Here is a 60,948-nt window from a genome sequence, read left to right on the forward strand (position 1 = left end):
CAGGTTTGAGTCCGGCCATGTGGGTTCAAGTTCCAATCTGAGGTGCATGGTTTCAGTATAGTTTTTTTTTTATAACTATATGACTTTTGCAATGAAATATTCAAGTAACGCATGCAGTTATTTTTATTTTATTTTATTTTATTTTTTTGCGGTACGCGGGCCTCTCACCGTTGTGGCCTCTCCCGTTGTGGAGCACTCTCAACCACTGCACCACCAGGGAAGCCCCAGTATAGTTTTTCATAATACTAAATTTATTGTCTTCGTTTTCATGTTGTAATTATCTTCCTCCCTTTTTGGTGGTAAAAAAATTTTTTTTTTGTTTTGAAAGGATGGGGATGGTAGATTGTAGTAGTTTTGTTGTTGTTGTTGTTTCTTTGTTTGTTTGCGGTACGCGGGCCTCTCACTGCTGTGGCCTCTCCCGTTGCGGAGCACAGGCTCCGGACACGCAGGCTCAGCGGTCATGGCTCACAGGCCCAGCCGCTCCGCGGCATGTGGAATCTTCCCGGACTGGGGCACGAACCCGTGTCCCTTGCATCGGCAGGCGGACTCTCAACCACTGCGCCACCAGGGAAGCCCTATGCCTAACTTTCAATTAAGTCTTTACAGCTACCATAAAAGAATCAGATAACAGATTATAAATCATTGCTCACAGTTGACTATTTAAAGGTCCACTATTAGAAGATAACGCTAAACATTTTTCCTTTATTTCTGCAAACCATGTAACATAACTCAAATAGTTATAGTACACAATATATATTTACCTATCATTTGTGTAACTACTATAGTGTGTGTATATATGTGTATACACAAACGCGCACACACACAGCTGTGTATGTGGGGGGGTTGTAAGGTAATGACTGTTTCTTCTCTAATTTCCAGAATGCTTGGCAACTAAAGATCAAAACTTAGGAGCACAACACTGCACTTAGCTTTACAGCATGAACAGTGCTTAAGGAGCATACAAGCTTAAGAGGAGGCTGGAGCTATTAAGTTAGATTGCCTGAGTTCGAATCCAGGCTTTGCCACGTAAAACCTGTGATTTTGGGTAAGTTACTTAGCCTTTCTAATTTTCATTTGTAACCTGGAGATAATAAAGAGTACCAACTTCAGGGCATTACTTTGAGATAATTCTTGCAGAAAACAGCACACGGCTCCTGATTAACAATTAATACGTGCTTCCATGTTATCAGTTGCAACACTAAAAGAAATAACAGTGCTATCAACTGTTTTGTTTTGAAGTGACTGCCACAAACATTAAGAAGGTAAATCAAACAGATATGCGATAACACGTTTTGTAAGGAAGCACTTCTGTTGAGATCTGTTATTTTGATTAAGCTTCTTCTCACCAAACGGCAACGGAAATTTTCTAGAATTATCTTCGGGACCAAGAAAGTCAAATCCGGGACCTCAGTGTAACACCACACAAGCAGAAATGGATATCACCAGCGTCAAAGAAACACCTGCCAATCCTGGTCCACAGATGTCATTTCACATGAATGGACAGAACCGTTCCAATCTTAGAACTTTCTAGCCTGCAACAAACGTCCTTTAAAGCAAGGAACAATCACAACACACAAACAAAATGCCTAAGTCCTGCCATTAATTCACCCCTGCAGAAAAAGAGAACTATTAGATAAAAGGATTTGGAGCGACAAAATCGGTCTTTAAGGGGCGCGGGAGTAAAGGGTATAAGAGATGCTCCTGTTAAGGAAGCCGCAGGGCCTTACTCCAGGTTGGGAAGGGGGGGCGCCCTGCGACGAGCGAGTCTCGACCGGGAAGTCGCGTCCCCAAACCGTGCGCCAGGGAAGAGCCGCCCACGGTCAAACAGGGGGTGGCGAGACCCCACCGTTCCCCACGGTCTCAGCCGGGACTCGACGAACCCCTTCCCTTCACCCCGCCCTCCCATCCGCCAAGCTGGGACCCTGAGGGCCGCACGCGCGGAGGCCGGCGGCGGGTCCGCGCTCGGCTCCCCGGGCCGGGGTGAGGAGGCCGGCGCCCGGTCCCATCCCGGAACTCCCGCCCGGGCCCCGCCGCGGCAGGCCGCCCGCAGCTGCGAGCCGTGCGGAGCCTTACCCGACGTCTAGCCAGGCGACAGGTGGTGCTGCCTGCGGAGAGGCCGCGGTCCCGCAGCCCACCCAGACGATGCTCAGCTCCGGCCGAGTTCGGCCCTCCCCTTCTCGAGGCTTTCCGGAGCCGGCTCCAGGTCAGGATCGGAATGGCTGGGTCGGATGGATAATAGCCGAGGCAGCCAGTAAATCCGCGTACTGAGAAGAGGGAACAGGGAGTACAGCCGGCGCGGCCCCATGGGGGGAGACTGACGGGCGCGCAGACCAATACGGAGGCAGGAAGCCAGCCTTGAGGGGCGGGGCTCCGCTTTGAGGTTTCGCGACTGGCGCACCCGTGTTCCAGCCTCGCAGTACCTTCCTCTGTTTGGTGGCTAGGGGGTTATCATTTAGGGCCAGGTGCATGCCCTTAAGGGCCCGACCCCAAGGAGTGAGAGAGCGGTCGTGTAGGGTGGGGGGAGTCCGGATATAAAGACGAATACCGCCGCCCCACGAAAAGACCTGGGGCTGGCTACCGCAGACTTCGCCTTCCCGCGGCTGGCGGTATGGTTGGGGGTGATGGCTGCGTTTTCGCGCGAGAAGAGGCTCTGCGCAGGCGCGGGCGAGGCCGGGAATGGGGTGGGGTGGGGCGTGTCCACGGGTACCAGTCTCCGATCCCGAGAAGAGAGGAAGGCTGGGACTTTGGGTCGGTTCTGGACAGCCAGTGGAGGCAGGGAGAGGATTGCAGAGATTTAAGAGCGGGATACACGCCAGGAGAATGGAGAAGCAGAAGAGGGAGGACCCAGGAAATGCGAAGCCTCCGCACTTGAGGAACGCTTTATGTTTCTGAGCAGTTTTTGTCTAAGAGTTGCTCTTCTGCCGAATTCTTTGCTACTCTTCACGGTTGCTGACACACTTTGGCCTGCAGGGAATTTACTAATGATCCCTACAATCACAGTCACCATAAATAGATATTCAATGTTCCCTTTCAGAAAAGCACTGGAACCCTAAATTGTCATCTTGAAAGCTGCAGGACCATACCTTAATACATCTATACTCACCCACGGTTATGATATTGGAGGATATTTCTTCATTCTTATTTCAGAAAATGTTATCACCCAAAATTCTTTACTGTAGTCGGGTTCGTGTGCTTTTAAAGTATAATAATAATAGTTTTTAACTAAAGATGTAAACGGTAAAAAAGAGGCAAGGCAGGGCTTCCCTGGTGGCGCAGTGGTTGGGAGTCCACCTGCCGATGTAGGAGACACGGGTTCGTGCCCCGGTCCGGGAAGATTCCACATGCCGCGGAGCGGCTGGGCTCGTGAGCCAGGGCCGCTGAGCCTACGCGTCCGGAGCCTGTGCTCCGCCGCAAGAGAGGCCGCGATAGTGAGAGGCCCGCGCACCGCGATGAAGAGTGGCCCCCACTTGCCGCAGCTAGAGAAAGCCCTCGCACAGTAAACGAAGACCCAACACAGCCAAAAAATAAATTAATTAATTTTAAAAAAAGTTTTAAATAAAATCAAAATGGGATAACTGTGGTTCAGACATTCAAAATGGAGCCTAGTGGCCCTTGTGGATATGGTTTCAGACACATGCCTGCATTACTGAGAACTTGAATTTTCTTTTATATTTTTTTGCGGTTCGCGGGCCTCTCACTGTTGTGGCCTCTCCCGTTGCGGAGCACAGGCTCCGGACGCGCAGGCTCAGCGGCCATGGCTCACGGGCCCAGCCGCTCCGCGGCATGTGGGATCTTCGCGGACCGGGGCACGAACCCGCGTTCCCTGCATTGGCAGGTGGACCCTCAACCACTGTACCACCAGGGAAGCCCTTGAATTTTCTCAACTATAATCAGACTCAAGGACACCACCAGCCCTTCTCAAAACGATGTCTGCTAGCAGCTGCCAGCTGCAACATTATGGTCTCAACGTCTCTCCTGTAACTCTGCCACCATTTCAAACCCCAACCAATCCTTGCTTAATAAGCCCCCTAACTTCTTGCCAGCTCCGATCCTAATTATTGACAAACAACTTATCAACTTTGTGGGTTTTGCCTTTATAAGCGTCCCCCGTTTTGTAGCCTGGCAGAACACAATTCATGTCCTTCTCGAATCTGTGGCTCCGGGCTATAGTCCTCAGCTTGGCGCAAATAAAACTCTTTTCTATTCCTATTATGGATTGTTTATTGATTATTTTCATTGCCGTTACCATTATATCACCTGAAATAGACTAGATTTGAATTTTGTAATAGAGCTCTAGAGCAGGCATGAGATCTCCTCTTGCATGTCTATTCCGTCCCGTGTCCATGTGATTGGACAGAGGTCATGGGTGCAGGGCTAACTTTGTGTGATGGTGGGAGAGATAGGCAGGTTGCTAGGGTGAGAAGCTTCTGAGGATAACCATTGCACTCCTGCACTCAGCCTCTCTCCCAACTGCTGACCGGTTTCCTCTATACCAGGAAATAAGTTTTCATTCAACAACCCTCAGAAATGATGAGAAAGAAAGACAATGAACTCAAAGAGTTCTTGGGTGCCATACCTGTGTTTCTCATTGTCCCCAAATGTCGGAAATTCACTTTGGAGCCCATCACTGTCTCCAATCTGTTAAAAAACAAAATTTAACTGAGTAAATTTGAAGATTTAATTGGCTTTATTCATGAATCAGGCAGCATCTCATCTGGCAAACAGAGACATACTCCCAGAAGCGATTACCTCTTAAACTTGGGTTACCTAGAAAGCTCTGTGGAAGAGCACAAGAGCAAATCTTGACTTAAGTAGAAAAGTTCCTTAAATAATGTATTACCTACAAGTTCACTAACTCTTATCCATAATTCCGGAATCCAGAAGGTTTTTTTTCCCCATGATTTTGTAATTTTGGTGGAGCCAGAATTTATTTGGTGACAAATAAGAATTTGTCACAAGCCTGTCTATAGTCTTCATTTCTCCAACATAATGTAAATATTCACATGTTTCTCTTCAGTAACAAGAATGTTTTGTGGCACTACCCCAGATCTCACTGAGGATATTATAAAACATACAGTATATGCTCCTTATAATGTTTTCCCAAATCCCAAAGTTTCTAAATTCTGAAGCCCAACTGGCTCCAAGAACTTTTTCCCATTTTTATGAGCCAATCCTTCTTATGGCAAAATAAATTAGGGAAAAACTACGTATAGTTCTTAATTTCAATTTTGCTGGGATTAAGCAGAAAACTTTTTATGTAAACACTGTTTATTACAATACTTAAAAAGCTAAATTTATTGTGAGTGAGAAATGATCATGACATTTTACTTGGTGCTGTGAGCACAGAAATGACTGATTGGATGAGTTATGAGAACTTAGCTTTTTTTTTTTTTTTTTTTTGCGGTACGCGGGCCTCTCACTGTTGTGGCCTCTCCCGTTGCGGAGCACAGGCTCCGGACGCGCAGGCTCAGTGGCCATGGCTCACGGGCCCAGCCGCTCCGCGGCATGTGGGATCTTCCCAGACCGGGGCGCGAACCCGTGTCCCCTGCATCGGCAGGCGGACTCTCAACCACTGCGCCACCAGGGAAGCCCGAGAACTTAGCTTTTAAGGAGAAATTTTTTTTTTTTTTTTTGGTACGCGGGCCTCTTACTGTTGTGGCCTTTCCCGTTGCGGAGCACAGGCTCCGGACGCGCAGGCTCAGCGGCCATGGCTCACGGGCCCAGCCGCTCCGCGGCACATGGGATCTTCCCGGACCGGGGCATGAACCCCTATCCCCTGCATCGGCAGGCGGACTCTCAACCACTGCGCCACCAGGGAAGCCCAGGAGAAATTTTTGATGATAGAAGTCAGTAAAGGTTAGCTTTAAGGGGGTTGGCTGAAAAGAGACACATTCTATATCTCAATCTGGACACTAGCTATACAAGTGTATTCATGTGTAAAAATTCATCAAGTTTGAGTGACGTAATTTACACACACTACTGCATGAATTTTATATCCACCCCAGTAAATATATAAAATAAACCATTTGTATTGTGCACTGCTGTTTCTTTTGGAGCAAATGTTCTCCATGGAAACTGTTATGGATCTAATACCTTTCTTCTAGGCTTTCCTCTTTGGTGTCCTCCACTGGACCCTCTAAGAAAAAGGTGGGGACCATTCTTGGCTGCTCAGAATGTAGCTCACCAGGCCTTCTGGAGTTGTCAAAATAGCCATGCAGAAAATACAAAAAAATGCTGAGCCTGGAAAGAAGGCACAAGCGTTTCCTGGAAGGATGATTACAAGGCCGGTGATCTGGTAAAACAAGGTGCCAAGGCCCAAATCAACAGGAAACTAGGAGGAAGACATACGTATTGGGGTAGGTCACTGAACAAACAGAAGCATGTGTGTGTGGAGCAGGCTGTGTGAGTCCTGTGCTGTTGGGAGTTGAGGCCACCCACCATCTCTGGGTTTGCCTTTGGTTGGGGTGGTTCACCTGTGAAGTGGGAGGAGCTATAAAGGGGCAGGCTGATGCTGCACTCTTGGCTACATGACTTCCCTGTAAAACTTCATTAGGCAAAGTTTAAAGAGGTGTGTAGCCAGTTGTCTCGAGATGGGTACACATTTGCCCACTTTCTCAAAATCAAAGAAGGATGCTTGGAAAAACTTTTGTATCAATTGCCATGAAAATAGAGCAGCTTGATTTCTTTCTTTTTTTTTGTTGTTGTTTGTTTGTTTATTTTTTTGCTTGCGGGATCTTAGTTCCCCAAACCAGGGATTGAACCCGGGCCCTGGCAGTGAAAGCACCAAGTCCTAACCACTGGACCGCCAGGTAATTCCCTAGAGCAGCTTGATTTAATCCAAACACCACAATGTGTTTTCTTAAGGGAAAACCATATTATTGATGTTTCAGAGAATTATGGAAGATCATTCTCTTTGTAATGAGAATATACGTGAGCAGGATCATTGGTTTTAGGTTGGCACATCATCTATCGCTAAAGCAGACTGTGCTAATCACATTTTTTTTTAAGTTAATTTATTTTTGGCTGCATCGAATCTTCGTTGCTGTGCGCGGGCTTTAGTTGCAGCGAGCGGGGGCTACTCTTCGTTGCGGTGCGTGAGCTTCTCATTGCAGTGGCTTCTCTTGTTGCGGAGCACGGCTCTAGGTAAACAGGCTTCAGTAATTGTGGCATGCGGGCTCAGTAGTTGTGGCTCACTGTCTCTAGAGCGCAGGCTCAGTAGTTGTGGCTCACGGGCTTAGTTGCTCCGCGTCATGTGGGATCTTCCCAGACCAGGGCTCGAACACCTGTCCCCTGCATTGGCAGGCTGATTCTTAGCCACTGCACCACCAGGGAAGTCATAATCACATGTTTAGATTTACACAACTCCATCTGCCTTAGAATAGGAAATATGAATAATGAATGCTGACTGTGCTGCTGGGAATTATCCCTCAGTAAATTAGGGTTATTAAAAATGTAAACTCTTTAAAAATACAAGAGAAAGTAAACAGTATATCTAAAGGCATTTGTGCTAGACACTCTGCAAAAACAAACTTGTCAGCCTAGTCTGGGGGTGAGACATAAAAACATTTGGTGAAGGTAAGTACTATCATTAAGAAACAACAATGTTTTCATTATTCCCAAAATACAATAATGTGCTAATGATGATAATTACCTCCATAAAAGTGCTAACAATTCTTTATATAATTAAAATAAATAGAACTTTGCAGGCTGTCTGAAAGAGTAAACTAATAGCATAATAAACAGTGTCTTCATTAACAAAATATTTTAAGGAAAGTTCTGGAAATTTTTGTGAAGAACAAAGAGGTTAATATCATAGGCTTGTTAATAATCGAAGAACCTTTACTCCTCAAGGAAAAATAGCATTTTGATGTTTATGGATAATATTGTATCACACTTGATTTTTCTCTAAGACTTTCAAGTATACTGGAGAGAGTAAGGCAAAAATTTACTATGTCATGTCATTGTGGAAATAACCTCTCTCTTTTAGTGATCCAAAGTGATTTGGTCTTGCTAAGGCTGCCCCTAAGATCTTCCTGAGTCAGAGGCTTCTTGGTGTTGCTTATTCTAAATCCTAGTCCGGGCTCCATCATTATCTATAAGCTCTTAAGGGAGGACTCCAGGATCAGCAACATTGGTATCACCTGTGAACTTGTTAGAAAAATGAAATCAGGAACCCACTCCAGACCTACAGCATCAGAATCCAACAGGTTTAGGTGGTTCCACACAAATTAGCACTTGAGAAGCACGGAGGACTCCTGAAGTCCTAGATTCTGTGAATTCATGTTGCTGTGAATGGATTTTTATTTCTAGATACAGAATAAGAAGAAGCCCATGATACTTTCTATACCTTCAAAAGGTTCTTATGCCAGGGCAAACAGTTATTCTTTCCTTCTCACACTGAGAGTATGTAATGCTTAAATCTTGAGCAGTACAATTTTATTAATTCACCAGATGTGTAATTACGAACTAGGCACCAGGCGGAATGTTTGCACCGAATAGGATGCACGTAAAGTCTCTGAATAATGTCTAGGAACAAAATCTCAGGAATGTTTGCCTTGACCATCCAAGTAGTGTTCCTGGTATCTTGAGCATAATTTTATATACAGGTCCTTAATAGACCCAGCAGGCTTCATGGCTCTCTGACTACGTGGGATGAAAAGCTACCTGAGATTCTATCTCTTGGGGGCAATACAGGGACATTTTTCTATAAAGTGTTCAAGATTTCTCTGGCCAAGAGAGTAGCTACAGAAGAACCTGAATTGATAACTTGAGTTTGATTATCCAATATATTTTCCTACTGAGCAACAAATGGTGGGTTCTTGGTGCATGGAATATCAGAACCCTAGAACAGCTCTGACACTAAGTTGAATATTTCGTATTTTTTACATCAACAAGATGTGGTCTAACCACAAAGGAAACCTGGTGTGCCTTTCCTCCCAGTGCTCTTTGACCTTAGATTGACTAGCACTCTGAAATGCTTCCCAAAATGAATCACCTCCTACACCAATCTGCATTCCTGGGCTGGGAATTCTAGATGTTATTTCCATGGCCATTGGTTATCTTAGGAATGTCTGGGGGACCCCGGGACCTCCCTGGAGGTTTGATTCAATTCTGATGGTTCATGTTGGGGTCTGCACCAGCTCCAGCAATTAATAGGGAGCATTCTGTTTTAACAGGCATCCAAAGGGAAGTAGAATATCTTTCCTTTCTTACACTTGAACCAAAATTAAGTTGCATAGAACAACATGGAATAAATGATTAGTCCTAAACAATGCAACCTTGAAAAAATTATATCTGGATTCTAACTTACTAAGGGCACCAAATGGTGCAAACAGAATCTGTTGTTCATATCTTTGTGGCTGCAATTAGAAATGATGAACCATAAGCTCTATTCATAAAATACCAGATCGGGGTATTTAATCTTTTGTGTGCAATGGACACCATTGACAGTCTGTTGAAGCCTACAGACTCCTCAGGATGTTTTCTTAAATGCATAAAATAAAATACATAGAATAACTGAAGAATCCAATTATAATGAAATAAAGTTATCAAAATATTTTAAACCTCAAATTTCGGGTATAATAATACATATGCTACTTTATATTGCATTAAATGAAAATCTAAAGATGGGTCTAATAACTAGTAAAGATGAGTATAAATGATATTACACAGTACCTGCAACAACTGGAAGGTGATACGAAAATTCATGGTTTCTATAATCATAGCAGTTTGTTACCTACGTCCGTAATTGAAGAAAATGCTAAATTCCAGGTAGAGGTTAGTGAGAATAAATACATTTTTCTTAGTCCAAGTTCAGATACTACCTATGGTTAAGAACACCCCTGTACTAGGCTGTTTTGGTTCAAGTTCAGCTAAGAACCTCATTCTACCTGTTGGCAATTTACGAGTTCAACTTTCAATACTGGAAAATAGCTTCCTGTAGCAATTTCTTTTGTCAGAGCTCCAATTTCAAGGTTATGTGGAAACATTCTCTGTCAAAAGGTCTTTTGTGACTTTCAGTAAATTTTACTCCATTTTAATTTGTTGAGCGTTGCTTGGGACAATATTACCTGGGCTTTCCTGTAGTCTGGTGACTCAGAATTATGACACGAATGCAGATTTACCTGGCTAGCATTGCAGAGGCTGCTTTCAAGTTGAAAGCTGGCCAAAGTTCCCAGTCTCCAAGGTCTGTAATTTAGGACACTTCTGTTAGTCATCATCTGTTCTTTGTTAAGAGGAATTTGTTCATGTCTCTCCCTGTGCCAGAGGCACGTATTGTTAGACGTATTAAGAAAGTAATTTATTCCTGACATTCTTACTCTTGGAGTAATTGCTCTGGAATATATTTTCGAAAGCTTCCATGAAGATTTTTTTAAAAAGCATTTTCAATTCTCTTTTCTTGGTAGAAAAATATATTTTAGCGCCTTTTGTGAAGAAAAATGATTTTTACATTTTTAGATTTCATTCACCTTTTCTTAATAGACATGAAAAGCAGCAGTAGTCCTTATGTAAGTTTGGGGAAGGGATAGAATGTTATTTCATGCCAACTGTGAAAATAACATTCAATAAGCATTATTTGCCAACAGTGAGAAAATGGAAATTGAACTCTCTGTCATGAATTCAGCCCATTCTGTACTTATTAGGGGAGAAAGGAGAAGTTAGAAGAAAATGTGACAAGGAACATTCTGGAACTCATTTTTTTGTTTTTTTAACATCTTTATTGGAGTATAATTGCTTTACAATGGTGTGTTAGTTTCTGCTTTATAACAAAGTGAATCAGTTATACATATACATATGTCCCCATATCTCTTCCCTCTTGCATCTCCCTCCCTCCCACCCTCCCTATCCCACCCCTCTAGGTGGTCACAAACCACCGAGCTGATCTCCCTGTGCTATGCGGCTGCTTCCCACTAGCTATCTATTTTATGTTTGGTAGTGTATATATGTCCATGCCACTTTCTCGCTTTGTCACAGCTTACCCTTCCCCCTCCCCATATCCTCAAGTCCATTCTCTAGTAGGTCTGTGTCTTTATTCTTGTCTTACCCCTAGGTTCTTCATGACATTTTTTTTTCTTAAATTCCATATATATGTGTTAGCATACGGTATTTGTCTTTCTCTTTCTGACTTACTTCACTCTGTATGACAGACTCTAGGTCCATCCACCTCACTACAAATAAATCAATTTCGTTTCTTTTTATGGCTGAGTAATATTCCATTGTATATATGTGCCACATCTTCTTTATCCATTCATCCGATGATGGACACTTAGGTTGTTTCCATCTCCTGGCTATTGTAAATAGAGCTGCAATGAACATTTTGGTACATGACTCTTTTTGAACTATGGTTTTCTCAGGGTATATGCCCAGTAGTGGGATTGCTGGGTCATATGGTAGTTCTATTTGTAGTTTTTTTAAGGAACCTCCATACTGTTCTCCATAGTGGCTGTACCAATTCACATTCCCACCAGCAGTGCAAGAATGTTCCCTTTTCTCCACACCCTCTCCAGCATTTATTGTTTGTAGATTTTCTGATGATGGCCATTCTGACTGGTGTGAGATGATATCTCATTGTAGTTTTGATTTGCATTTCCCTAATGATTAATGATGTTGAGCATTCTTTCATGTGTTTGTTGGTAGTCTGTATATCTTGGAGCTCATTTTACTCTATCCAAATAGGGGAGCTGGACTTGCCTCCATGCTGCCAAGCCCTTTCAACAAACAGCCTACGTCTCTGCTCTCTCTTGTGAAAACGTTCCCTTCTTCATTTCATACAATCTGGCTTCCATCTCCACAAATCTTTTTTAAAACTGTGCAAAACTTCCTTTTTTTAAGTAGAATTCAACCATATAGTTTTAGTCCTCAACTTCCTTATTCTTTTTGTTTGTTTGTTTGTTTTGCGGTACGCGGGCCTCTCACTGTTGTGGCCTCTCCCGCTGCGGAGCACAGGCTCCGGACGCGCAGGCTCAGCGGCCATGGCTCACGGGCGCAGCCGCTCTGCAGCATGTGGGATCTTCCCGGACTGGGGCACGAACCCGTGTCCCCTGCATCGGCAGGCGGACCCTCAACCACTGCGCCACCAGGCAAGCCCACTTCCTTATTCTTTCAGCAAAATTTGTCCCAATGGACTTGTCCTTCCTTCTTGAAACTCTCTTTGTTGTCCCTGGCACAATACTCCTCTGGATCTCTGGCCTCACCTTTGCCATCTCCTCTTCCTCCTGCTCTATAATGAAGGGTGACCCCCAAGGTTCAATCCTAAATGTAACCCATTGAGATGACTCACAAATCTGGGTCTTATGCTGAGTTTTCACCTTTGATCCTGTTCTTTTTCCCCCAAAAGGCTCCATTCATTCAGTAAACATTTTTTGAGTGCCTACTTGGTTTCAAACAAACATTTGGTTGTCCCCGCCCTCAAGGAGGGTTCAGGTGACGGAGGTGTCAGGGCAGGTGAAGGACTGCAGAGTGAAGAGAGGTGGGAAGCAGACACATCTGCAGGTAATTATGTCAGTACAGTAATAGAAAGAGCATTACAATGTATAATGGGGATACAGAGAAGACACACGTAACCCATCTGGGATAGGGGTGAGGAAACTCATTAATTTAATTTAATTGTATCATATTTTTTTCTTCCAGTTTTATTGAGATATAATTGACATACAGTACTGTACAAGTTTAAGGTATTCATCATAATGTCTGGACTTACATATATCATGAAATGATTACCACAATAAGTTTAATGAACATCCATCATCTCATATAGAGACAAAAGTAAAGGAAAGCTCATTAATTTTAATTCAAACATTAATTAACATTCATTCAACAAACTGTAGCAAGGACAAATCTGTAAGTTATCAAGCCAGGCACTAAGGCTGCAAGATAAGCCTAGTTCTTGCCTTCATGGAGCTTACAGTCTACTAAGTGGGAGAAACAGGCATTAAACGAGTCATACAATTTTATAATTGAGATAAGTTCTCCAAAGAGATAAGCACAAGGTCCCAGAGAGTGTTTAATAGGGGGAGGTAATCTGGCTTAGGAATCAGTGAAGGCTTTCCTAGGGAAATGACATTAAAGCTGAGGCCTGAAGCTGAGCAGAAAATGGGCAAAGTGAAGAAAGAGTATTCAGGGTGTATGATGAATCCAAAGAAGGAGACTTTGACAGAGGACTGTTTGATTGATACCAAGATGATGAGGTGAGAGGGACAGGCACAAGATGATTTGCAGGACCTTGAAGTTAAATAATTTAGCCTTTAAATTATTTAACAAAAACAAATTATTATTTAAAAAACAAAGACCAGGGCTTCGCTGGTGGCGCAGTGGTTAAGAATCCACCTGCCGATGCAGGGAACACGGGTTTGAGCCCTGGTCCAGGAAGATCCCACATGCTGCGGAGCAACTAAACCCGTGCACCACAACTACTGAGCCTGCACGCTGGAGCCCGTGAGCCACAACTACTGAGCCCGCGCGCCTAGAGCCCGTGCTCCGCAACAAGAGAAGCCACCGCAACGAGAAGCCCGCGCACCACAATGAAGGGTAGCCCCCGCTAGCACAACTAGAGAAAAGCCCATGCACAACAACGAAGACCCAATGCAGCCAAAAATAAATTAAAAAAAAAAAAAAGCGTCGTTGGTTAAAAAAAAAGGTAAGGAAATGGAAAGTGATCATTCTTTGGTCAGATCTCAGGAACAGGAGAATGTTAGAAATGCAAACCAACTACTTGATAGCGGGCAGCTCAACTGTTCTGTGAGCATTTCCCAGTCTTGGGGTGAAGGTCCGGCCAGAGTAGGTGGAGTAGTGAGCTTTGATAGGCTTTGCCTCTGGAAACAGAGTCTGGAAGCCGCCTAAGGCTGTGACCTTTTCAACACTGTAAACGGTGCACTGTGTATTTATAGAGAACTACTGTTTCCTGTGCCATGGGAGTGGCTATAAAACCCCTCCTAGGAAAAGTGATTACGTTTGGTTTTTGTTTTTTTTTTTTGTGGTGTGACTAGTCCTCATTATCTTTTTTTTAATTTTTTATTGTAATATAGTTGATTTATAATGTGTTAGTTTCAGATGTACAGTAAAGTGATTCAATTATATCTATCTATATTCTTTTTTCAGATTCTTTTCCATTGTAAGTTATTACAAGATACTGAGTATAGTTCCCTGTGCTATACAATAGGTTTGATTAGGGGTTTTTTGACTTAATTTTGGCTTTGGTGGCCACTTTTGGATAAGGAGGGGAACTCTGGCTTCATCCCTGGACTTTGTAGCAAAGATGGATGGCATTTAATTAGGCTAAGAGAGAAAGAGTTAAGGGTTTTTTTTTTTTTAATTCAGACGATTTTATGAGATACAGTCTAATGACAGTATGAAAAATATCAAAGCCCACAGCAGTCTTAGTTAACAAGGAAACATTGTGATTTAGTTGCTACACATCAACTCCTCCGAATAGGAGGGTATTGTACTCTCAGTGGACCACAGTATCTACATATAAGAATCTAAGGAGTTTCTCAGAGTCCAAAGCACTGTGGTCAGGGTGACGATCCACACCTGTCCATAATAAGGATCTGTTTAGTGGAGTAAATGGGAAGCATTATTCAGTCATCCAAAATGTCTTCATCCAGGTTGATATCTGTTGTGTCAATATCTTCTAATTCCAAATTATCCAAATCTACTTCCAGTTCAAGTAAACTCTTTTCTACTTGGCCATGGGGGGACCCACAATAACAGGAGTAAGAGAAGCACGTTGCCCATCAAGTTCCTGCTGAGCTGCAGGTCTTGAGGGCTGAAAGCCTTTTGCCTCTTCCATAACATTTCCTTCCTCATTTGGCATGAGAAGTGGGTATTGTTTGGCTGGCCACAGGTCAGCCTAAGCCTAAGCAACCCCAAGGGCTGCTTAGTAGAAAGGTCTGGAGGCTTCCTGACCTGGGAGAGAGATGTTTATCAAGGGTTGAGGAATCAGAAAGAAAAGCAAGCTTGATGTGTGGAAAGGCAAACTGTTCTATTTTGAACCCTCGAGTCTGAGGTGCTGGCTCTATGAAGATAGTCTAGTCGTGGGGAGCCAGACCTGGACTGACGGGGCTCAATGGTTGGAACAAAGCTAGCATCAAATGAAAATAAGCTCTGAGTTGGGAAGGATGGTCAGACAGGCAGTATATGGGTGATATGCCTCTTATCTAAGACAGAGGGTTCTGCCCCATGACCCTGCTGACTCAGGCTAAGTTGCTTTATCAAGACAATGTCCTGGGTGAGGGAGGAGCAGCCTGGCACTGTGAGAGCTGGCATAGCTTTGTCGAAGAAGAAATGATTTGGCTGAATAAGATGTTCCAGTGATTTCGCTGTAGGAACGAATCTGCTCATTTGCAGTGGAGAAAAGTTCCTGACTAAGTCAGTCAGCTGACTGCCTTCAGAGGGATAGAGCTTATATCCCAGAGAAGGAATTAACGTGCCTTCTTAGAGTGCAAGCCTGTCTGCGATTATTGCATATGCATGGGATAGCTCTGACTTCTTTCCGGTAGCAGGTAAACACATTCAACAAGTGGACTTGAAATGCAACAGGAGAGAGAAGAAGGAAAGGCTATGAAGCAAAGCATCTTCCATAAAGAAAACGTTCTCATATGCATCCCTCTCCCTCCTCTATCTGCCCCTTGTTTGTTTAGACATAATCTCTTTCATTCATCAGCCGCTTTTTAACCCAGCTCTCTTTTCTTTTCTGCTTCTTCACTTTCTCCTGAATACTCCCTTAAAGGACTTCTCCTCTAAGTCCTCTCCTTTAAGTAACACACGTCTTCCTTTTTTTTTTTTCTTCCCTTGCTTCATTCTTCCCTCAATTTACTGAGAATCCATCTCCTGTAGGATCCTCTGCTAAAAGTGCCTGGCTACACATGAAGTCCAAAGACTTCATTCTTGACACCAGGGACTTTACAACTGAGTAGAGAAATAAGATTTTTTACATCCTTTACCATAATATTGGTGCTGGAAGGTGGAAGAAACTGGAAAGTGCAATAAAATAGGGTGAAACAAAACTGAGGAAGTTCAAAAGAGGGCAGATTCCTTCTGGCTGGAAGGGGTGGGGAAGACTTCCTGGAGGGGGGGACATTTTCATTAAGCCTTGAAAACTGGAGACAATTTAAACACGTAGAAATGGGGCATTCTATCTGTATTATACCAAATGCATACACTTAACCACGTTCATGTACACTGGCCTGTGTACTCTTAAAACTAAATGCTCAAACTAATAAACTTGCTAATTTAAGGAGCAGAGGATGGTTTTCTAGAATACGGAATAAAATAATATCAGAATTTGAAGGGAACACAGAGATCATCTGGTTTGTGCAACCTCCTCATTTTACAGATAAGGAATCTGAGGTCCAGAAATGTCAAGTGACTGCCCCAGTTATGTGTCCTTTTATTTTTATATTTTCAAGTGGCTCTATTTATAGTGTATCTGACTTGCGTGTGAGTGTATGTGATCAAACAAAACAATGTGCTTTTGTCAGACAGGGTATTTATCATAACCTCAAATTATGTACAGTAAGTGAAAAGGGTTCCTGGACCCAATTCCAACCTGTGTCCATGGAAGCTTCCCCACATCCAATTCTCGGATGCCAGCAGGGTGTCCTACAATTCAACTCAGTCTGACACTCTCTACCTGGAGATAGAATCAGATTAAGTGCTCAGTTCCACAAGACCACCCTCCACTTCAGAGGCCAAGAGCAAGTCCAGGTTGTTACCTGTGCTTCTGACTGACCCCCTCCTTGGGTTCAATTAATTTGCTAGAACGGCTTTCAAAACTCAGAGAACCATTTTACTTGCTAGATTACCAGTTTATTATAAAAGGATATTAAAGGGCATGAATCAACAGCCAGATGAAGAGATACATAGGGAGAGGTCCCCCACAAAGGAGCTTCTGTCCTTGATGTGCTTGGGGCCTGACTCAAGGGCACACAGAAGCCTTCTTCTTCCCCAACATGAAAGCTCTCCAAAAGGACCAAGAAGCTGTCCTTTCTGGGTGCTTATGGAGGCTTCATTACATAGTCATGATGGACTAAATCGTTGGCTAAAGGCAATGGATTCAACCTCAAGCCCCTCTGTGCTCCCCAGAAATGAGGAATGTGAGGTGGGGGGTAGGACTGAAAGTTCCAACCCTCTAAACATGGGGTCAGTTCTCCTGGCAACCAGCCCCACCCTTGGGTGGGATCCAAAGGTCACTTTCCCTGAAGTATTTTCAGGAACAGAGGACAAGAAACCAAACATCCCATTGCTCTTATCGTTCAGGAAATTCCGAGGGTTTTGGGAGCTGTGAGCCAGGAACTGTGGATAAAGACCAAATATAGATTTTTCCTATAAATCACAATATTGCAGTCAACTTTAAGAAATGTGTGACGTCAATTCCTCTGAGTCTATACTACTGTTTATAAGTAGTCATGAAATAATTGTGTTTTATTGTTCTGCACTCAAGAAGGATCTCAAGAGCTTACGTGACCAGGCAAAACACTGACCTGTCAACATGCCCTTCCTGTGCTTCCTCACCTGTACGAAAGCAAAATATCCACACCACACATTAACTTCTCTGTCCCAGTAAATGTAATCAAATGAGTGACATGACCTGCTCCGTGGGCTTCAGGGGTTGTTGTTGGTTCATTTGGTGAATTTACTCCCTGCCTGTTCTGTGTTACAATGGGGGATCATCAAGACCAGCCTTGCCATCTAGGAGTTGAAAGTCTAGTGGAGGAATCTCATTTACAAGGGACTTCAAAAACCTGGTAGGGGATTACAGACTGATGTTGGAGGTGCCAGGGGGCTGCCATTTGATGTGTTTGTGCTGAGGAATGACTCAATGAAGATGGCATTTCAGGGATATCCGGCACGGATGTATCAAGCAGATGGAATGGAGAGGAGCTTAGAGTCAGATGTGATGATCGGCGTGTGGTTACTGAGGACCTGCCCTGGCTGAGGACAGAAGTAGGGAGAATGTGAGACTTTTCAAGGAAATAATGCCTAGAAATGTAAAAAAGAAGAGTGAGTCAAAGGTGCTTCTTTTGGAATTTTAAGTGATTGAGAAATTGCTGACGTCATTAGACAAAGCTAGGGAAGTTGGGAAAGAAGACTTTTCCCTAAACTGAGAGGGAGAAACCATGGGTCCTAGTACTTCTTGCTTCTCCTTGTTGACCTGAATCTGTCTGTATTTTCAGGATTCCTATTTCAATGAGTTCATCTGAAAGCCAATTAATGCTGTTGATGGTAGCTTCCTATGTTATTCTTAATAGATAATTACATCATAAAGAATCAAGAACATAATCTGTATGTAAATTCCAGATTATCCTTTTTTGACTACCTCTCAAAAATGGACAATCCCTGTCTTTGTTTCGGCTGAGAGAGAGGTATCTGACTGGGCAGAGGCGTGTACATTTGCAGCACCCCTGTCTTTTTCTCCGTTGAGGATGGTGCACATTTCTGGTTTTATTCTTGGACCTGAAGAGCTGGAAATATGGGTGTGGAACGGCTTGTCAAGCCAGAAGGGGCATGAACTGAAACAGGAGTATAATAGCAACTTTGACCATGCTCTGACTTTTGATTCTCAAGAAGTGCTGTTGGGCCAGTTCCCGGATTTTAAGACTGGAATATCTTTGCACTGCAAAGCAAAGTCCAAGCAAGTGGCTATAAGCCTCTCCCTGATAGGAATTTGGCCCTAGCAGGAGGCTGTAGTCAGCCATTAAACCATAGGCGATTCTAGGTTTATTATGCTATTTTGCAACCCAGTATCTACCCCACCCCACCATGCTGTGGACAGTATTTTTGAACTCTTGTAACTTGTCTCCTACCATGCTTTCTTTTATAGAAACCCCAGCACCCCAGAATAATTTTACTTATTTGTTTTATAAAACAGTAGTGTACTGGGTGGGCATCTTCAAACTGCACAGTGATAATGCTTGAAATTTATGGTGGCTGCTAAGTGCTGTGCTTAAAGTCACTTTAGTCAGTAAAAGTAACAAAAAGTCTAAAGCAACCAGCATCCTAGGGACGTATATAATTAGAAGGGAAATTCCCCTCCCTTGTGCTTTATTTTTCAACCAGAAAACTGTATGACCCATGACATAACTTATCGTGGCATTTCCCAACGTCCTTTCTAAAGAATGTAAATAAAACTAAGTGGTTTGTCTTTTCTAAGTGGGGATACTGTGGAAGCACTTCTGAACCATTAATATCATGTTTTTTTGCTGACATTCATGTTATGAGCTAAACCCTTGGTGTGTGGGAAAGCAAGTGCTTTTGACTTGGATAGCCCTTCACTCCCTAAGAAGGGCACTTTGTACCTACTTCCAAGGGGGAATAAACAGGATGCATAAGTAGAAGGCTGTAACATGCTGATGAACCGGAGTACAGGAAGCAAATATCTAGCAGCGCAATCATACAGTTGGGATAGCCATAGGATTTATTGACAGATGGAAAAATTCTTGGGATATTAATTCTTATTTTGACGCAAAAAAATTAGTAGAACTGAACAAGTTATACTATCAGTTTCTCAAATTCCTCCCTGGAGGAAGCCCTGTGGTTTTTCTCAGCTGGATTCTGGCCCTGGACTAATCTCCAGACCTCAGTTTCCACAAACAGGGGGTGGCAAATGCAAAGTGACTGGTAATGGGTGTGGGAAATCTTTTGGGGGTGATAAAAATGTTCTATATTTCATTGTGCTGTTGGTTGTGAAGCCAAGCAAGACCCTGTGGGGCCTTCCCAGGTACAAAAACCCGTCTGTTTCTTGTTTGTAACAAAAAGGCTTTAGTCTCCTAGGCCTTCTCCTAGTTCCAAAGACACATCAGTTACTAATTAGGAAAGTGAGGGAATGCAGAAACAAAGGAAAAGCAGTTAAGCAAAAAAGTATTTTTAAAAATTTATTTATTTATTTACTTTTGCCTGCCTTGGGTCTTAGTTGTGGCATGCAGGCTTCAGTCTAGTTGTGGCTCGTGGGCTCTGGAGCACGTGGGCTCTGTAGTTGTGACACACAGGCTCTCTAGTTGTGGCATGCAGGCTCAGTAGTCGTGGCGCACAGGCTTAGTTGCCCCATGGCATGTGGGATCTTAGTTCCCCGACCAGGGATTAAACCCGCATCCTCTGCATTGGAAGGCAGATTCTTAACCACTGGATCACCAGGGAAATCCCCAAGAAAGCTATTTCTGCACAGCTGTTAAAATTTTCTACTATGTTTCTAGGTATGATTATTGTCTTTTTAATTTTCTTCTGTTTTTTGAATATTATATAATGAGCATTTATTGCTAACTAAAACTATTTAATAAAAGAAAAGAAACAGGGGACACAGAAGGCTTTTGTACTGGGAGGACCCCACTCCTGCTCAGTTTCAGAATGGTACTGTTATGGACTGAATTATGTTCCCCTCAAAATCCATTTGTTGAGGTCTTAACCTCCAGTACTTCAGAATGTGACTATATTTGGAGAGAGGGTCTTTAAAGAGGCAATTCATTTAAAATGAAGGTCATTAGGATGAACCCTAGTCGAATATGACTGGTGTCTTTTCAAGAAGAGGAGATTAAGACACAGACACACAGAGGAAAGACCATGTGGAGACACAGGGAGAAGACGGTCATCTATAAGCCAAGGAGAGAGGCCTCAGAAGAAACCAACCCTGCCAACACCTTGATCTTGGACTTGTACCTTCCAGAATTGTGAGAAAGTAATTCCTATTGTTTAAGCCACCCACTCTGTGGTATTTTGTCATGGCCACCTGCAATGGTTACTTTTAAGTGTCAACTTGGCTGGACAACCAGTGCCCATATATTTGGTCAAACATTATTTTGGACTTTCTGAGAAAGTGTTTTTGAATGAGATTAATATTTCAATCATGGACTTTGAGTAAAGCTGTTTACCCTCCCTAATGTGGGTGAGTCTCATCCAATCAATCAAGGCCTTAATAGAACAAAGACTGACCTCCCCTGAGCAAGAAGGAATTCTGCCGGAATCCTGCATTTGGGCTGCAATTCTTCCCTGGGTTTCCAGCCTGCTGGCCTACCCTGCAGATTTCAGACTTGCATCTCCACAATCGTGTGAGACAATTCCTTAAAATTAATCAATAAATCTCTCTCTCTCTGTCTCTTTTTTTTCTTTCTCTCTCACATACACACACATGCACACACACACATCCCATTCTGTTTCTCCGGAGAACCCTGACTCATATCTTGCTCTAGCAAACTAATACAATATGAGAATTATAATTCAAGAAAGCTGTGTAAAAGAAATTTCAGAAGGCTCTATCTAAAATGTTAACAATAATTATTTGGTGGTAGAATTTGGAGTGTTTTAGGTTTCTTTTTAGTTTAACTTATCCAGACTTGTGATTTTTTTGTGACCATGTGTTATTTGCGTAATGAAATTTAAGAAAAGATTTCCATTCGGAGGAATGTTTAGAAGCAAGGTCAGATAACAAAGAACCCAGAGGACACAGGGATATGGTGGCATGCATTATAATACCACTTATCATGAAGATTTGGATGAAACATAAATCAAAGTACATCTACTACAGTGAGAAAATCTCAGCATACAACACAGTTAGCTTATGATATAGCTACTAAGGTTGTTCCTGGAATATGGGTAATAAACATGGGTCATTTTTCCTATCAACTCTATTTTTCTGCCATTTTCAGTAATTCATTCAGTCAGCTGGCAAGCTTTTGCTGGGCACCAGCTATGTCCAAGAACCTCACTAAATACCAGAGATTGAAAGACAAACAAAATAGACTCACTCCAATCGAGACGTTTACATTATAGTGGGGGAGATCATACGGTACAATGTGATATGGGCTCCCACAGGGTAAGAATTGTTTGTGCCCATGGGAGGGGCTGCCAGCCTGGGAGAGCTGGGGATGAGAGGAGGCTTTTTAAATCATCAGCACAATCCTTCAAGTTAATTATTATTACTCCATTTTGTAGATGTGTAAACTGAGACTTAGATAGTTTAGATAATTTGCCCAAATCTCTCAGGTGGTAGAAGAAAGGGATGTGAGCACAGTCTGACTCCGAAGTCCATGTTCTTTCCACTGTACTATGTGCTGTGTCTCTAATGCATTGTCATGTGGACAAGCAAACAAGTAGGTTACATTGAAATATAATCAATTTAATTTCTACCTTGACGTAAGGACCCTGGTCTATAAACTCTCTATCATTTGTCTTAGTCTTAATTACCTTATCCTACTCTTTTACCAGTTCTCTTAATTGCTAATAATTGTAACAACAATAATTAACATTTATTGTTTCCTATGTGCCAGATACTATACTCTATACTTAAGATAGTTTCTCTCGGGTATTCCCTGGCAGGCCAGTGGTTAGAACTCTGTGCTTCCACTGCAGGGGGCACAAGTTCGATTCCTGGTCCAGGAACTAAGATCCCGTGTGCTGTGAGGCCAAAAAAAAAAAAAGATAGGTTCTCTCAATCAATCCTCATAACAACCTAATGTGGTAAGCTGTAGAATTATCCCTATTTTATAGACAGAGAAACTGAGGCTTAGAGGGTTAAGTGATTTTAAGTGTCAAAGCTGGGATTTGATCCCAGATCTAGATTTTTTTTTTAAAGTAGTATAGTATTTTTTTTTTAATTTTTAAAAAACTTTTATTGGGGTATAATTGATTCAGATCTAGATTTAGCCATTTTGCTGCAGTGCCAAAAACTAGACAACTGACAGCCTAAAAACTCTTTGCTGGTTGCTGGCTTTTTTTTTTTTTTTTTTTTTGCGGTACGCGTGCCTCTCACTGCTGTGGCCTCTCCCGTTGCGGAGCACAGGCTCCAGACGCGCAGGCTCAGCGGCCACGGCTTACGGGCCCAGCCGCTCCGCGGCATGTGGGATCTTCCTGGACTGGGGCACGAACCCGCGTCTCCTGCATCCTCAGGCGGACTCTCAACCACTGTGCCAACAGGGAAGCCCACTGGCTTTTTTTAATTAGGAGAAGATTCTGGAATGTAATTGATCTTCCAGATCACACAGGAATGATAGTGAATTTCTCTTCAGTTTCTGAGGAGGAGCTCCTTAAGGGAGTTTCAGAGAGTCTATTTCATTTTTTGTGTTGCTCTGTTCATTAGTTGTCCTCCTTGGGATGCTGGGACTCCGGGTTGTACTAAGAGACAGACAAGGCTGCTGGGATGTTTGGATTTGGGACCAAGGGCACAGAAATGGACCCCACTGCAGATTCTGTCTGGGTAGCGAGCTTTGGTGTTCTGTCCCTCTGGAGCCATATCTGTGCTCCCCACAGAAATCTAGAGGGCTCTGGACTCTCTGCACAGAACAAACTAGGGAGTGTCCACAATGACGAGACACTGGGAGAATTTGTAAGACAAGACAGTTCAGCCCTGGCTGCCTGTTGACCGGGATGCTCTTTTCCTGGCTCAGGATAGGAATGGCCTCACATGAGAGGCAGGCAACAGAGGCAACAGATGTCCTTGGCGTCCCGGGGCCTGGGGAAGTCTTGGCAGAGAGGAAGGGGAACCAGCCACAACCAAGGGTTTGATTGGGAACAAGGCTGAGACGCACCTGCAAACCCACTCACCTTCAGCATAAGGTACATCTGGTTCAGGTCAGAGGCAAAGAGGGCTCTCAGAACGTTGACTGCTTACTGTGAAAGCATTCACACTTTGCCTGTTTGCCAGGGAGTTTCAGAAAGCTCAGAAAAGCAGCAAAGGTTGTTCAGAGCCTAACTGACCCAAGGTGGACTTTCGTAAGGGTTGCCCAAGCTTTGGAGCTTAGTTGATAGGAACGTGCCTGACCTTCAGGGGTGGGGCCTGGGGAGGTGATAAGCCCCTGCTCCAGGAAGCACTCGCACACATGTCGTGGCGGCAGCTGTGAAACCTTAGAGCCCTGGTCCCTGCTACTGGGGCACAGGTGGTGCACTCTACTTTGGAGTAGGGAGGGTGAGGGAGGAGGGGATCTCTGAGAGTCTTGCCCAATACCCTGGTTGCTCAGGTTATCTGTGGACCATCATGGTACCCTGCCCTCCACCAGGCTGCAAGCGGTCGGAGGCGGAGTCTTAGTCACCAACTGCATTCTTCACCGGATGCCTCTGCCATGACTCCTCACCCCGCGGCCAGCTCCCAGCACTCCCTCCACCCACTGTGCACCCACAGGCAGAGAACTTGAGAATTCGTAGGACAATCTACCCCACGCAGGCAGGGAGATGGAAGAACAGAAGAGTCGTTGCGATGGTGCAGGCACCTTTCAGCTTGGCCCAGGTCTGGCAAGCTGGGTACAGCACGTGACCCTCATGGGCACTGAGAATCGTGATAGTCCTGGACAGTGAGAGAATGTGGCTTCCAGGAAGAGCCCAACCTCTGGTGGCAGTGCCGGTGGGGTGGGGTCCACCATAGCCAGGAAAGATCAGCACTCAGCATCCAAGGCCTGAAAAAGGAACACTAGGGACACCTGTGACACTAGGCACCTGTGACAACCTCTTTGCTGGGGGCAAGGACACTTGTGCCCACCTGCTCGGGTTGACTGTGAGGGAGGGGTTTGGACCAGCAGCGGACAGATAAGGATCTGAAGGCTTTGTTTACTAAGGACCCATGGGCTTCACACTTTCGTAAGATCTGTTTCTGAACATCGCTTAGAGACCTTAGGGTCTGTTTTATACAGCAGGTGGGGGGTTAAGCCAGATTAAAGGTTATAAAGCAGTCATGGTAAATGGATTGATTTTTCCCTAAAAAAAGAGCATTTACTGAATCTGATTAACCTTTGAAAACCTGCTCTTGTCCTTCATTTTTACAAAATTTAAATAAAGGGTTGCAATGGTCAGTATCATACTGACACATGCAGACTTAATATTTGTTGAGTAAATCCACAAACACATACAAATTCGGTCAATTCGACAAATATTTGCTAGATGGCTAATAAGTGCCTTTATGAGGATTAGGATCTAGTTCAGTGGCTTAACTTTCTCCCTGTGACACAGTAAGAAATACATTTTACATTGTGACTATACACACGTAAAACCGGAAAAAAAGTTTCACCGAACGATTTTTATCTTACTGGGTGAAATGAATTCTGATTTTTCTATTCTGTTTTCTTTTTCTATTCTACTTCTTATTTAAAAAGCTGATGAAGACCCACTGAATTGATTTCATAACCTATTAATGAGTCACAGTCTGCAGTTCGGAAACACTAGTTGATATAAGAAGTCACTGAATTTTAAATTTCATCCATATTTAGCTAAAAGCTGAGGGAGTGAATTCAGAAGCTGGTGATCACGAGTAGATGCCTGCTTACCTGCTAGTGTTGTGTACAAAAGTGTGTCAGGGGAGCCACGTGGCCAAAAGGCAGAAAAGTGAGTGATCTCCCATTGACCCTGAAGGAAACTGGGAAATTAAATTCCCTCTTTGGCTATCTTCCCATAAACCAGAGATCATCATGATAGGCAATGACTAACATATCTGTCATCACTGAAAACACAAAGACTTTCCCCAGCTAACAAATCTTTAACTGAAGAGTTTATGACATATGCAGTTAACTAAGGGCAGACACATCTGAACGAGTCCCTCGAAGATACACTCAAACCAGAAACTGCTAGTTCTGGAGAAGCTGTCTGATGTTAATGACTCAGATTCTTAGAATTCTGACTCTTATCTGCTCAAGAAGTGACCACTCCTGCCTTTCTCTCCCCTTCACCTTTATAATTCTCTGGTAGCACCTATGACACCCTATTTCTTATACGTTATTGACTTATAAATCTGTCTCTCTCCTAGATTATAAACTGCTTGTAGACAAAAAAACGGTTTCTTCTCCATCTTTATATTCCCAGAATGAGGCACAAAATAAGAGCTTTGTCAATGTTTGTAAAACAATTGAATGATATTGGTTCAAATAGGTGGGAAAGGTATTAATAGGAAAAGTAAAGACAGTTAACTTATTGAGGAAAACTAAGTTGCAAAAAAGAAAACTGGACTTTATGAAAAAGATTTTATTTATTTATTTATTTAAAAATTTTATTGAAGTATAGTTGATTTACAATGTGTTAATCTCTGTGAAGCAAAATTTCTTCTACAGCAAAGTGATTCAGTTATACATATATATATTCTTTTTCATATTCTTTTCCATTATGGTTTATCACATGATACTGAATATAGTTCCCTGTGCTATACAGTAGGATCTTGTTTATCCATCCTATATATAACAGTTTGCATCTGCTAATCCCAAACTCCCAATCCATCCCTCCTTCACCCCGCCTCCCCCTTGGCAACCACAAGTCTGTTCTCTGAGTCTGTTTCTGCTTCATAGATAGGTTTGGCAGATATATTTTTAATTTTTTGAGGAAGCTCCATACTTTTAGGAAGCCCTAAAGTCAAAATTTGTAAGCAGATAAAATCAATGATTCTTCGTTCCTATCTCCTTTCAAACAACCAACTTCCAATTAACTAATTTAAAAATCTCATTGATCTTACATAAGTTCAGAAGCACATATACCTAGCAGCATGAATTTCCCTTTATTTACCCTCTGGCAATAATGTTGCTACATTTCAAGGCACAACTCCTGAATGTGCTCTGGGACTTCCAAATTTGGAACCATTCCGGGTTGACAAGACCTATTTTGATCGCAGTTGTAAAGTCATCATGGACTAGAAAAACACTGTTCTGTTCTACATTCAGCATGTGGTGCTTATTTTGATTTTTACACATTTTAGGTAGAAGAGGAGTGATGCCTGGATGTGCAGGGAGGAGGGAGGAAAAACAAAGAGCTTTATTTAAGATCTTCCCAAAAATACACGGGGTTTCCATTCAGTATTTTGAATTTGCTTGCCTAAACTATTTTGGCAAAATTACTCTGCATCATCCAGTCACACCATGAAGACAAACATCTCATCCAGCAGGTTCTTATTGTAAGGAAACAGCAAGAAGAGGGAAGGGTGACTCCTGAGTTCCAGTGATTGGGCAGATTCAAGCTTTGGCCATTAAGTTAATTCCAGGATGGATTTCACAAAAGCTCAGGTGGGATCAATACCGAAATAATTGTGATAGATCAAATGTCATTGTATAGAGCAAATGCCATTAGTAGAGCTATGCTAAGGGTCCCAGGCCACTAACTCCTCCAGGACACCATCTGGAGAAGTACTGTAACTGTACACTTAGATGGCCATTTGTGGTGCATGTGTGGTGTTTCCAACAATGAGGGAGTGGTGTGTGTTAGTAATACATAGGGAACGCTGCTTATGAAATTGGCTGCATCCAATTCTATTCCATTCCACATGATCAACACCAGTAAAGAGAAGATCTTGCTGTTGCTTCCCAGTCTGAGGAGGGTCACCAGTGTGATTCCTTATTAGGAGCCATTCAATAGTGGTGTTATCCCCGCCAGCCCCAAAGTAGCCGTGGAGACCTTCACCCAGTGGCCATCTTTTATACAATAAAGAGAGAGCCTAGCTGGTCATGAACAATTTACTCTCCCCCCCAACACCGCCCATGCAAATGAAATTTCTGCTCAGCAAAAGATCCATTTACTTAAGCTCTTATTGCATTTAATTAGCTGCTGGGAAATAAGAAAACGCATTATTTTTTAGCAAGCTAACTTATTACAGTTCTACCTCGCTTCTGTAGAATTAAACTCAAGTGTTGCAAATGCCTCAAACCAATGTTTGCTTTTGTTAAAGCAAAAAGAAACACTAAATATGTGCTGAAGGTTGTAAAGATTCAGATAAATGAAGGAATCATTTGCTAAAAGTCTGCTCTAATGGACCGAATATTTGCATCCTTTCCCAGATCCATATGTTGAAACTTAGTTCCCAATGTGATGGTGTTTGGAGGTGGGGCCTTTGGGGGGTGATTGGGTCACGAGAGTGGAGCCCTCAGGAAAGGGATTAGTGCCCTTACAAAGAAGAGCTGAGAGAGAGCTTGCTTCTCTCTCTGCTGTCCGCCATGTGAGGACACAGCAAGAAGACAGCTGTCTGCAAACCAGGAAGCTAGCCCTCACAAGACACCACACCTGCTGGCTCCTTGATCTTGGATTTTACTGTCTCCAGAATTGTGAGAAATAAATGTTTGTTGTTGAGCCACCCAGTCTGCAGTAATTTGTTATAGCAGCCTGAATGGACTAAGACACACACATGTGTAAAGCACTGTGCTGAGTCCCACAGGTTTGGAGTGAGGTCTGCAAAGACTGGAACACAGGCCTTGCTTTCCACAGCCTCCCAACTCTGGGTCAGGGGGATAGGTTCCGATGTAATAATTTGAATATAGGACTTCCCTGGTGGCGCAGTGGTTGAGAGTCCGCCTGCCGATGCAGGGGACACGGGTTCGTGCCCCGGTCCAGGAAGGTCCCACATGCTGCGGAGCGGCAGGGCCTGTGAGCCATGGCCGCTGAGCCTGCGCGTCCGGAGCCTGTGCTCCGCAGTGGGAGAGGCCACAACAGTGAGAGGCCCACGTACCGCAAAAAAATAAAAATAAAAATAATAATGATAATTTGAATACAAGTTGGCTAGTGATAATCTTGTAATCACCTATAATGGAAAAGAATCTGAAAAGGAATATTTTATACACACACACACACACACACACACACACATACATACATACATACAACTGAATCACTTTGCTATACACCTGAAACATTGTAAATCAGCTATACTTCAATTAGGGAATTCTCTGGTGGTCCAGTAGTTAGGACTCCATGCTTTCACTGCCATGACCCAGGTTCAATCCCTGGTCAGGGAACCTAGATCATGCAAGCTGCAGCGTGGCCCAAGAAAACCCAAAAAACCAAACAACAAAACAAACAAACAAATAAACAAATGATACTTCGGGACTTCCCTTGTGGTCCAGTGGTAAAGAATCTGCCTTACAATGCAGGGGACGTGGGTTCGATCCCTGGTCAGGGAACTAAGATCCCACGTGTCGCAGGCAAATATAAATAAATAAATAATAAATCTTTAAAAAAAAAAGATACTTCAATTTTAAAAATTAAAAAAAAATTTTTTTCAGGAGAAGGAAGGATTTATTACTTATAGCAAGTAAGGAGAACACCAAGGATCTCTCCCAAAGCAGTGTCTCCAAAGAAATCAAAATTATTTTTCAAAAATTGGCTAGTGATAAAGGCCATTGCAGGAGTGCAAGTGCATGGGGAGAAACTGACCAGGCTGTTAGGCCTGGGCAGGACTTTCAGGGTGGGGTTTGAACAAGACCTGGAAGAAGTGGTTAAACAAGCAGTGGTTACAGGGAGGGTAACCTGGGCATGAAAAATAGACACCGAGTGTAGACATTTTGGGGGGAAGTGACTGAGATAACAGTGAGTGTGTCAGTGAATTGGGAGAAGGGCAGCAGAAAGGAAGAGGAGGCCATGTGGGGAGGTTAGGCAGCCAGGGGGCCAGGTAATGCCGTCTGCATTTTGCACACCCTGGAGAGCGGGCGTCTCCTAGAATTCTGTCCTAGGTGTCTCTCTTGCCTTACATTAGTCCTGCCCCTGATTGTACAGAACAAACAACCAGAAGAGCCCTTAGGCTCCCAGCCTGTGACCTCTCAGAGGGCAGGGATCATGTATTGATATTTTTATTTGTATATTTATCTTTATATTCCCTATGCCCTCGTGTTGGGCAGAGAGCATGGCACCAAGGAGAATCTCAATAAATGTTTATTGAATGAATAAATATTTGTTTAACGACACAGTCAGGGCAACCAAGGCAAATATTGTCAGCAAATAAATACTGGCCTCTAAATAATCGGTCTCCAAACAGAAATTCAGCAAGGTAGAAAGAGTATTTGTTACATTAATGTGTGGAGGGAAGACCTTGCCCGGGAATGAGTTCAGTATTTATTTATTTTCCAATGTGTAGAATGCGTATAACTTGGTCTGATACCCTTAACACTGGATCTGATGCCCTTAACACTGGTCTGATACCCTTAACACTGGAACAAATGCATGATTCACAATACAAAACTCCGAAGTAGAAAAAATGTTCTGTAAAATTTATCCCATTCAGTGTGCTCTCCTCCTATATCCGTTCCTGGAGGGAATATTTTTTGAAAGAAATACAAATAGTTCTTTTAAAAAAAATACATAAGTGTCACTCTATTGTTAGATTTGGGGTTGCTATGTTACTTCATTATATTAAATGTCACTTCTGCTCATCCAAGAACAATCTTTCTTTTCCTTCTCTCTTTTTTTTTTTTGAGGAATAACGTATCTGTGGCCTAAATGAACATTCATTTGGGAAAGTGAATTCTTAGCACAAAATTTGTAATAATGAATTCAGCTTTACTTTTATTCTAATAGAGTTTTAAATTCAGGAACAAATAGAAAGGAACAATTAGAACTCTCTTTTCTCTAGGGATCAAAATCAAAGGGAGAAAGACAGCTAATGTCCTTCTTCTACACCCATTTTGTACTGTAAGGTGAAGTAACACACAATTAGTAGCTTTCTACCAGGTCCCTGGGTTTTAAATAATGGGCAACTCTGGAAGCACTGAATTTACACCCAACTAGAACTGAATTAATAGAAAAAGGTGAGTTAATGATACTCTTCATCTATGATTAAATATATTCATTGTCTAACAGATAAATGACTTTAGTACTTGTTTTCAGAAGCACAAATTGAGAGGTGAAAATGCCCTAAGATGTACAGAGGGCTCTGCCTTCCTGCTTCTCCACCAGCCTTCTCCCTCCTTCCCCTCCTCAGCCCCACTGCTACAAAAAACAAAACAAAACACTGCAGCTTATTTTTTTAATGTGTTCTCTTGGGGGGATGGGCCCAGTAATTAAGAAATATGTCTTAGACTTTTTTTATGCTTAAAAGTGCATGAAATAAAAAACACCTGTAACTTTCTATTCTGATAATCCCTGTTGATTTTTTAAATTGAAAGCAATAAATATGTTTGGTAAGAAAAATTCAAACTACACAAAAAGGTATACATTTGAACTAAAAGCTTCCTTCTTCACCCAATTACTCTCCTCCTAGGAGACTTCTGTTAATGATTTCTTGAGTGCCCTTTTAGAAAAAAAAAAATGGCTATAGCAGCACATATTTCTTTTTAAAAATTTACGTACATTGATTTATAATATATTTTCCTCTGAACCTTGATTTTTTTACTTAATAATATACCTTGAACATCTCTATATATCAGCACATATAGATCTACTCTATTTGTTTTATAATGCTCCCTAGTATTCCATTGTACAAAGGTACCCTAATTTATTTAAACTGTCCCCTGCTGATGGACATTGCAATAATTTATTTGATATTACAAATAATATTTCAATGAACACCTTTTAACATATATCCTGATGTCATTCTTCATATGTATTTACAAGGTAACCAGGGTTAACGTATACAGTTGCATAGGTTGTACACTGCACAAAGTGCCTCATCTGTGTGGGCACCAATCACTTTGTAGACATCATAACTTTATTTTAAAAATATTTTATATTTATATATTTTAAAAGTTTTTATTGGAGTAGAGTTGATTTACAATGTTGTGTCAGTTTCAGGTGGACGTCATAACTTTAAATACTTATTATGATACTTTCCTGGCAGATAGACATAAAATGTCTTGAGGAAGGGGTTCTTTTTTCTAATTTGCACAGAATCATCACTGCCCTGGGTGAACCACTATCAACAGAACTGCTGAGTCAAAGGGCACATACACATGGCCTTTTGATAGATATTGTCAAGTTTCCTCCCAAACTTAAGAGCTACAAAAAAAAAATTCCTAGTGGATAAAATTTTGCTTGTTACCTACTTTCCCTTCCTTTCAGGGGACGATCTAACGTATACTCTCTTGAAGGAACAGAGACCAGTAGGAGAGAGAAGCAGCTGCTCTAGGCCCAGAGCACCTAAAGTCTGCAGACTTGATTCCTGAACAAATATATGTTGATAAAATTGACTTCTTTTTCTCTTTTCTTTTCTTTTTCTTTTTTTTTTTGGCTGCACTGCATACGCGGCATGCGGAATCTCAGTGGAAGAGCGTCGTTTTAACTGGACCACCAGGGAAGCCCCTTTTTGTTCTTTTCTGGAGCAATTAAATGAACAATATTGGGAAAGGTGCAGGAATGCTGTGACGGAGCTATGGTGGGAGGTCGGTATTGTGGGATAAAGATGGAATTGTTGAAATACATCTGTTGTGGGCTATATGAAAGAGTGCTCTATTACTGTAGTTTTCTCCAGTCCCTCAAGGAAGAGTCAGCTGTCCCAATCATAGCCTGGATTTCTAATCCAGTACACATTATAGGGCACTTTTGGACATGGATGTACTGTTCTGTTGGTCAAATTGTGCCTGACGTCGTTCTCATTGTCATAAAATGCCTATACACTTGTCAGTCACTGGAATTCTATTGGATTCTAGTGTAAATGCAAAATTGAAGGAAAAGTAAGTGCAATCCTGAGACTGATTCATTGCGGAGGAGGGAATGTGTGAAGCAATGTCCACAGCAAACTGAAAATGGAGACAAGGAAGGTGAGGGATGGGGGGAAGAAACCAAGGTGGGGAAAGGTCAAGGTTGAGAGAAAGGAAGACCATAGAGAGAGTAAGAATGGCCTGTAGAGGTGAGTGGCCGAACCCTCCAATGACTCTGGTTGGTCAAAGCCGGAGAGGAAGCCCAGCCCCATCAACCAGGTTTGAGACTTTGGGCAAGTCCCCTGCTCACTCTGCCTGTCCCTCAGTTTCCCTATTTGTCAAAGAGGCCTGAGAATGACCCCCTTCCTAGGATTGTGGGGTACAACGTGACAAAGAGCATGAGAATGCTTGGGGATGTTAAACGCAGGGACAAGGCAACATGTGGTCACGTCTGTGGTCTTGATCTGCCTCTCACGGTGCTGTCTATCGATCCAATTCTCTTCTAGGATGAAGCTCGCGTAGCTTTCTCCCTGGGCCCTTGCAGAAACAGGAAACTAACACGAGAATCTTCAAAGTTTGCAAAACAGCATGGCCTGTAATGAATCTCTAGCAACTATCAGGGGCAGATAGCCTAAAAAGGTGTTATTATGTATTTCCCTCTCGTGATAAAACTCTAATCTGTTTAATGTTTCATCGTCAAGGACAAAATGCAGCTTACAGCGGCCCCGAGCTTGTTTAAAGGACAGCGGCGTTCCTGGAGGTAGTCACTTTGCCTTTCATCAGGATGAGTTCTGAGGCAGAAGCTCAGCACCCAGCTCAGGTAAGACAGCACAGAACATTTTCTGGATTCAACCGATTCCACTAAACCTTGTAGTTCAACACAGTTCATTGATTGCTACAGATTTAACCAGATGGGCTGGAAAACGTTTATATACGTTTATGGTTTATTTTTGGAAGTAGAGGTGTTGGTGATGGTGTGAATTAATGTCTCAGATAGGAAAGGTGTTTAAACTTGAACTTCTTCTTCTTCTTTTGCTTTTATTTGCATTTGTTTAATGCTGAATTTATTCTTGCACCATAAGTTTTTGCTTCTTCAGTTTCTTCTGCGATATCTTTTTTTCTGTGCAACAATCTGCCCCTTTTCAGTAAGGCTCACTGGATGGTGGCAGAGGGAGTTCACGCAGGGGTGAATCGGACCATGAGCTCTGTAAATCCGGAGGAACATCTTGGGGCTTTGTTCACCTGGATGAGCTCAATGCCCAGAGAGAATTGACATCAGAGCACTTAAGTTCAGCATTACACTCTGCGTGTTAAAGCATTTGCAGAAAACACTCAGCACTCTTTAGGGGCCACCAGTGCTGTACCAGCCCCACCGCCGTCATGATGATGGAGGGGCACACATTGCTTCTGCAAAGTGACATCTTTCAGAGGCTTGGCGGTGTTTTTAGATATGCACACTTTGGTGGTCTGGGCAGTGAACATGGAGATTTGAACCTCTCGATTTGCATGATTCTGTCAGCTTCCTGGGTCAAGTGAGTAGCGAAGCATTTTCAGAGATCATTGCAGGCTATTTACAGAAGAGTTTGAAATATATTCTCGCATCCCGGTACTAATAACGACTGCCAAGTAATATAGTCAGGAAAACAGAAGGCAGGACAGCTGGACGGTGGGCTGGATAAGGAAACGGCTGAGAGCGGCTTTCTGTTCATAGTTGGTAGAACTGGAGAGACTTCACAGGCTCCTGCTTCTCTGTGCCTGAGGGTATTTGAAGAAGAAGGATAAAGCCAGCGCTTCTCCCTGTGGCATCTACTATACTCAAAGATTTGAAACAAAAGACTGTTGCTTTTATATTAAAATAAATCAGATATGTAGTAGAGTGGGAAGCAAACAGGGGGCGGGGTGGCGGGTGACGTTTGAGAAGAGCTTCCCAAGGGGTGTCCGCCTGCCACGGGCAGCTCTGGGCTCCCATCAGTGCTGGGGGCTCGTGGAAGAGTCTGGGGAGCACGAGGTCCCCTGGCTCATCCAGGGTCCTCCATCTGGGACCCCGTGCCCGTGCTCCTCCTGTCTCCCGGAATGCCTTTGCCTTTCTTCTCTGCCTCTCCCTGCTAAACCAGTAAGCCCAGGTGCTGATGCACCTTCTTTTACGAAGGATATCCCGAGGGACTGCTCTTCATCACCTCCTCTCTATGGCCCTTACCGAGACCATATCTCACCTGCGTTCCCGGTGGTCTCCAGAGGGCACTGTGCCACCTGATGCACGCTCTGCCTTGTTGAAAGTAGGATCTCCGTAAGCCTTTGGAGAACAAGGAATGAATGAATGAGAAGTTGGCATTCCCAATTAGTGGCTCAGCAGACAGCCAATTTGATTTCGTTTTAGAAGTGAAAATCAAGACAGACTTTGGCCTGACCTGGGGGAAGTTTCTGAAAGAAGATGAGAGAGAAGAAATTAAAAACCATTCCTTTTAACAGAGTTTACTGATGAGACTAGGCACAAGGAGGGGCTTCTGAAAATCCTGACACTAGAGATCAAGCCATGTTGATTGCTGCTGTCACTTGTCTTCACTTCCCAAGTCTAAATCAAAAGTGAATTGCTGATTGGTCCATTCTGCCTGTTGCCCTTTTCATCAGTAATGCAGACTCAATAATTACCCTCTTTTGATTTTTTCCATCAGCCCCTGCACTTCTGACAGTAAGGAAATATTAATTGAGAGTGAAAACTGAGTTGTTAAACAGTAAAATTAAATAATTATGGTATGTGAAGGACATCATCTCATCAGCCTATCAATCTGTTGCAATCGAATTATCAGAGAGACTTCCCTTCTCATTCCCAGAAGAACTGTGCTGTGTCCTAAGGTCATGTTAGGAGAACCTTTGTTCTTCTGGCATCATGTCCTGGTCTGGATGCTTCCCAAGTTTGTGCTGTGTCTGGGACTCTTTGGGGCTGTTAGCGGTGTCCTTTGTGGGAAGTGTTTAATAGAGCTGAATTTGGATCGATAAGTCTCCTGGGTACCAATTCTGGTTGTGCCCTGATTTTCTCTGTGACCTTAAGCCAACCAGGAAAACTTGTCTGCCCTTTTGTTTTCCCATTTGGCAAGTGAGGAAGACATTATTTCTCTGCCAAATGTCTCAACACCTGAACACAAAGAAACTTTAGACACGAGGGGTTATTAAGAGTCTATCTCTGTGACAAAGTGAGAGAGTGGCATGGACATATAGACACTACCAAACGTAAAATAGATAGCTGGCGGGAAGCAGCCGCATAGCACAGGGAGATCAGCTCGGTGCTGTGTGACCACCTAGAGGGGTGGGATAGGGAGGGTGGGAGGGAGGGAGACGCAAGAGGGAGGAGATACGGGGATATATGTATATGTATAGCTGATTCACTTTGTTATGAAGCAGAAACTAACACACCATTGTAAAGCAATTATACTCCAATAAAGATGTTAAAACAACAAAAGAGTCTATCTGTTGTATCTCTGTCCATGGTGTGTGTGGGGGAGATTTCAGTCCTCAGTCACCAGTGAGACTTGGCAGAGAATCCTTATACTTGCAGCACAGATTTTATTTCTCCAGCTGCTCCTGTGGCCTGGTTTAATTTTATCTGCTTTTTGGTCATCCTAAGCACTGCACAGATTAGTTCAATGCAAGGAAATGACCTCCTCGATCTTATTCTCACTCTTGGCAGATAACCCAACTCTGGTCTTACTGAGAAGACGGAGGCTGATTTGGATGAATTGAACTTGCTCATCCTCATTTTCACGCTGATGGATCTCCATCTCTGTGGTTGTCTCCCAGTTTCAGATAAAAAGAGGAGGCATCTCTCTCCCTCCTCACCAGAGCTGTCCCCTGTCCCCTTGACCCCTCCCTTCAGCTCTTCCTATTTCGCTTTTCACTGCTTGCATTACCCACCTCTTAGGCCTCCCTTGCAACTGTTTTCAAACATGCCCAAGCTTTATTCTATTTTAAAATCACACAACAAAACCGAAATGCCTTTCTTGACCTTGCTGTGTCTTCTAGTCTATTTATTGCCTTCCTTTTGCAGCAAGATGCCTCCATTTCCTCTTTCCACATAGCCCCTGAGCTCTGCAGTCTAGCTTCTTTGTTGAAATCGCATTCTCAATAGTCACTTGGGTGGCCTTGTGCACCCAAAGAGGGCTTTGTTTTAGCCTCATTCTTATTTTCTCAGGGCATTTGTTTTCTGTCCCTCTGCTTTTTTCTTCCAACCTTCCACTCTGATGTACTTCTCTGGTTTCTATTTGCCCATCTGACTCCTAGTTAGATTTCCCAAACTTGTCTAGCATTGTGGCTAAGGGTCTAGGCTCTGACATAAGCCTGCCTGTGGGTGAATTCTAACTCTGCCACTAATTAACTGTGTGACCTTGGGCAAGGTCATCTCTGTGCCTCAATTTCCCCATTATGAAAATGAGGATCATAATAAGAGTCCTAACATAAGAATCAAACAAGATAGTCTATGCAGTATTCACCCCAATGTTTGGCACATAGAAATAGTCAATGAACATTGCTTATTAGCATAACAATAAGCTCCTAGAGCTTTGAAAATATAACTTTTTCCTTTTAGGACACATTGCCCACATCACCCAACACAGAGCCAGACAAGAAATAATTATTGGTAAATAGATTCTCGCACTTGGATGGAGAGTCCAGGGAAGGATGGGGGGAAGGAAGCTCCCCAAATCTACAAGTACCCAGGTTTTTTTGGTTTGGTTTTCCCAATAAATCATTTAAATTATTGAGAGTTTAAATCAGTCGTTTCAGGTCCTGTGGTGTTTGTTGGGCTGGAAGGGGCATCAACGGTAAAGCTTTGGCTGGTGGTACACCAATCAGTCACAGTGAAGCTACTTGGCCTGGAGCACAGTGTCCTGTCCTGAGATTAAAAGCTGCTCCAACAGGGATTAGGGAGGGAAGCGCTGCAGCGGCTGCGGAGTACGGAGGCTGCCTGGAACCGGTCCATTGAGTGATGCTGCCATCTAGTGGTCTCACGGGGAACGGTGCTAGACAGAGCCCTTTCATTCGGTGCAGGGGAAGGACCCTAAAATTGCAGTCTTTTCTTTAGAAACTGTGGGTGGGACTCGGAATGAGGGACGAATAAGGGGCAAACACAGCATAGGAAAGGAGGAAAAACACCTCAGCACAGTTTGGCGAAGTAAAGGGCCCAAGGGATGCTTATGCCCACCTAGAACAACCTTGTGGGTATCAGAGGACAGTTCCCTCCCCCACTTCAATTCCATCTAAACTTTGATTTTTTTTTTTTCTTCCTCATATGAGTCTCTCTTTCCAACACTCTGCGCTGACCCGTTATCCTGAACAGACCCTGCTTCACCTTCTCATTTCCCTTCTTCTATGTTAGGAGCTCAGGGCTGGGAAAACTGACCCGCCTCATCCCATCTGGCTGCTTCCCGAGGAACAGCCGCTCTCCGCGCCGCCCAGGACCTGAGCTTCGGCCAAACCGCGCTTCTTCACCACGTGACCGCCGCAGGTAAGGGCCGGCTGCTGGCTGGGGCGACCCGGGCTGCGGCGAGGAGAGGCTAAGGTCCACTTGGGTTCCCCAGTCCCTTCTGGAATGTCACTCAGGTCGTTGTATCAGAGAGCTGACGTTCTCTTTGTAAAAATGTACTAGGCAATGTTGATGAAGCCGTTTTTTCTTTTCACAAACTATTTCAATCCATCTATGATCAATAGATGGATTATAGATTGTTATATTAAGACCACTGTATTAAGAGCTTTAGATGGGAGGGGACTGAAGGGAAGGTATGGATGCTTCAAACTGAAGTGTCTCTGCCGTGTGTCCGTACCTGGTCAGCGCGCAGGACACCGTCTAGGAGCTGGATATAGGCTTAGAACATAGTGATGGAAAGTATAGATTTTGGAGTCTGGAACTCTGCTCTGCCACTACTAGCTATTTTACTTTGGGTGAGTTGTTTGTATTACTCTAAGCCCCAGTTTCTCCTCTAAAATGGGCGTAAGTAAACCTGCCTCTCAAGATGATTGTAAAGGTTAAGTGAAGTACAGAAAAGACCTCATATTTGAGATATTGGGACTGGATTTTAGAAAGCTTATGGAAGAAGTTGGTTAAAGCAGTGAATTATAAAAAATGATACGTAATCAAATATTTTACCTTAAAATATAGAATTTCCCAATCTTTAATGTAGGGCCATGGCCTTTTCTTTGAACATGGATCCTCTAGTGGGCATCTTTTGATATGTCTCTCTTGCACATGCCACACGCATAATACTTCATCTATGAGTTCTAGTTTTGGTTTCTGTCAATGTAGTGAGACTTTAAAGGCTTCTGGGAAGATGCGTGTAAAATCACTTTCTGTAAGATCATCCCAATTCCAGTAAATCATTCCAGATTATTAAGGCTGTTTCCAAACTTCTGTCCACATGAATCCTAATTGGACAGCAGTTATTTTTAGCAGCTTCCCATTGTTGAATCCTTCCAAAATATTCAATTTTGCTTTCACAGAAACAACTTCCTTTCTTTGTATACTCCTATTTCATCAGTTTCTATAATATTTAAATTTCACAATTACAGTAACAAGTACAGCTGTCATAAACTGATTCTTGGTAAGCCTATGAGGACTAGTGGAGCAGAAGTTAGCAGTGGGTACTGTCAGCCACAAGCATTGGTTGGTACCGTTCGTGGAGGGCCTGCAGAATACAGTTAACAAGTAGAGGTCAGCTAAACAGGCTCTCCTGCAGTGTATACAGAATGCTAAGTATAGTGCCTAGTATATACGTGTCCAGTAATAGTAGCTACTAATATTGTTATCATTAATACCTTCAGTGTTGGAAGGATTGTTACAAATCTAACAGTTTCTTCCCCTCATTTTACAGATAAGATCAAAGTATTATGTAATTTTGGCCTTCATAATATAGATTTTGGCTTTAATAAGTTAAAGGATTATTGACGATAAACGTAATATTTTGAGTCAGAAGGATTTAAATTTGCAAAGGCATCTGGGAGTCAGCATAAAACACAAAACTCATCTAAGTCACCCCAAATCCATGTCTGTTCAGGAAGACCAGGTAGGACCACAACATGGCAATGAAGACAAGCTGCAGGGTCATGGTGACGGTGAAACTGTCCCCATCGGAGACAGGGCATTAGCACAGAGGGAAGGACTTCCCAGAGGGGGAAGAATTCGTTGAAGAACGTACACAGGGCTGAATGAAACTACAAGCAGAGCCTTGCCTTAGGTGTCCAGGTGTCCTCCCGGACTCAGTCACACTAGATGAGGCACCTGGGAAACCCAGAGCAACCTGCCAGAAGGAGGACCCAACACTCCCAGCAAAGAACGACTGTTTGGGGGCGAGTGGGTTTGTAGGTGGAGTTATGAACACCTAAGAATTCTTTGAATCCATATACTCTGTTTCTTCGTAGTTTATTTACAACATTCCTCTGAGAGCTCCTGTATTGCAACAGGTTTGTTTGATTGGGTTGGGTCAAAAGGACTTAATTTGCCAGAGAGGAGGAGGGAAGCCGGCAGCAGGGCACTTGGGTGGAGGGAGGCCTTTAAGAAGCTGCAAGCTCAGGAGACACAAAGCTCAGGTAAGGGGCTCTGCAGCCCCGAATGAACTTTTCTTCTGTGTTATTCTTTTTTTTTTTTTTTTTTTTGGTGGTACGCAGGCCTCTCACTGTTGTGGCCTCTCCCATTGCGGAGCACAGGCTCCGGACGCGCAGGCTCAGCGGCCATGGCTCACGGGCCCTGCCGCTCCGCAGCATGTGAGACCTTCCCAGACCGGGGCACAAACCCGTGTCCCCTGCATCGGCAGGTGGACTCTCAACCACTGCGCCACCAGGGAAGCCCTGTGTTATTCTTTAAGCAAACTTTTAATTTAAGAATAGTATCCAACAGGTGTGTACAAATCATAGCCTGTGCAGCTCGATGTGATTTTAATTTTATTTCGAAAGTGAAGTTCAATGTGCTTCACACATGTGTGCCCTCCCTCCCCAGGTCTCTGCAAAGACACTGACCTCTCCCCTCTTGTGCCCTCTCGCACCAGCTCTTCCTCCCACTTCCGGGACCTCTTATGCCAGTGGCCTCAGGTGAGTGGAGTATGCCACTTCCGGAGGTAGTTAATTTCCTCTGGAGTATTCCGGGGGTTCTTCTACACCAGTGTGTGTGTACCGTCACAAGGCACCTTGTAAAAACGGGCAGCGCTCAGGCCCTCCACTCCCTGAGACTGATCCTGTAATTATGGAGCAGGCCTGGGGCTTAAAACAAGCACTCTGGGGGATTCTGATGTAGGAGGCCCAGCCAAAGAATGCTTTGCTTTCTCTGCGCCAAACATGGAGATGAGCCCTGACGACCCGAGACTGAACTAGATCACAGTTTTTATCTTGTGCTGCGGAGGCAGGAGGTGGGAGGTGGTGAGCCCTGTGCTTTTCTTTCATTTTTATTAAAACTATTCTTATTTATTTGGCTGCGCCGGGTCTTAGTTGTGGCATGCGTATGGGATCTAGTTCCCCGATCAGGAATCGCAAACCCCAGCCCCCGGCATTGGGAGAGCGGAGTCTCAAACACTGCGCCACCAGGGAAGTCCCACCCTGTGTTTTATCTAACCACACCCTGAATCTCCCAAGCAGGGCGCTCAACCCTCATGTACTTTGCTCTGCTTGAGAGCCTTCCATGACCTTGAATTCTAGATGTGCCTTTTAAGAAGTGACAAGGCAGGATGCTTGGCTTCTGAGGCCTGGGGAAGTGGCCTTGGGTGTCTAAAGCCCTCAGCTGCTGTGCTAATGCTGCCAGAGAAGACCCGTGTGAGGAACAGGAAACCACGTTTGCTTTCCTTCCCAATGGAGAGAAGCTTCAGGCGTGATTTTCTTATGCCTCAGAACAGGGCCACCAGCTGTTTTTTAATGAGGTCTGTGCCCCCCTTGGTGGGTGACCATCAGCTTGAGGGAACTTTGCTTCTTCTAAGCTCCCCATACCCACTGTCCGGCGCCCATCGGCTCTGATCCAGACCATTCAACCTGAGGAGTGGCAGGTTCCATTGATACAGAAGGTTGTGTCCAGAACTTCCCCAGAAAGAAACAGCCAAGCATGTTTTCTGCCTGTGTGATTTTTTTAAAACTTCTTGTTCTGGAGAGGAATCGCATAGTAATGCTGGTTTCTTTCTGTTAATGCATTGGTTCTCAAAGTGTGGTCCCCAGACCAGGAACATCCCAGCATCACCTGGGAGCTTGTTACAAATGCAAATTATTGGGTCCTGCTTCAGATGTACAAAATCAGAAACTCTGGGGACTGGGTGTGGGAATCTGTGTTTTAACGAGTCCTTCAGGTGATTCTGATGCAGACTCGGGTGTGTGAACCGCTGGCTTAATGTGAAGTGTATGGGAACACCTTTTCACTCAAAGAAAATCTTGCCAGTTAGTGGGAGTGCAATTTTCTGGGGTGGGTGGGTGGGTTGGGCTCCCTCATTTCTATGGTGAGGGGAGGTCTGCAGGCCAGAGATGGAGAAGAAATAGAGAATGCGGCTCTGGGGTAAAGAGGTGTATTCATGGTTCTCTTGAGTGTCTTCTGACCAAGAGAGCATGACCTAAACCTGCTGGCGGGGGAGAGGCACAGAGATGATGGAGAAACCAAATCCCCATGTACCTCCAGGTCAAACAGAGTCAAATGTCCCAAAGCACAGCTGTTTAACAGGACTGGGCTCTATCCGTAACTTGCATTAAATAAGTTCCAAACTCCAGTAAAATCAGCGTGGCCAACCTGCCCTTGTTTGCCCAGGACTTTCCTGGTCTTAGCACTGAAAGTCCCATGTCCCAGGAAAGCCTTCAGGGCCAAGCTCCAATGTGTGTTTTTTGCACACCACCAATCAGTTCTCCAGTTCTCGGTGGATACTGACTGGGTGTCCTACATTTCAGTTCAATTCACTTCAATTCAATTCAGACACTATCCACTTGAAAATAGCGTCAGATCCCACAGGTTAAGGGCTCAGTCCCCATAATTTAGAGGCCAATCACAAGTCCACGTTGTCACCTGTGCTTGTGACCAACATGCTAAAGATTGAAGGTTCCCACAACCCTGTCCCTGGGTTCGATTAATTTGCTAGAGCAGCTCATAAAACTCAGAGGAACATTTTACTTCCTGAATCACTTGTTTATTATAGAAGGATGTAACTCAGCAACAGCCAGATGGAAGAGATGCATAGGACAAGACATGGGGAGAGGGCAAGGAGCCTCCATGGCCTCTCCAGGTGCACAGCTCTCCCTAAATCTCCATGTGGTCACCAATCTGGAATCTCTCTATCCTTTTGTTTTTTTTGTGGAGGCACGATTGCTTAAATCATTCACCACTGGTTACTGAACTCAATCTCTAGCCCTCCTCTCCTCCCAGGAGAAGAGGGGGTGAGACTGAAATTTCCAACCATCTAATTACAGGATTGGTTCCCCTGGCAGTCAGTCCCCACCCTTAGGTGACCTAGGGTCACTTCATTAATATAATAGAAGATACCTTTAATCACATAGGAAATTCCAAGGGTTTTGTGCCAGGAATGGGGACCAAGACCAAATATATATTTCTTATTATAAATCACAATATCACAGGGACAAAACAAGATGATTGGTCACTGGTCACCCTATTCAGTGACTGCCCACTGGAATTACCTGGTGAGTTTTAAAAATGACTGATGCTCAGGCCCACCTCCAGATATGATGGTAGACTTGGTCTGGGGTATAGACAGGGCATTAAAATGTTTAAAAGTTCCTTAGGGGATTCTAAGGCAGCTAGGGTTGAAAACCACTGTTATTTCTCCTACTAAAAAAAAAAATTTAAAAACCAAAACAAATAAAGGTCAATGGTTCTGATGAAGTTGAACCCCTACTGCACACCATACACAAAAATTGACTCAAAATGGATCAACAGCCTAAGAGATAAAACTATAAAAATCTCAGAAAACATAAGGGTAAATCTTCATGACTGGGGTTGGCAGTGAATTCTTTTTTTTTTTTTAAAGATAGGTACTTTATTTAATTAATTAATTTATTTATTTTTGGCTGTGTTGGGTCTTCGTTTCTGTGCCAGGGCTTTCTCTAGTTGCGGCAAGCGGGGCCCACTCTTCATCGCGGTGCATGGGCCTCTCACTATCGCGGCCTCTCTTGTTGCGGAGCACAGGCTCCAGACGCGCAGGCTCAGTAGTTGTGGCTCACGGGCCTAGTTGCTCCGCGGCATGTGGGATCTTCCCAGACCAGGGCTCGAACCCGTGTCCCCTGCATTAGCAGGCAGATTCTCAACCACTGCGCCACCAGGGAAGCCTGGCAGTGAATTCTTAGATATAGCATGAAAAGCCTGAGCAACAATGACAACAACGAAGATAGATAAATTAGACTTTGTCAAAAGGAAAAACTATTGTGCATAAAAAACATTATCAAGAAAATGAAAAGCCAACATACAGAATAGGAAAAAATATTTGTAAATCATATATCTGATAAAGGTCTAGTATCCAGAATATATAAAGAACTCTACAACTAAAAAAACCAAAAGGATAGACAACCTAATTAAAAATGGGCAAAGGATTGGAATAGACATTTCTCTGAAAAAGGTACACAAATCACAAACAAACATAAAAAAGACACCAGTAGTCATTAAAAAAGTGCTAATCAGGGCTTCCCTGGTGGCGCAGTGGTTGAGAGTCCGCCTACTGATGTAGGGGACGCGGGTTCGTGCCCCGGTCCGGGAAGATCCCACATGACGCGGAGCGGCTGGGCCCGTGAGCCATGGCCGCTGAGTCTGTGCGTCCGGAGCCTGTGCTCTGCAACGGGAGAGGCCACAGCAGTGAGAGGCCCGCGTACCGCAAAAAAAAAAAAAAAAAAAAAAAAAAAGTGCTAATCAAACCCATAATGGCATACCACTGTACACCCACTAGGCCGAATGTAATAATAATAATTTAAAAAACTGGAAAATAACAACAGTTGGTGATGTGGGGAAACTGGAACCCTTGCACGTTGCAGCCACTGTGGAAAACAGTTTGGCGGTTCCTCAAAAAGTTAAACGTAGAATCACCATATGTCTCAGCAATTCCATTCCTAGGTATATACCCAAAGAATTGAAAGCAGATACCAAACACTTGCACAGCATTGTTCATAGAAGCTCTATTCACAATACCCAGAAGGTGAAAACGACCCAGGTGTCTAACAACAGATGCATGGATAAACATATGTGGCTTATCCATATGATGAAATACTGTCCAGACCTAAAAAGGAATGAAGTACCCATACATGCTACAACACCGATGAACCTCAAAAACGTCATGCCAAGAGAAAGAAGCCAGACACAAAAGTCATAATATTATTTGATTTCCATTTATATTAAATATTCAGAATAGGTAATCCATAGAGACAGAGAGCCAATTAATGGGACTGGGGAGAGGGCAGAATGGGTAGTGATTTCTTAATGGGTATGGGGTGTTCTTTTGGGGTAATGAAAAAGTTTTAGGACCAGATAAACGTGGTGGTTGCACAATGTTGTTAAAATAGCTAATTGTATGTTACATGGATTTCATCTCCAAAAAAAAAATCAGTGGTTCACTCTTATCTACAAAATACAATTAAAACTAAACTCTTTAGCAGTCAGTCCTTCACAGCAGGCCTTTAATTACTTCCTGTAGCCTTATCTTTTACCACTCTCCTATTTTAACTGTTATTACTACCACTACCATGATACTACATAGAATCCCATTAGAATCCCAATGTGTGAAATACGCTCTGCCTCTCCATTAAAGCTCACCCACGTGCAGTGGAACGTCTCTACCAGTTCTTCCAGCCCACAGTCCTCTCTTATCTCTTGGAGCTCCTAACTTTTCATCCTTCAAAGCGTGGTACTTGGGACCCGGCAGCATTGGTGTCACCTGGGAGCTTATAAGAACGGAAACATCTGGAGCCCCCGCCCGAAACCCACTGAGTCGAAACCTGCATTTTAACAAGTTCCTCTGATGATTCAAGTGCACATTAAAGTCTGAGACGCATTGGTTTACTTTAGTGGGTCTCAAGTCAGGCTGTAGATCAGAATCACTTTGCAAGCTGTATTTATTTATAATGTATATTTTAAATAATATATACACATGGAAAAATTACAAATTCTATATCCTGTAAACAAAGAACAAACAGCATTGCTCTGGCCATTCAGGTATTGTGTTTCCATACGAATTGTAAAGTTTTTTGTTCTAATTCTGTGAAGAATGTCATTGGTAGTTTGATAGGGATTACATTCTATCTGTAGATTGCTTTGGGTAGTATAGTCATTTTCACAATATTGATTCTTCCAATCCAAGAACATGGTATATTTCTCCCTCTGTTTATGTCATCTTTGATTTCTTTCACTGGTATTTTATAGTTTTCTGAGTACAAGGCTTTTGCCTCCTTAGGTAGATTTATTCCTAGGTCTTTTATTCTTTTTGTTGCAGTGGTAAATGGGAATGTTTCCTTAATTTCTCTTTCTGATTTTTCATTGTTGGTGTATAGGAATGCCAGAGATATCTGTGCATTAATTTTGTATCCTGCAACCTTACCAAATTCATTGATTAGTTCTAGTAGTTTTCTGGTGGCATCTTTAGGATTTTCTAGGTATAGTATCATGTCTTTGGCAAACAGTGACAGTTTTATTTCTTCTTTTCCAATTTGGATTCCTTTTACTTCTTTTTCTTCTCTGATTGCTGTGGCTAGGACTTCCAAAACTATGTTGAATAAGAGTGGACATCCTTGTCTTGTTCCTGATCTTAATGGAAATGCTTTCAGTTTTTCACCATTGAGTATGATGTTTGCTGTGGGTTTGTCATATATGGCCTTTATTATGTTGAGGTAAGTTCCCTCTATGCCTACTTTCTGGAGTTTTTTTTATCATAAGTGGGTGTTGAATTTTGTCAGTAGCTTTTTCTGCATCTATTGAGATGATCATATGGGTTTTATCCTTAAGTTTGTTAATACAGTGTATCACACTGATTGATTTGTGTATAGAAGAATCCTTGCATTCCTGGGATAAACCCCACTTGATCACGGTGTATGATCCCTTTAACGTGTTGTTGGATTCTGTTTGCCAGTATTTTGTTGAGGATTTTTGCATCTATGTTCATCAGTGATATTGGCCTGTAGTTTTCTTTCTTTGTGACATCCTTGTCCGGTTTTGGTATCAGGGTGATGGTGGCCTTGTAGAATGAGTTTGGGAGTGTTCCTCCCTCTGCTATATTTTGGAAGAGTTTGAGAAGGATATGTGTTAGCTCTTCTCTAAACGTTTGATAGAATTTGCCTGTGAAGCCATCTGGTCCTGGACTTTTGTTTGTTGGAAGATTTTAAATTACAGTTTCAATTTCATTACTTGTGATAGGTCTGTTTATATATTCTAATTCTTCCTGGTTCAGTCTTAGAAAATTGTACCTTTCCAAGAATTTGTCCATTTCTTTGTGGCTGTCCATTTTATTGGCTTATAGTTGTTTGTAGTAGTTTCTTATAATCCTTTGTATTTCTGCAGTGTCAGTTGTGATTTCCCCTTTTTCATTTCTAATTCTATTGATTTGTGTCCTCTCCCTTTTTTTCTTGATGAATCGGGCTAAGGGTTTATCAATTTTGTTTATCTTCTCCAAGAACCAACTTTTAGTTTTATTGATTTTTGCTATTGTTTTCTTCGTTTCTATTTCATTTACTTCTGCTCTGATCTTTATAATTTCTTTCCTTCTACTTATTTTGGGTTTTCTTTGTTCTTCTTTCTCTAGTTGTTTTAAGTGTAGGGTTAGATTGTTTATTTGAGATTTTTCTTGTTTCTTGAGGTGAGATTGTATTGCTATAAACTTCCTTCTTAGAACTGCTTTTGCTTCGTCCCATAGGTTTTGGGTTGTCATGTTTTCACTGTCATTTGTTTCTATGTTTTTAAAAATTTCTTCATTGATTTCTTCAGTGATCTCTTGGTTTTTTAGTTGCACACTGTTTAGCCTCCATGTATTTGTGTTTTTTACAGGTTTTTTCCTGTAATTGGTTTCCAGTCTCATAGCATTGTGGTCAGAAAAGATGCTTGATATGATTTCAATTTTCTTAAATTTTCTGAGGCTTGATTTGTGACCCAAGATGTGATCTATCGTGGAGAATGTTCCATGTGCACTTGAAAGAAAGTGTATTCTGCCACTTTTGGGTGGGATGTTCTATAAATATCAATTAGATCTAACTGGTCTATTGTGTCATTTAAAGCTTGTGTTTCCTTATTTATTTTCTGTTTGAATGAACTGTCCATGGGTGTAAATGGGGTGTTAAAGCCCCTACTATTATTGTGTTACTGTCGATTTCTCCTTTCATGGTTGTAAGCATTTGCCTTATGTATTGAGGTGCTCCTATGTTGGGTGCATAAACATTTATAATTGTTATATCTTCTTCTTGGATTGATCCTTTGATCATTATGTAGTATCTCTCCTTATCTCTTGTAACGGTCTTTATTTTAAAGTCTATTTTATCTGATACAAGTATTGCTACTCCAGCTTTCTTTTGAGTTCCAGGTGCATGGAATATCTTTTTTAATCCATTCACTTTCAGTCTGTATGTGTCCGTAGGTCTGAAATGGATCTCTTGTAGACAGCATATATATGGGTCTTGTTTTTTGTGGGTTTTTTTTTGTTTTTTTTGCGATACGCGGGCCTCTCACTGTTGCGGCCTCTCCCATTGCGGAGCACAGTCTCCGGACGCGCAGGCTCAGCGGTCATGGCTCACGGGCCCAGCCGCTCCGCGGCATGTGGGATCTTCCCGGACGGGGGCACGAACCCGTGTCCCCTACATCGGCAGGCAGACTCTCAACCACTGTGCCACCAGGGAAGCCCATGGGTCTTGTTTTTGTATCCATTCAGCCAGTCTGTTTTGTTTGGGGCATTTAATCCATTTACATTCAAGGTTATTATTGGTATGTGTGTTTCTATTACCATTTTCTTAATTGTTTTGGGTTTGTTTTTGTGGGTCTCTTGAGAAAGAAAAACAGAGCTGGAGGAATCAGGCTCCTGGACTTCAAACTATACTACAAAGCTACAGTAATCAAGACAGTATGGTACTGGCACAAAAACAGAAATATAGATCAATGGTACAGGATAGAATGCCCAGAGATAAACCCACGCACATATGGGCACCTAATTTATGACAAAGGAGGCAAGAACATGCAATGGAGAAAAGACAGCCTCTTCAATAAGTGGTGCTGGGAAAACTGGACAGCTACATGTAAAAGAATGAAATTAAAACACTACCTAACACCATGCACAAATGTAAACTCCAAATGGATTAAAGACTTAAATGTAAGACCAGACACTATAAAACTCTTAGAAGAAAACATAGGAAGAAACACTCTTTGACATAAACCACAGCAAGATCTTTTTTGACCCACCTCCTAGAGTAACAGAAATAAAAACAAAAATAAATAAATGGGACTTAATTAAATGTAAAAGCTTTTGCACAGCAAAGAAAAGCATAAGCAAGACAAAAAGACAACCCTCAGAATGGGAGAAAATATTTGCAAATGAAACAACAGACAAAGAATTAATCTCCAAAATATACAAACAGCTCATGGAGCTCAATAGCAAAAAAAACAAACAAACAATACAGTTAAAAAATGAGTGGAAGACCTAAATAGACATTTTACCAAGGAAGACATATGGATGGCCAAGAGGCACATGAAAAGCTGCTCAACATCACTAATTATTAGAGAAATGCAAATCAAAGCTACAATGAGGTATCACCTCATGCCAGTCAGAATGGCCATTATCAAAAAATCTAGAAACAATAAATGCTGGAAAGGGTGTGATGAAAAGGGAACCCTCCTGCACTGTTGGTGGGAATGTAAATTGATACAACCACTATGGAGAACAGTATGGAGGTTCCTTAAAAAACTAAAAATAGAACTACCACATGACCCAGCAATCCCACTACTGGGCATATACCCTGAGAAAACCATAATTCAAAAAGAGTCATGTACCAAAATGTCCATTGCAGCACTATTTACAATAGCCAGGACATGGAAGCAACCTAAGTGTCCATCAACAGACGAATGGATAAAGAAGATGTGGCACATATATATAATGGAATATTACTCAGCCATATAAAGAAATGAAATTGAGTTACTTGTAGTGAGGTGATGGACCTAGAGTCTGTCATACAGAGTGAAGTAAGTCAGAAAGAGAAAAACAAATACCATATGCTAACGCATACAGATATGGAATCTAAAAAAAAAAATGATACTGATGAACCTAGTTGCAGGGCAGGAATAAAGAGGTAGACGTAGAAAATGGACTTGAGGACATGGGGTGGGAGGGCAAAGCTGGGGCGAAGTGAGAGTAGCATCGACATATATACACTACCGAATGTAAAATAGTTGGCTGGTGGGAAGCAGCCGCATAGCACAGGGAGATCAGCTCGGTGCTTTGTGACCACCTAGAGGGGTGGAATAAGGAGGGTGGGAGGGAGGTTCAAGAGGGAGGGGATATGGGGATATATGTATACATATAGCTGATTCACTTTGTTATACAGCAGCGACTAACACAACACTGTAAAGCAATTATACTCCAATAAAGATCTATATATAAAAAAAAGAGCATTGCTCACCACTCAGTTCCTCAAGAAATAAGTCCTAACCCACTGCAGTCTTTGACCGACAGTGCACTCTGAGAGGTGTGAGGTGATCCCTCATTGTGGTTTTGGTTTGCGTTTCCCTGATGATCAGTGATGTTGGTGTTGCTCTTTATCTTTTGATGCGACTGTTCCATCTGCTCACCAAGGTGACATCCTGCGGGGCCTCAGGGATGCGGCTTCTTTACATTCTCACCTCGGCACAGGGCTTTGTGTGACGATGCTTGTTAATGATGAGGCTTCAAAGAGTGTCTGTGGCTCATATGATGATTTGTTCTTTTTTTAGTTCCATGGACCAAACACAGAAAAGAATGCTGGACCAGCCCCTTTGCATCCCCACTGCCCAGCTCAAGAAGAAAAGGACATCAGTGATATCTTTCTTTTCCAAGGTCTGAGACAAATTATTAGGAACAGATGTCCCTGCTCAGCAGCCACTGTGTGTACTTGCTCTTCTGCCTTCGTTTGGTTCCTTCCCTTCCTTCTACTGAGGTTCCTTCTCCTGAAAAAAAGTTTGATGACAGCTCTTTAAACACAAATAGGATGTTTATATGATAACAAGAAGATGAGTTGGGAAGAATTCAGCTTGCTGCGAACTTAATGATAAAAATATAGAATGAACTGCAGTGAATATTCAGAAATACTGATGAGACTTGGTAATCACCTGAATACCAAATAGGGCTGTGGGTCTCCTCTCCAGCCCCCACCCACTAATAAGGATGGTGAGGAAGCGGTTTGTTCTTGGATCTTGTCTGGATCTTGGTTCTGACCCCAGGACATGTTGGTATGTCCTGTGATGTGCAGAACACCAGGACCTTCCTAGCATCAGGGGTTAAATGCTCTAAAAACCTATCTCTTGCCTTGAAGTTAATTAGAGTTTAGTCCTTGAAGTACAGATTTCTGCATCAGCCACACAGCGCTTCCAATTTGCATTATTTATGCATTTCTTTTCCTAATCTTAATTGCTCAGATGCTCGCATTCTGAGGTAGGACATCCGTCAGGTGCCCTGAAATGCCTGTAGATGTGCTTTGCTAATTGTGTCAAATGCTGTTGAGAGGCTGAGTGAGGTGAGCTCTGAGAATTGACCCTGGGATTTAGCTACACTGGGGGAGAGGGGGTGGGGAGGGGGTATGGATGCCATCAACCTGATTGCAGAAGGTTCAAGGGAGAATGGAGGAGAGCAGCTGAAGAAAGCAAGTATAGACACGTCTTTCAAGCTTTAGCTACGAAGTAGAGCAGAAAAATGGGGAAGGGCTGGGGGAGGGAGAAGGGTCAAGGAATCTCTGCGACAGGAGGAACACAGCTTACCTTGTCCTCTTTAAGGGACCCCTATTCTCAGATCACATCAACACTTCTAAAGCCCCCTTTTCTCAGCTCTGTCACACCCACAACTGCCTAGACACCTCTCTCCATAATGCCCCCAAACCTACCTCAACATTAGCTCTGCATTTTTTTTCTCCACCCCTTTCCCCTTCCTCCATCCATTTCTTCGTTATGTAGATCAAACTAATATATTCCCAGCAAAAACCAGATGTCTTTAGGTGGAGAAATAAGGATTAAAATTGAGCGGGCAACACAGGATTTTCTTTAGAGGGAGGGATTAGGGTTGGCGATGGGTAGGGTGTGACTCTGAACACTCCCAAATCAATACATTTTTGACTCGCCACCCAGGTCTCTTGGAAACTGAGCCTCCAGAAGCAGGAGCCTCTGAAGAATGTGTCTTTCAACTTGGCAGAGAGAGCCTGGGACCCCAGTTTTAAAAAGCGTCATATGGCAATGAGAAGCCTAGGAACTATGGCCTGTGAGACCCCGGACAAGGTAGGAAGGGCAGGGGGCACTTGGCCAGCCCTCACGGCCTGGAGTCCTCAGCACTGGGATGGGGGGCTTCATGTACTAGTTGTCTACTGCTGTGTAACAGTCCATCAGGGGCCTGGCGTTTATTATCTTACAGTTTCCTTGGGTCAGGAGTCCAGGTACCACTTAGCTGCATCCCCTACACAAGGTCTTGCAAGGCTGCCATGAAGGTGTGGGCCAGACTGCATTCCTTTCTGAAGTTCAGGGTCATCTTCCAAGCTCATGTGGCTGTTGGAAGAATTCATTTCCTTCCAGTTGTAGGACTAAGGTCCTTATTTCCTTGCTGAGTGGCCGCCCTCAGCTCCTTGAGGCCACCCTCTCACAACACGGCAGCTCACTTCTTCACGGCCAGTGGGAGAGTGTCTCCCACTCCTGTCTGCTAGATGGAGTCTCATATAATGTAAGGGAACCATGGGAATGATGTCCGTCACCACTGTCATGTTTGAGAGGCCACAAGCAAGTCACTGGCTCCTTACACACTCAAGGGAAGGAGATTGTACAAAGGCACACATGACTCATTTGGGGTCATCTTAGGGTCATCACACCTCAGGATCATCAGCCTTGGGAAACAGAGCTGCAGGTAGGATTAACACACAGCTGGACATCACCCTCCAGTGAATTTAATTTTTCTAATCATCAATGCTTGTTTAGTAAAAGATGTTTTCCCCACCTCTTCCTTCAGCATCTGTAAACTTAAGCGACCATTTTGCCTTATCCCCTGTAAAGGTACCCAGTACACCCAGATCGCTGGATTGTCCAGGTCCACCACCCTCCTTGACGTGCCCTCCCCAGCCTCACCTACCCATAGGCCATGCTGCAGACTGCTCTCCTTCCAAGACCGAATTGGGCTCTTGGGTTGGGTTAACGGAAGCATTTGTACTTTGCTGAGAGTTGTGGCAGCAGGTGCTGAAGAAAGCCACGGCCTCTTAGTCCAAGTCCCGGGTTATTGGAAGATTAGGAGTGGAGATACTTTTCAACTCATGGGGAGCAACTCCTGTGCTGCTAATGCTTTCCAAACCTTGGTAACAGGTGAGAAAGTATAAAATGATTGTCCTGGACCTGCTGGTGCATGGACGGTATGACCCCATGAGTTCTGAAGTCATCCACGAGAGCCTGAAGACCCTGACCATCATGCTGGGCAAGATCCAGGGGAAAGGCTTTGGCTCCTTCTTCATAGACATCACATAGACAGAGATCAGGACTTTGTTAGATGATGTAAGTGAGACAACGCAGGATGATTCCAGGTTCTTAAAGTCAAATGTGAGCCCTGGTTGGTGTGTTGCTCAGGAAACAAGGCCTCTATTGTTCACTATTTATTAAGAAATCTTGTTGAGAGATTGGTACCGTGCTGGGGGTTATGGAAGACATATAAAGACATGTAGGATTTCATCACCACTCTGCGAGGAGTTTTCACTGTCATGGAGCAGTGAGTACATGTACACTGTTGATGGGGATGCACATGTGTACTCAACGCTCTCTTATAAATGTAACGGTAAGAGTGGTTTGCACTTAGTGAACCCTTACTGTGTACCAGGCACAGTGCTGGGCAATCTACATGGATTGTCTCATCTAATCTTCCCAATAACCCTGTGAGGCAGGCACTGTTATCTTCACTTTATAGAGGAGGAAACCAAGGCCTAGAAAGGTTAGGTAACTTGCCCACGGTTCACAGAGCCGGTAAGTGGATATGAAGCCAGGCCCTTTGCCCAGGGCCTGCACTCTTAACTGCCGGGTGACAAGGCAGGTAGAGCAAAAAGTGCACAGATAGAGAAAACGCGAGGACTGAGAAGCTAATCAGTTAGCTTACCCCAGTTACAAACACACACACACACACACACACGTGCACACACATGCACACACACACACAGAAAGATAAGACCTTTAGAATGGGGAACAGAGCGACAGGGAACTTGCATTTACTCACAGAGCGTCTTGCGTGAGTTCCCAACACCTAATTCCCCGGGAGTAACCCAGCGAAAGCGAGGTGCCTGCCCCTCACGGGAGGAAGAGAAACCTCGAAATTATAAAACTTGGAGCATATAGAGGAGCTGCTGGGACATTTGCCTCTCCTTCCGCTCAGAGAGGCAGAGAGGCCTTTGCTCTGGGATGTAAACCGGCCCTCTCTGGGGCTGGGAGAGGAAGGTCTCTACTCCACCTCCCTGGAATATAAGCAGATATCTCCGGGCAAGCGTCTCTAAATCCCTCTGGAGGCGTCATCTTAATGGCCAGGGCTTGTTTGCCATTCAAGTATTTTTTAAACCCAGGTCGACTGTAGTGTTTGATCAGGAACTCCTTGTCATGGTGAAACCTGGGAATACTCATGGGGAGCTGTTTCTGACAGTTTGTATCCCTGTCATAGAGTTCTTCACTGCCTGCCTGGGCTGTGCCCCATCAGGTGATTGTCAGACTCCCAGGGGGACAGGCAACCCCTTACACATCTCTGTACATCTCACAGCATTAGGGTCATGCTTCAGGTAGAGTTAGGTCTCAATAAGTGCTAGTTGAATTAAATTAAACACATACAATTAAACACATACACACACACACACGTGGAACAGTGAAGAAAGTGCAACACGAAAGCAGTTTCTGTATGTGTCATGTGTGCTAAAAAATTGTTTTAAATACTTCAGAAGATGATCAGTGGTCTCCACTCTTGCTGAGTGTCTGTGACCCCCATTTCTAGGTGAGGAGGCCTGTCCCAGACCAGTCCCTTCTGGTTCACTTGGAGCTGGACAAGATCAAGAAACACTGATATAAAAATCCCTTCACCATGAGTCAGGAGGCTGAGTTGCTACCCTGGTTCGCTGTTCCCTGATGGTGTGACTCTAGGTGAATCACTGAAATGCCCTGAGCCTCTGTCTCCCTAACTGGGCAGGGAGATACTCAGACCAGACAGCTCCCCTGGGAGAGGGAGGAAGGGCCGAAGCCACTGACTTGCAGTCAGGGACAAACCAGCGAATCAGACCCAAAGCAGGGAGAGCTGGCAGGGCGTCAGGGAAGAAACAGAATTGTTATTTCTGCTGCAGGTGGGAGAAACTCAGACCAGGGTAAAGAGAGATGGCCTGGCAAACATGCTGGAAGTAGTAAGCAGGGGATGGGTCGAATGAATTAGGGTGCAGCCCAAAAAAATCCCTTTACGTATTGACGTGGAAAGAGCTCCCAGAGAGAATGGTGAAAAATCAAGGTGTATAAAAATCCCTTTACGTATTGACATGGAAAGAGCTCCCAGAGAGAATGGTGAAAAATCAAGGTGTATAACAGTGGGATGGTCCACATCCATTGGTTTAAAAATGTGGGAAAGGGCTATGTAATATATATTTCATTTTTTTCTTCTTTATTTTTTGGAGGAATCACACAAAATTTATGACTTTGTGGGGAGGGAAATTTGGTGGCGGGTGGAGAGGTGTAGGAAGGGAGACTTACTTTTTTATAAACCTTTTTGGTTATTTTGAATTTCGAACCAAGTAAATATAATCAATCTCCAAAATGTTAATGAAGAAAAAAGCTGGGAAGCTGGAAGTAGCACCAGTGAGCCCCCAGTCTAACCCTCTCGTCTGCTGAAGAAGAGGTTCACTGAAGACTCAGCCCGTCTCCGCTCTGTCCCGGAGCCCGGCTGGCTGAGTGCCATAGACTGGATCTGATGTCCCACCTGTAACATGCAGCAAGGGACCAGGGCTGTGCTGTTCTCTGATGCAGCTGCCTTTTGGCATTGACCCGAGGTTTCTTGTTCTGTTCGCGGGGGACCCACAGGAGAATGACAGCCTGAGATACTCGGCCTTTGTCTTGTTTGGGCAACTGGCTGCCTTTGCTGGGCGGAAGTGGAAGAGATTTTTCACCCGTCAGGTGAAGCCGACTCAGGATTCTCTCCTGAGCCATTTACAGGATAGGAATCCCCAGGTTGCCAAGGTGAGTCCGTGACTCTAGCCAGCAGCATGAAACCTCAATGCCATTCCTCAAGGGAGTTGGAATGCAGCCCTGCCGCGTGGAGATGCCAGGCCCTCAGTTCCTGCCAGTTCAGTTACGGACACTCAGCCGTGTATCCATGTGAATCCTGGAGAAAGTGCCTCGTCGATGGCTAATCTCTCTCTGAGCAGGAGTGTTGTTTTACATTTGCTCTTGCCCCACTTGCCCGGTCCCAGCACCTGTCAAATGCCAGATACACTCAGGTTAATGGGGGTAGGGGGTGGGGGCAGGGAGGTGCTGCTTGCTCCGTGGGGCACCACCTCCCATCAGAGGAGATTTATTCATATCAGTTAGCTTTTGTCACTGCACCTGGTACAGATTTCCCACCCTTGGCTTCTTAGTTTCCTATGAAGCTTTTGTGTTATTCTTGGAGAAAATGTGTCCTAACCAGGTTGGATCAACCTCAGGGCTGCTTTGGAGCAGGTGAGTGTTTCAAAACCACCAGGAGCAAAGGTTCCACCAAATCACCTGCCTTCTTTAAGGTCACGCATGAGGGAGGGCGAGAGAGAGAAGGAGAGAAAGGTTGAGATTGAATTTAGGAATCCAGCACTACTTTTGATGAGACAATAAGGGCTGTGATAAAGTGTAAAGCTTTGCCCTCCCCACCAGCCCCAAAGTATAGACATGGTCGTTTTATAAGCATAAATCCTTTAAGATTCAAGTTTTCAAACTTCCTGGAAGTTACTTTCACTCTTAGTGGCCCCCAGACCACAGATTGGGTGCAACACTTTTCCTTGCTTGGGATTATAAAACTCTCTAACATTTCTGACAATAAGATGGTAATATTATTTCTCTCAGGCTTGCAAAACAACTTTTCGAGCCTGTTCTCCGTATCTGAGACAAAGGAAGGACTACAGCTTCCAGAGTGAAGAGGACCAAAGGAACCCTAAACTCTGCTGGCAGCTGGTGAGTGAGCAAAGGGCAGGAGAGGTTCTCCCAGGTTCCTTGCCCTCCCAGTGTTAATGCAGAAGGTGGCTGGGCACATCAGGGAGTTACCCCCTAAAACGACTCAGACCAAGTATGTTTCAACTGTAATTGACCCATAATGCGATGTAAATGGCAAAACACCCAGAGGATTATGCATAAAATATATTGGCAGTTCCAGCTTAGATCGTTGGGTGAAATATATTGGCAGTTCCAGCTTAGATCATTGGGTGAAGTATATTGACAGTTCCAGCTTAGATCATTGGGTGAAATATATTGGCAGTTCCAGCTTAGATCATTGGGTGAAATATATTGACAGTTCCAGCTTAGATCGTTGGGTGAAATATATTGGCAGTTCCAGTTTAGATCATTGGGTGAAATATATTGGCAGTTCCAGCTTAGATCATTGGGTGAAATATATTGACAGTTCCAGCTTAGATCATTGGGTGAAATATATTGACAGTTCCAGCTTAGATCGTTGGGTGAAATATATTGACAGTTCCAGCTTAGATCATTGGGTGAAGTATATTGACAGTTCCAGCTTAGATTGCTGGGTGAAATATATTGGCAGTTCCAGTTTAGATCATTGGGTGAAATATATTGGCAGTTCCAGTTGAGATCGTTGGGTGAAATATATTGGCGGTTTAGATCATCATTTGGATAATGATGCCTCCTCCGCTGAGAATCTGAAGATTGTTTATCCTCATGCTCTGCCTTTGACAACTGTCTGCTCGTTCTAGAGTCAAGGAGGTTTACTGACTTCCTTCCTCACGTGTCCCTTTGCCAATTTCTTTCAGAGCCACTATCATCCAGAGCTCCTGCAGTTCTTCTATGCAAACAAAATCCTGTAAACACAGAGCAGCAGGGAAATGGTTCCAGTGAACACATTGCTGGGGGCTGATATTCCCCCTTTTAACTCTTTGGATACTTCTGCTGCTTCTTGTGATTATGATAGAAAAGGGGGTGTTGGGAGAGCAATTGATGGCAAAAAATAATACTGTGGAATTGTATAATTACACCCAAAGTACATTCTAAATAGCTTTTATATGTCTCATTTTCTCCCCACAGAAATTTGATGAGAAGGTGCATGCTTTAAAACATTTAAAGTATATGTAGATTCAGTGCTTATTTCTCAGCTATTTTCTTCTTAAGGATATCTCTGTCACCAATTTTTAATTTTACTTTTAATTTCTAAGGCTTAGGAGAATAACTACTACCTGAAGTGTTTGTTTTTTTTAATCTCCTATTGATACTTTGGCATTTGCTATTAATATCTTTTTTTTTTTTTTTTTTGCGGTACTCCGGCCTCTCACTGTTGTGGCCTCTCCCATCGCGGAGCACAGGCTCCGGATGCTCAGACTCAGTGGCCATGGCTCACAGGCCCAGCCGCTCTGCGGCATGTGGGATCTTCCCGGACTGGGGCACGAACCCGTGTCCCCTGCATCGGCAGGCGGACTCTCAACCACTGCGCCACCAGGGAAGCCCAACACCTTTTCTTGGCGAGACCTATTTAAAGTTGGCCAAGGTACCAAGACATTGGTGTGGAGGGGGATCATTGGCTTCTCATCATCTTCAACAGTCAGTGCCTCCAAGATCATTCCAAACAAGAATTAATAAAGAGAAAAAAAATCGATGAACATGTGTTGAAAAACCTCAAGTTAGTGGTAATGTGTGGAATAATAATAATGAATAACATACATTAAGAATGTTTGTAGTTTACTGGGCACTCTCTAAGCGCTTTGCGAGTATTACTTAATACAGCAAGCTGTGAGAAAGGTACTATTACTACCCTCATTGTGTAGGTGAGAAAACTAAGGCACAGGGAAATTGACCAAGATGACCAGTAATTGATGGAGCTGGAATTCAAACCCTGATTTCTGGAGCCTACGTTCAGTCATCGTGTGATACTGCCTTGTTATGGAATAATTGACGGATGGTTAAAAATGTAAAAAAATAAAAGAAATTTTAAACACCCGCCACTTCTGCTCTTCTGTTTGACTCAGTTAACTAACTTTCGCTTTTGTATGTACTAAGTACACATTTTTATTTAATTTGTGAGCTAAGTGTATATTTTTATTAATCATGTCTCGGCTCTTATGTCAATTTTGGGGTGATCAATCCTAGTTATAAGTAGGGTCACATTACTCTTATAAAAAGTTTCAAGAAATCTCTCATAGTCCCTCTCACCTTCCCTCCAACCAGATTGCTACCCAAGCTTCTCCCGGAAATCCTGTTACTACCACTGAACTTGGCGTTTGGGTCATACCTGGAACAACTATGTCCAGTATTGAAAATGGAAAACACAAGAAGGTCACACATGCTACAGAGGGATCTTAATGTCAGTTTGAGAGCGAGGAGCTCAGTGTTTCTGCCGTAGCTCTCCAGAGACAGGACCATGTAACACAGATGAGGGGCGAGGTGTGTCCTAGAAGAGACGGGATGTGGGAGGTGGCCGAAGGGGCACTTGGAGCCAGACATGAATGGGGTTTCTTTCTTCCTGTTTTGAAGCTTGGGTACTTGACCAGGAGCTCTTGGGAGTGACCCAGGCTCAGGAATGAGCTGGTAAGATGCTTCTGAGCTAACAGCCCTCTTCCTTCCTAGATGTTGGCCTGTTTGAAACTATGTTGCAAGGTTGGTTTGTTCTAGAATCTGATGCAGTTCTAGTAAGTGATCAGTAAGTGGTGTGAGAAATGACTGCATTCTGCCAGCATTCAAAAAGGTAGGGGTAGAGTGGGGCAGGCAGGTTACATGCCCTAGAGTACAAACACCTGTGCACTGAATGCCCCTCAGTTGATTAAAATTGTGGAAGACGCTGTTGAATTATTTGACTTTAAGACGTGTGGTAGACTGTTGCTTTGGTGGCCTCCAATGAATCATGCCTCCTGATACTCATGTCCTTGTGTAAATCTCTCCCCTCAGATCTGGGCTGGCTTGGGACCTGCTTTAACCATTAGCATGTTCTGGAAGCACCATGTGCTACTTCTAGGCTATGCTTTAAGAGCCCAACAGCTTCCTCTTTTGCAGTCTGGGTTAAGCCAGCTGCCATGTAAGAAGCCAGACTACCAGAAATGAAGAAGAATGTCTGAAGTCTCCATTTTGGAAGGAAGACCAAGCGAACCACCCAGAGATGCCACGTGGAGGAGAACTGAGGAACCCAACTATACGGTTCAGCCACTCAGGATGGCTCTTCTCTTGCTCTCTGTACATGCCCTGCTCGGCAAGACCCTGCTTCACTCACACGACTATCCAATCCTCTTAATTATAGGGCTTAATTAGCCCCTGGTAACCAATGAGCCCACCTGATGTCAATTCCGCCTATAAATAGTAGCCTCCTTCTCCCCTGAGTAGCAAGACTGCTGGCATGTCCTGCCTGGAGTCTGCCGCACATGGTGGGGTGTTGCTCCAGGACCCTTTGTGTAAGATCCCCCTGTCCAATAAACGTCCCCGCCGCTGTCTCCAGGCTCTTTCTTTGGCCTCAAGGCTGGGCAACTACAAGGCTTGCAGGCCTGCGGGGTGCAGCCCAACACCAACCCATGGTGAGGTCTGAGACCCAGACATATGACACAAGTTGGCCGTTCCAGCCAGACCCCAGTCGTTCAAGCTACTCCACCTGTCATCCTGTGGAAGAGACCAGCTGTCTCCATCAAGCCCATCCCAAATTGCAGAATTGTGAGTAAGTAATCAAGTGAGTGTTATTTTAAGTCACTAACTTTTGGGATAGTTTGTCACTCAGCAATAAGTAACCAAAAAAAAAAAATTCCTCGTCACTAGTGTTGTCTTTTGGCCCGTTTTGTTTTGCTCTTAGTAAGTCCTCTTTGAGTTTATACTTCTAGAAAGTTATGTCGTCATGGAATGTCAACATGGAGAGCAAGGGCCCATGCCTTGTTTTTATTTCCGTATCTCACTGTATCTATCCCAGCACCCAGCACATAGCAGATGATAAGGAAACATTTGCTAAATGACTGAATAGTTCCAAACTAGTGGGAATAGAGTCCAAACATTAGTTTGCCATTCTGGGCTCTCAGCCATGGGCTCACATGCTTCCTTTCCAGCTTTTTCTTCTGTTACTCTCTTTGCTTCAGTGAAGTTTGGCCCATCTCTTCCCTAAACACTGCTGGGTCTCTTAGGTTCCCTGCCTTTGCTCAGTCTGTACTTTCTGTTTCGAATCCCTTCACTCCCACACCCAGGCACACTCACACGTACACACACGCACATCTCGCATGTATTTCTTGTCCCTACTCCAAGACCTGGGTCAAATGCCTGATCCCCTCAATCAGGGAAGAACTCGTATCTCGGAATGCTCAGAATATTCTAGCA

General features: G+C 43.5%; 2 protein-coding genes across 2 annotated transcripts in view; one reads left to right on the forward strand and one right to left on the reverse strand.

The window, feature by feature from the left end:
• ME2 (malic enzyme 2) overlaps nt 1–2,425 on the reverse strand; it is a 51,751-nt gene extending 49,326 nt beyond the window's left edge. Inside the window, exon 1 of the mRNA XM_060121289.1 lies at nt 2,074–2,425. The gene's annotated coding sequence lies outside the window, so the exon portion shown is untranslated. The remainder of the gene's footprint in view (nt 1–2,073) is intronic.
• A 35,250-nt stretch (nt 2,426–37,675) lies between these two features.
• On the forward strand, nt 37,676–57,762 carry MRO (maestro). Its single transcript, XM_060120971.1, is given in 7 exon segments — nt 37,676–37,782; nt 50,179–50,281; nt 51,562–51,708; nt 52,774–52,959; nt 55,495–55,650; nt 56,506–56,613; nt 57,429–57,762. Coding segments are annotated over 6 exon segments (750 nt in total). The 5' UTR covers nt 37,676–37,782; nt 50,179–50,182; the 3' UTR covers nt 57,483–57,762.
• Nucleotides 57,763–60,948: the final 3,186 nt, after the last annotated feature.

This window comes from Lagenorhynchus albirostris, chromosome 14 (genome assembly GCF_949774975.1).
Source record: "Lagenorhynchus albirostris chromosome 14, mLagAlb1.1, whole genome shotgun sequence".
In the NCBI taxonomy this organism is placed as follows: Eukaryota; Metazoa; Chordata; class Mammalia; order Artiodactyla; family Delphinidae; genus Lagenorhynchus; species Lagenorhynchus albirostris.